Genomic DNA, 72,089 nt, shown 5'->3' with positions numbered 1-72,089 from the left:
TAGTGTAGAACTATGTTGATGACTAATAAAGTTAAGATCCACTCCCTTCTTTGGGTTTATCCCTTCTTGCCTGTCAGCTTTTTTTTTTGCAATTAACCCTAAAGCCATTTTCATCTTTAAGTTATAGCACCCTCTACTGAAATGTTAGCAGTGTTACATTATGGCCATTTTTCCTTTGGTGGCTGCTCTTCTTTCAGAAGTAAAAGATCACCTTTAAAATATATCGAAGAGGTAGAATCTTTGCAAATCCAATTTCTATCAAACTGTTCAAAACTTGTTACAAGTGGTCTTGAATTGAAAGATACTACAAAGATAAAAATCAAATGACGTTTAATAAGGACACTCAGTTGTTGAGTATATGTAGCAAAAAGGCATGAAAGAAAAAAAGCAAAAAAGTCCTGTTTTAAAAATAAGTAATAAATATTTTAGAAAGGAAATATACATTTGAATTTTTTCTATGTACAGAGTTAATGGTTAAAATTAATGTCAGGGGAGCAATTTTTTTAGTTGTATAGGTTTTCAGTTTTATTGTTATTTATATGACCCAGATTTCTTCTATTATAGCTATAGAAATTACGGGTATAATTAAATTATTTTCAGTCTCCTTTGACTAGATTGAATTCTCCATGAGAACAGAGATTTTTGTTGGCTTTCTTTACTGCTTTATTCCCTACATAGAGATCTGTGTTTGGCACAAAATAGGCACTCAATAAATACAATTTTTTCCCAACAAATTTTTAATAGTTGAATAAATAAAATATGTGGGAAGAAATGTCTGTTCACACCTGCTTCATATTTTGTAAAACACCAAAGATTTTCATATAAATCCACTTGTAATTAGTCCTTTCTATCTTTTTTTTTGAGGCAGAGTCTCAAGCTGTTGCTCTGGGTAGAGTGTTGTGGTGTCACGGCTCACAGCAACCTCCAGCTCTTGGGCTTAAGCGATACTCTTGCCTCAGCCTCCCAAGTAGCTGGTTCTACAGGCGCCCGCCACAGCACCCAGGCTATTTTTTGTTGTTCTGGTTGTCGTTGTTGAGCTGGCCCGGGCTGGGCTCAAACCCACCAGCCTGGGTGTATGAGGCCAGTGCCCTACCCACTGAGCTGGGTGCCGCCAGTTCTATCTATCTTAATTAAGCCTTTTTCTTCTTAGAACTTGGATCATCATTATTATAACAGGGTACCTAATTCTTCAGTGTTTGGGTCTCTTCTAGTAATACTTCCTATATCTAACATGATTTGAAGGAAATAGTTTATATAGGAGAATGAATGTGGTTTCTCTTCTCTTTAAGTAATCCTATGTAAGTTTTTATTAATATATTAGCAATTTCCCTGTCTTGTCAACAAAGAAAGTGGATAATAACCTTATCTAGAAGGTGTGCTTTCTTTTTGTTTAATGTATGTCATTGTCCTCTGTTGTAATAAAATTCTAGCTTGGATTTTAGTTTTTCCTCTGCCCAGTGGTCGCTGGTTACTGTGCCTGGCTTAGACTTTCCTGACCATTTCCCAGCTACCCTTTGGATTTTTCTGTTTTGAATCTTCTCTCCTGCTTTAAAGGAGGTAAACAAACATGACAAGAACTCCATAGTAAGTGAATTGAATATGTCTCTCACATTCCATATAAACCATGATCAAACATCATAGTTGAAGTGCATATTCTGTGTATGTAGTTGAGAATAACCCTTTTTGTAAATGAGATGCTACTGCCATGTGCCACCTCAGAAATACACAAATCAAGCTTTCTCACAGCATAGGATGTCTTAAAATGAAAGCTGGGCTGCTTTGGAATCACTATGAACTTTTTCAGTAGAATATATTCTACAGGGAGGTAAGAAACCGCATCAGTTTACTCAGTGCCGATTGTACACATTGTACTTTGCCTGTCAGTGCTTTTTCTAAACATGTCCTGTCTAAATAGGAAGAAATGAAGGTATTAGGGGAATTTGGTTTATCCTTCATTTGCCCCTTCTTTCATAAATATGGCACCAAAATAAGCAGAAGAGAGGTATTCTACAGGGAGTTTTAAAAACTGATGCCAACTTCATCTTACCCTGTGATCCTTTCAGGTTAAGGATGTGTCATATACTGAGCTCCCAGTATGCTATTTCCTTCCACTCACCCTTGCAGCCCTTTTCATGCCAGCTTTCTAACTAAATCCTAATCTCTCTTCCCTGATGCTAGCAGTATCAGAGAAAGCATCACAAATAAAGAGAATGCAGGGAAGAAAATTATCTGCTGTAACTTCATTCCTGGCCATCGAACTAGGTGACGATGACCACTGTTTCTGCTGCTCATCATCATCTTGACCACCTTCACTGTACTGAACTGCTGATCAAATAAATGAAAATGTTATAACATTCATTTTGGTTTTGTTTTGTTAGTACAGAGCCAGTTAATTTAGTTAGCCAACTGCCAGGGCAAATAAATCACAGGCAAACCTGAGAAGAGTTCTGGTCTGAGGAAGTCAGCAAGGGCTTTTTAAAGGGTGGTAAGACTTTGCCTATTTAAAGATTAATCTACAGAGAAGTTGCAAACACAATTCAAAGATTAATCTACAGAGAAGTTGCAAACACAATTCAAAGAATACTCGTGTACATTCACCTGGAGATTGCGTCCCAGTTTCACCTACTGTCCCAGTTGCATCCTCTGGGATCACATTGCACTTACTTAGTCTCCTTCATCCCAGAACAGCTTCTCAGTTGTTCCCTGATCTTGGTTATTTTTACATATTTTAAGGTTACATACAGGTTTATTATTCTGTGGAATATCCTCAGCTTTGGCTAACTAGTGTTTCCTCATGATCAGGTCCAGGTTATGCATATTGCTGAGACTATTGCAGAAGTGATGTTCTCTCTCGATCACATCAGGTGGCCCATGATCTTACATCCTGTCAGTAGTGACATTACCTTTGGTCATTTGAGTGAGGTGGTATTTGGTATGTTTCTCTGCTATAAAACTATTCTTCTGACATTTTTAATGTATAATATTTTTGTGGGATAGAGTTTGAAACAAGGTAAGCACGTTTTTCATCCAACTTTCACCTATCGGTATTAGCATGTATTGATATTTCTTGCCTGAATTAATTACTGTTACCATGATGTCCACCAGACAATGATATCCTAATGCCATCCTTCCACCAATGTTTATTAGTTGCATTTAACTATAGAGAAGAATTTTCTGTTATTCCAGTTGTGCGACATCCATGTGGACCAGTGGATTCCTATTTTATTTAACATGCTACTGTCATTTATTTTGATGCCCCAATTATCCTAGATTTAGCAATGAGAACTTCAATCTGACTCTGTGACCTTTCGGCACATCTTCATTTTCTTTGGCACTTTCTGTTGAAACCAGATGTTCTGTGCTCATCCTGTACCTTTGCTGTTCCTGCCCTGGAATCGGCATTTTCTCAGAGTGTCCGAGTTTCTTTTGGAGAATGGTACTTAGAAAGAAAGAGGTGAGAACTGGATATGCTCATTCCTACGTGGATATTATTGCTACGAGGCCCTGTCTATGGACAGAGCTAGGAAATGTACATATGTCCGTGTGCACACATATACACACGCCTCCTTATAGTTCTGTATCTAAAAATATTTATAATCATGAACTCATACCATTAATTACAATCAGATGTTACAGGGTTCATTCTAGCTTAACCATTTTCATATTTGTAACTTGCTTCTCAGTACTTAGCTCTTTTTTTATTAACATTTTATTTTTTATTATTAAATCATCGCTGTGTACATTAATGCAATCATGGGACACCATACACTGGTTTTACATGCCATTTGACACATTTTCATCACACTGGTTAACATAGCCTTCCTGGCATTTTCTTAGCTATTGTGTTCAGACATTTATATTCTACATTTACTGAGTTTCACATGTACCTTCGTAAGATGCACCATAGGTGTAATCCCACCAATCACCCTCCCTTTGCCCATCCTCTGCCCTCTCTCCCCACCCTTTCCTCCTTCCCCCTATTCTTAGGTTATAACTGGGTTATAGCTTTCATATGAAAGCCATAAATTAGTTTCATAGTAGGGCTGAGTACATTGGATACTTTTTCTTCCATTCTTGAGATACTTTACTACGAAGAATATGTTCAGGTCCATCCATGTAAACATGAAAGAGGTAAAGTCTCCATCTTTCTTTAAGGCTGCATAATATTCCATGGTGTACATATACCACAATTTATTAATCCATTCGTGGATCGATGGGCACTTGGGCTTTTTCCATGACTTAGCAATAATGAATTGGGCTGCAATAAGCATTCTGGTACAAATATCTTTGTTATAATGTGATTTTTGGTCTTCTAGGTATATACCTAGTAGAGGAATTATAGGATTGAATGGCAGATCTATTTTTAGATCTCTAAGTGTTCTCCAAACATCTTTCCAAAAGGAACATATTAATTTGCATTCCCACCAGCAGTGTAGTAGTGTTCCCTTTTCTCCACATCCACGCCAACATCTCTGGTCTTGGGATTTTGTGATATGGGATAATCTTACTGCAGTTAGATGATATTGCAAAGTAGTTTTGATTTGCATTTCTCTGATGATTGAGGATGATGAGCATTTTTTTATATGTCTGTAGGCTGTGTGCCTGTCTTCTTCAGGCAAGTTTCTCTTCAAGTCTCTTGCACAGCCTGCGATGGGATCACTTGTTCTTTTCTTGCTTATATGTTTGAGTTCTCTGTAGATTCTTGTTATTAAACCTTTGTCGGAGACATAACCTGCAAATATCTTCTCTTCCTATTCTGAGGGCTGTCTGCTTGCTTTACTTACAGAAGCTTTTTAGTTTGGTCAGGTCTCAGTAGTGTATTTTTGAAGCTGCTTCAATTGCCCTGGGGGGTCCTCCTCATAAAATACTCACCCAGACCGATTTCTTCAAGAATTTTCCCTGCACTCTCTTCTAGTTTTTTATAGTTTCATGTCTTAAGTTTAAATCTTTAATCCAGTGAGAGTCTATCTTAGTTAATAGTGAAAGGTGTGGGTCCAGTTTCAGTCTTCTACAGGTTGCCAGCCAGTTCACCCAGCACCATTTGTTAAATAGGGAATCTTTTCCCCAATGAATGTTTTTAATTGGTTTGTCATAGATCAAATAACGGTAAGTAGCTGGGTTAATCTCTTGGTTCTCTACTCTGTTCCATACATCTACCTCTCTGTTTTGGGGCCAGAACCATGCTGTTTTGATCAGTATCGATTTATAGTATAGTCTGAGGTCCGGTAGCGTGATTCCTCCTGCTTTGTTTTTATTTCTAAGTAATGTCTTGGCTATTCAAGTTTTTTTCTGATTCCATATAAAACGAAGTATTATTTTTTCAAGATCTCTAAAGTATGACAGAGGAGCTTTAATAGGGATTGCATTAAAATTGTATATTGCTTTGGGTAGTATGGACATTTTAACAATGTTGATACTTCCGAGCCACGAGCATGGTATGTTTTTTCATTTGTTAACATTTTCAGCTAATTCTGTTTTTAGAGTTTCATAGTTCTCTTTATAGAGATCTTTCATATCCCTTGTTAGATAAACTCCCAAATATTTTATCTTCCTTGGCACTACTGTGAATGGAATAGTCCTTACCTGTTTTTTCAGCTTGACTATTGTTGGTATATATAAAGGGTACCGATTTATGAATGTTGATTTTGTAACCTGAGGCGCTGCTGTATTCCTTGATCACTTCTAAGAATTTTGTAGTAGAATCCCTGGTGTTTTTCCAGATATACAATCATATCATCTGCGAAGAGCGAAAGTTTGATCTCTTCTGACCCTATATGGATACCCTTGATCGCCTTTTGTTCCCTAATTGCGATGGCTAAAACTTCCATTACAATGTTAAAGAGCAGTGGAGACAATCAGCAGCCTTGTCTGGTTCCTGATCTGCGTGGAAATGATTTCAATTTAACCCCATTCAATACTATATTGGCTGTGGGTTTGCTGTAGATGGCCTCTATCAGTTTAAGAAATGTCCCTTCTATACCAATTTTCTTAAGTGTTCTGATCATGAAGGGATGCTGGATATTATCAAAAGCTTTTTCTGCATCAATTGAGAGAATCATATGGTCTTTGTTTTTTAATTTGTTTATGTGCTGAATTACATTTATAGATTTACGTATATTGAACCAGCCTTGAGACCCTGGGATAAAACTAACTTGGTCATGATGGTATAATTTCTTTGATATGTTGCTGGATTCTGTTTGTTAGGATCTTGTTGAATATTTTTGCATCTATATTCATTAGTGATATTGGTCTATAATTTTCTTTTCTTGTTGGGTCTTTTCCTGGTTTGGGGATCAGGGAGATGTTTGCTTCATAGAATGTGTTGGGTAGTCTTCCTTCTTTTTCTATATTTTGAAATAGGTTGAGTAATATAGGTACTAGTTCCTCTTTAAAGGTTTGGTAGAATTCTGACGTGAAGCCATCTGGTCCTGGGCTTTTCTTTTTAGGGAGATTTTGTATGGTTAATGCTATTTCAGAACTTGATATAGGCCTGTTCAACATTTCCACTTGATTCTGGCTAAGTCTTGGAAGGTGACGTGCTTCCAAGTATTGGTCAATTTCCTTCAGATTTTCATATTTCTGAGAATAAAGTTTCTTATAATTTTCATTAAGGATTTTTTGAATTTCTGCAGTCTGTTGTTATTTCATCTTTGTCATTTCTGATTGATGAGATTAGAGATTTTACTCTTTTTTTCCTGGTTAGGTTAGCCAAAGGTTTATCTATTTTATTGACCTTTTCAAAAAATCAACTTTTTGATTTATTGATCTGTTGTATAATTCTTTTTTTATTCAATTTCATTTAATTCTGCTCTAATTTTGGTTATTTCTTTTCTTCTACTGGGTTTGGGGTTGGAATGTTCTTCCTTTTCCAGTTGCTTGAGATGTCCCATTAAGTTGTTAACTTCCTCTCTTTCCGTTCTCTTGAGAAAGGCTTGCAGTGCTATAAATTTCTCTCTTAGGACTGCCTTTGCAGTATCCCAGAGATTCTGATAATTCGTGTCTTCATTGTCATTTTGTTCCAAAAATTTGGCAATTTTCTTTTTAATCTCATCTCTGACCCAGCTATCATTCAGCATAAGGTTATTTAACTTCCATGTTTTTGTATGGGTATGCAGATTCCTATTGTTACTGAGTTCAACTTTTATTCCATGGTGGTCTGAGAAGATGCAAGGAATAATTTTTATTCCTTTAAATTTACTGAGGTTAGATTTTTGACCTGAGATGTGATTGATTTTGGAGTATGTTCCGTGAGGTGATGAGAAGTATGTGTATTCAGTTTTTTTTGGATGAAATGTTCTGTGGATGTCTGCTAAATCAAAATGTTGGATGGTTAGGTTTAAATCTAAAATTTCTTTGCTCAGCTTCTTATTAAAGGATCTATCCAAAACTGCCAAAGGAGCGTTAAAATCTCTGACTATTATGGAGCTGGAGGAAATCAAGTTGCTCTTGTCTGTTAGAGTCTCTCTTATAAATTGAGGCGCATTCTGGTTGGGTGCATAAATGTTAATAATTGAAATCTCATCATATTGAGCATTACCCTTAACAAATATGAAGTGACCATTCTCATCCTTCCTTACTTTTGTTGGTTTAAAGCCTATTGTATCTGCAAATAGAATTGCAACACCTGATTTTTTCTGGTTACCGTTTGCCTGAGTCTATATTTATCTTTTAAGGTAAGATGTGATTCTTGTATGCAGCAAATATCTGGCCTGAGTTTTTGTATCCAGTCAGCCAACCTGTGCCTCTTTAGAGGACAGTTTGAGCTGTTCACATTAATGGATAATATAGATAAGTCTGGTAAAATTTTGGGTCTCAAGTTTTTCGAAAGTCCAGTGGACATTTTTAATCCTTTTGTCACTCTGGAAGTTGGAGTTTGATCAAAAGTTTCTGAGTGTGTTTACTTTTGTGGTAGAGGATTGGGCTGGTCATTACGGAGGATAGATCTGAGAATATACTGAAGAGCTGATTTGGTTATGGAAAATTTCTTCAACATATGAAGGTCATTAAAGTATTTAATTTCTCCATCATAAATGAAACTCAGTTTAGCTGGATACAGGATCCGGGTTTGAAAGTTATTTTGCTTTAGCAGATTAAAAGTCGATGACCACCCTCTTCTGGCTTGAAAAGTTTTAGCAGAGAGATCTGCAGTCATTCTAATGTTCTTCCCTTTGTAGGTACTGGATTTCTTACATCTGGATGTTTTGAGAATTTTCTCCTTCATATTAACTTTAGTGAAGTTAATTATGATATGCCTGGGCAATGTCTTATTCGGTTGAGTCGTGTTGGGGTTCTGAAACTGTCTGCTATCTGAATTTCAGAATCTCTTGGCATGTCTGGAAAATTCTCTTTCATAATTTCATTGAGAAGGGTCTCAGTGCCTTGTGAAGCTACTTCATCGCTTTCAGGGATTCCAATGAGGCAGATATTAGCCTTCTTTGAATTATCCCAGAGCTCTCTGAGAGAATGATCCACTTTTGCTCTCCATTTCTCTTCCTCTTTGAGAGTTTGGGAGTGTTCAAAAGCTTTGTCTTCAATGTCAGAAATCCTTTCTTCTGCTTGCTCCACTCTGTTTCTGAGGGATTCTACTGTATTTTTCAGATCTTTGAGGATTGCAAGTTCTTGCTTCAATGTGTCAAAATCTTTGGTGGTTTTCTTTAAATTCATTGAATTCTTGAAACAACTTTTGCATTTCTCCTCGAATTTCTAATTCCAACTTTTGAATTGCTCCTTGAATTTCTATTTCCAAATTCTCCTCCATTCTATTAATTTTGTTTGCAATCCAAATTCTGAATTCGATTTCTGACATCTTGGCTATTTGTTTTTAATGGGATCTTCAGTTACATCTGCCATATCTTTCCTTGAGGGGTTATTCATGTGACCAGAGTTTTTCCGCTGATTCCACCCCATGATTATTTTACACCATATGACTTTCCCCCTGGAGGTTTGCCAAGGACCCATACAGTGCTACGGACTGAGAAACTGGGGACCTGTTTGGTGTGTTGGGGCTAAATGGCTCTGTCTTGTTTGCAGCTGGTCTCTGTTCAACCCTAGTGAAACATCTACAGTGGGTTGAAGTCTCAGTTGTGGAGAAATACCAGCAGTAAAGTCTCCCCACAGGCAATAATTGGAAAAGGAAAATCAAACCTTTCTACAACCACACACCTAGGGCACCACTTGGATAGTCCTCGGGCAATTGGCTCAGCTCAGAAGGTCCAGATCAATTGTCTCAGTCAGCACCTGTCTCAGGTGCGAGAGTTTAAAAGGTCTCTGGCAACTAGATCGCAGGGGTCTGCTGACAACTCAAATATGACTTGCTCTAGTGCTCTGTGAAGTCAGGAGGACCCACCCAGCAAATAGATTACTCTGGGAAGATTGATGTCCTTCCCCACCTTGCACCTCTGTTGCACCCAGTCACTGATAACCCCGCAGGGTTGTGACCCAGTTGTCTCCAATGAGCAGATACTCCAGGGGTTTGTGCCTGCCTGAATCAAAAGGAAATCTATGTCTCCTCAGCCAGGCCACTGCTCTCTGCCTCTATTCGGCAGGGGGAGGTGTGGCCTGACAACCTTTGGGGCTTGATGGAGGCTGGGGGGTGTTCACTAAGTTCCAGCCCCACCACAATTGATGTTACTGACCCAACAGAACAGAACAACTTTGCAGAATTTGTTTCTGTCCTGGCTAAATTCCCCTGCAGAAGAGAAGCTCTTTTGAATTCACAGAACCTGCGCCTCAGTCCCTGTCTTTGCTGCTGCAAAGGTTTGTATTTGCAGCATGGTTAGCTGTCAGTTTCTAGCCTCTTGCCTTCCTTTGTCTAGACTGATGATCCCCTGGGGACCGGGTGCATCTTAGGCTCAGTTTAGCAGTCCTCTGGGTCAGCCCCACCCTGGGAGTCAGCCGGCACTGTGCGTGCGTTTTCTAGTCCTCATGCTCCACCCAGGCTGGCACCGCCTCAGGCAAACCCTTTACTCACGGGGACTGTGTTTCTGTCCCAGATCTTCCACTGGTGGTTGCCACCTGAGAAGATGCCTGGCCTCCTCTGGTTGCCCAGAGACAGGGGGTGTGACTTCAGAATATCAAGGGGTGAGCCCTTTTGTTGCCAAAAATGGCTGCTGCTCTGTGCCTTGGGGTACCGCCACTCCGGTGTGGTTCCCTCTCAGCCGAGCTGTCCTCTCCTCACTCCCATGCCACAAAATCAGCACTGACCAGCTTCAGTCCTGGCCCTGTCCATGCCCCTCGCAAAATCATCCAAGAATCTGGACTCCTGGGGGATAGGCCTCCAGACCTCAGAGTGAGAGTGGAGGGGAGTGCTGGGAGCCCAGAACTGCAGATAGAGAATATATACAGTTTTACAGTTTTATGCCTGTTAGGAGAGTGCCATGGCACCCTACTAGGGGAAGTAGGTCCAGTTTTTAGAGGGTCTCTCCCATATAGTATAATAGGAAGACTTTTGAACTCTGCTCATTTGTTTATGGGGTACTCCAAGCCGTTCTCAAGGGGGAGAGTTCTCCTGTCCACTTAGTGATGGATTTTGTACCTTTTGTTTGTATCCGGGGGGTCGCAGCTTGCCTCAGCAGGGTTGATGTGCATTCTTCAATCTTCTCTCTTGGCGCAGCTGTAATCCACCAGGTTACTTGCTAAATTTCTGTCCTTTAACTCTCCTTCTGGATGGGAGCCTCTGTGAAAAGCTGGCTTCAGTCAGCCATCTTGTCTCCTCACCCAAAGCACTTAGCTTTTATGTTAAGTTCTTGGTATGTTTATTTGCTCAATCTCTTTGTATGTAACAACTTACAAATACAGCAAACATAAAATTAGCTTATCAAATTTCTATAAAGTTTCCAAATCTTTCCTCTCGATCTCTGATTCATCTTGTTGAATCCAGGTAACAGCCTGCGGACAGACATCAGAGTGCAAATCACACTTTAAGTGGTATTGCTTTACACTAGCAGTGCTTCCCAAACTTTAATGTACAAAACAGTCATCCAGGGCTCTTGTGTAGTGCAGTTCTTGTTTAATAGGTTTGGGTAGGCCTGAAATTCTGTATTTCTGACAAGCATCCAAGTGACACTGATGCTGCTGGCCTGTGGCTGACTCTTTTGATAGCAAGGCTTAAAGTTTAAATACTTTATATACTATTTGATTTAATTTCCCAGGTGCTCTTTTGAGCTAAGAATTCTCATTCTCTTTTACTCATGTTTAAGTCAGATTTAAAGTCAGGTTTATAGAGTAAATGCAGTAAATGTACAGTTTTGTCATTTTTGACAAACACATTGGTTTGTGTAACCACCACCCCTATAATTAAGATATAGAACATGGACTCTTTTGTAGTCAATCCCCTCTCCCCCACTTCCAGCTATAGAAACTACTGCTCTGTTTTCTGTCCCCAGAGTTTTGATTTTCCGGATGTCATCTAATACATTATCACATGTATCAGTAGTTTGTTCTTTTTTATCTTGTATGAATGCACACAGGTTGTTTACCAGTTCCTCTATTAAAGAACATCTTGGTTCTGAGTTTGGCAGCTATGAATAAAACTTCTATAAACACACATGTAGAAGTTTTTGTGTGAAGATTGTCTGGGCATGGTGGCTCACACCTGTAGTCCTATCACTTTGGAAGGCACAAGCAGGAGGATCCCTTGAGCTCAGGAGTTCCAGACAAGCCTGAAACAACAGCAAGATCTGTTTCTACTAAAAAGAGAAAAGATAAGCTGGGTGTGGCAGGGCAGGCTTGTAGTCCCACCTACTTTAGGGGCTGAGGCAAGAGAATCTCTGGAGCCCAGGAGTTTGAGCTATGATATTTGAGTGTGAGCAGTTGCAAGATGGTTTTCAGGCAGTCCTCATGTTCATTTACATATGTCTTAAATGTACAGAATGGAATGAGGGAAGGTAAATTCCGGGTCTGAGTTCCTGGTTCTGTTGAAACAACTGGCTTTTGTTTAGCGATTGAGAAGATGTGGGAGGAGCCTAATCTCCAAGTTCAGAAGTGTCTTCTCTCTTAAGACAACAAATACAATTGTTGCTATTAAGCAGATGTACGTGACCAGAGCATTGTTACGATTAACAATCGTAACACCTCATTTTATTGGGCTTTAGAGAATTAAGACCACTCATATACAGTGTGCAATTTTGTCCTGAGGCTGATATATTTACCTCTAATTTTACTAATGAGAAGCTACTCAGAGGCTATGCCACATCGCCAAGTTTGCGCAGTTAAGGATCAGGACTCCGAAAGCGCAGCGTTCCTCGGGTTATCCCATGGTATGGCTACTCAGTAAGAAGTTCTGTCTCACCTGAGTAATAAATCCCAAACCTCAGAACTGCAACTGAAGGGGAGCAGGCCTGAGGTTTTCTGCTAAGTGCTGCTGGCAGACACTTCTCTTAGTCACGGGCAGATCATGCTGGCTATTTACCGAGAATGGTCCCTCCTTTTATCGGATATTGATCTTATCTGCAAAAACCTTTGGGTTTCTCCTTTTTGTTTTTTTCCTAAAGTTGCACGAACAGGTGCTTTCGGATTTGACAGATGCTTTATTTTTTTTCACAGACAGTCTCACTCTGTCGCCCTCGGTAGAGTGCTGTGGCGTCACAGCTCACAGCAACCTCTAGCTCTTGGGCTTAGGCGATTCTCTTGCCTCCCGAGTAGCTGGGATCACAGGCACCGCCACAATACCCGGCTATTTTTTGTTGTAGTTTGGCGGGGGCCGGGATCAAACCCTCCACCCTCGGTATATGGGGCCGGCGCCCTATCCACTGAGCCACAGGTGCCTCTTCTTAAAGCAGAATTCCCATCCCAGGTCATCAACCCCCCCAGCTCTATGTGTGTGAGGCCTGGGGAAGCGCAGTGTCGGCGGAGTTAGTCACACGAGCAAGCTCTAGAGATCACGTCCGCCCTGGCTGGGCCTCTGAGCACCTAGGCTTTGAGTACCCCCCGGCCCCCACCGCCTTGCGCGGGCTTCCTCCCTACCGCACCCCTGACCGCGGCCTGGGAACCGGGCAGAGCTTGTTCCCGGGTCCACACAGGACTCCCGAGACACACCCCACAGCCCTTCCGCTTCCTCCCTGCCAGGCGGCCGGCCCGGCCCTCGGCGCCTCCCGCGGAGCCAGCGGGGACGAGCTCCGCCCCGCGGCCGGGGACGGCCACACCCTGCGCGCGGCGCCGGAGCTCGGTCCCCGGCCACGGCCCGCAGGCTGCCCGGCTGCGCGCCCCTGCCCCCTGGCCTCGCGCGGGCCCGGCTCGCCCCTCGCCGCGCCCCTCCCCGACGACTGCCCCCGCGGGCCGCCCCGCGCCGGGACCATGCTGCGCTGGCTTCGGGGCTTCGTGCTGCCCGCGGCGGCCTGCCAGGAAGCGGAGCCTCCGACGCGCTACGAGACCCTCTTCCAGGCGCTGGACCGCAACGGGGACGGCGTGGTGGACATCGGCGAGCTGCAGGAGGGGCTCAGGAACCTGGGCATCCCCCTGGGCCAGGACGCCGAGGAGGTGGGTGGCGGCGGGGGCGCCCCGGGAAGCGGAGGGCGGCGGGCACCCCGGGCACCCCAGGAAACGGAGGGAGGCGGCCCGGCTCTGCCGGGGGAGGCGCAGCGGTGGCTGCAGCCCGCGGGGCTCGGGGCTCGGAGCTCGGAAATGGGGCGCGGCCGGTTACCCCGGGACAGGAGCGGGTCAGGATCCGAAGGCCTACCGGTGTTTTTCCAGATAAAATTAGCGTCGTGAACACCTTGGTCTCTGGCACTGTTAACTTCTTAAACCCTGTCCTGCAGCACTTCAGTTCTGAATCCATCCCAGTTCTCGGCCCGTTTCCTTGTATCTTGGCAAACATTTTTTTTTTTTAAGCTTTCAAACTTCAGTGGGCCCCAAGTTCTGTACAAAGGCTGATGTTCTGTACCTCTTGGAAGCTTCGCTGTTACACCAGCCAGCTTTGTCTCCTGTTTCAAAACCGTTTGGAAACCAGTGGTGTTTCCCTCAATTTCCTGTTGAGGAAAGGCGACATTCCATAGTTCAAGACCTTCCCAAGTTCATGCCCTAAGTACCTGAGTTGATCTGAAGGGCTGACCCATCTCTGAGCAATTTCACCTTCTCTGAGTCATTTTAATCGTGTCCCTGAAGTTCACAACCTGGCAGGGTGGAGACACTTGATGCTGCTCCAGCCCCATTGAAGCGTAAGAGGACACCGTGGTATTCCCCATCCAGAGGGGAAGTGATTAGGTTACTGAGTGGGCCAACAACTGTTTTATAGTGATATATATATATATATATATAATGTTTTATAGTTTTATAAATATATATTTCTATAGTTTTATAAATATATATTTTTAGTTTTATAGTTACACACACACATATACATGTACATATATATATATATATATATTTTTTTTTTTTTTTTAGACAGAGTCTCACTATGTGCCCTGGGTAGAGTGCTGTGGCGTCGCAGCTAACAGCAACCTAAAACTCTTGGGCTTAAGAGATTTTCTTGCCTCAACCTCCCAAGTAGCTGGGACTACAGGCACCAGCCACAACGTGTGGCTATTGTTTCTTGCAGTTGTCGTTGTTGTTCAGTTGGCCTATGCTGGGTTCGAACCCACCATTGGTGTATGTGGCAGTCACCCTACCCACTGTGCTACTATAGGCGCTGAGCCTATAGTTATATTTTAAATTACTCTTTCAACATCTTTAATAGTTATAGGCTCTTCAGTTTACTATTTCTGCTTGAATCAGATTAAATAAATTAAAACAATTATTTTTGGAAACTTCCTGTTTTGCCCAAGGTTCATAATACTCATTAATGATTTTATAAAACTTCTGACTGTATCTGTAGGGTAGGTGTGCTATTTCATTCCTACTATCTATCCTTTTTCCTCCCTTAAATCTTGCCAAAACATTTGCTCATGTTATTCACACTCTGATTTTATGGACTGAATGTTTGTGTCTTCTCCCAGTGTACATGTTGAAATCTTATCCCCCAGTATGATGGTACTATTAGGAGGTGGGACCTTTGGTAGGAGATCAGGTCATGAGGGTAAAGCCCTCATGAATGGGGTTAGTGCCCCTATAAAACAGACCCAGAGGAGTTTCCTTGCCCCTTCTGCCATGTGAGGACACAGTGAGATGACAGCAGTCTGTGAAACAGAAGCAGACCCTTGCCAGACATGGAATCTGCTGGCCCCTTCATCCAGGACTTCTAGTCTCTAGAAATGTGAGAAATAAATATTTACTGTTTAAATCAGCCTTTGGCATTTTTGTTATAGCAGCCCAGACAAAGACATTTACCAAGAGCAGGAAGGGAAGCAGCATGCTCACAGAGTTCCAAGCTGGTGTGAATTGACTGGGTAACCTTGGTCAAATTTGAGCTTTACTTTCCCTGTTCTTAAAATGCAGATATCTTGCCTGCATTGGAAGTTTGAAAGTTCATGTAAAAAAACTTTAAAATGTGTCACATATACTAGCTGGGGCCCTCCTTGAGGCCCCTCCTCCCACGGGTATCAAGTTTATTCTGCACTCAGTGATTAGGCCACGTTGGAGGAGTGGGGCTGCTGAGTGACCCGATATCAGGGCTTCTCTAACTCTTATATAGTATGATTTTTTGATTCTTTGTCATTAAAGTTTTACACTCACGACCACAGATGGAGTAGAGTCACCTAAAAGAACATTAACTAGCTTAGCAAATGTTACTGCTTTGATTGGAACTTCTTTTGAGGGCTTCACTCCATGAGATAATCCCTCTGTTAACAAGGATGATTCATTCCACTGTCAGAAACTTCATGGTTTCTGGTACAATGCTAAGGAAACACAGTATAGAGGTCATAAGGAAAGTTAGAGTATAAGAGAAACAGTGGAATTCCAACTACAGTTATGTCAAATGTTCTAAAATATATATAATCTGAATCTTTTGCATTTTCTCCTGATTTATTTTCTAAAATCTGATGTAGTTTTTTCCTTATAGAAATAAAGTTTCTAAAAGAATAAAAAAAGTTAAGGATTCCTCAATAAGGCACCAAATGCTGTTTTTCTCTTGGCAGGGTTCTAAACCAATGTTTTCAGTCACCTTCCAAACCCCCAGCATTCTGTATTCTGTGATGGGACAACAACCACATTTATCCCTTTCTTTTCTTTTCTTTACATGGGATTTCTCTCATTCCCTCTTTTCTGCCTGTTTAAAGCCTCAACTCACATTTGTAATTCTATCTTATCCTAGGCTGAATTACTTCCTTTATTAGCATTCCGATAAAGACATTTAGAAATAAGTGTCCATAGGAAACATTCTATAAGGTGCTGCTTAACTTCTTTTGACCATTGAGTTAAAAAATCTTATCTTTTTAAGGGTCAAATTAAGTCCACTGAAATATCTATATTTGACAGGATTTAAGAAAACAACAAAAGGATTTATGGAGAATGTTTGAAGCCTCACCCTGAAGTTACTCCACATTAACTGGTGCAATGGATATAGTGATTGTTATTATGGGCTGAGGAGTCAGACCAGAGTTCAAAGGTTTTCACCACTTGTTAGACTGTGGTCTTAGGCAAGTTATTTAATCCTTGACAGCCTCATATGTAAGTTAGAAATCGTTCCATTGAGAGTCAAAAAACATTAAATTCCTCTTTTCTTCTTAAAAAGAAGAACCTAGTAATGTGGTACAAATATTAAATTCATTCAATTAATGTTTCTGAATAGTGCCAAGAATATATCGTGGTGAACAAGACTGACAGGGTCCCTCCCGTCCCTCTCTATATTCTCAAAACTCTCCTACAGTAAGTATGTCTGTGTGTGTTGTGTAGGTGAGTGGGGAATAAAAAATAGTAATTTTAAAAAGTGGAAAGAGCTATTCAACCAAAGTACTTGTCTTTTATTAGATGAGACTGTCAGCTGGTTTGCTCTCCCCTACCATTCGATTCCCAGTCTTTGCTACAATTCTCCAGTGCCTCAGCCTTGGAAGAAAAATTCTATGACAGGTGCAACCAGACAAACAAATGTTGGCGGATATCCACCACCAGTCATTTACAGTGCAATAGTCCTCTTCCCAACACTCCCAACCTCCTTTCCTCTAAAAGAAGCTCTACCTCTAAAAAGAAGCCTTGTGCTGGGATCTTTCTGGAAGTTTTTTGGGGAAGGGCGTGAGTTACCCTCTCTCAGCTCCTCCTGGAGTGAGAACCAGGGCATGAAAGCCTCTGACCTGGGAGTGCGGCTGGAGCTCCAGGCCCTGTGCAGCTCTGTCTTGGAGCAGTTACAATGAGCCCTCTTCTTTTCCTGCTTCACCTACTGCTTTGTCTCTGGCACTTCAGAGTAGGTTGCTGTCTACAATCTCCTCCCACTGGACAAGTGGCAGGCAGAAGTCCCCTTCTTCTTTCATAGCACTTCTACCACATGGGGACTCACGAGGGCCATCCCTGCCACAGAGACGTTCCAGATGAACACCCTGTATAAAGATCTCTTTGTACCTGGCCCAAGAGGAAGGTACCTTTCTCACTGGTCAGTTGGAATCAAGCGGGAGAAGCTGTTCCAACCCCCACAGAACTACGGGATTTCACAGAAGTGGAAATTTTCAGGTCCCGGGAAATTAAGTTTCTATAAATTTCTAAGAGCTGAGTCACCATGGGAGGGGGGAACCCTACAGGTGTATTCTTGGGGTCTCTTTAAGAAGATCTGTATTCTCCTAGATCTCACATTTCCCGGGTATCCTCTCTCATTCCCCCCCTTGAGACTCCATATATGTTTTAATTTGGGGTCTCAATATCAGCTTGCCCCTGTAGGAGCTGGTATTAATTTGCAAGACTGGCTCCAGGGCTTACACTGACTCTAGGGAGAAATCTGTCGTCACTACTTCTTTTGAGCACATTTCTTTGGCTACAGTTCTCACTGTCTCAGGTGCTCTCTATTATACATTCCCACTTTTCACATTCTACTTTACATCACTTTTCTATAAAATCTAAGGCACAGAGATATTTCTTTTTTTTTTTTTTTTTTTTTTGTAGAGACAGAGTCTCACTGTACCGCCCTCAGGTAGAGTGCCGTGGCGTCACACGGCTCACAGCAACCTCTTAACTCTTGGGCTTACGCGATTCTCTTGCCTCAGCCTCCCGAGCAGCTGGGACTACAGGCGCCCGCTACAACGCCCGGCTATTTTTTGGTTGCAGTTTGGCAGGGGCTGGGTTTGAACCCGCCACCCTCGGCATATGGGGCTGGCGCCCTACTCACTGAGCCATAGGCGCCGCCCGGCACAGAAATATTTCTGATCTGAACTACTATAGGTAGTTTCTTTTCCAGCTCCTTCTGCTGCAGCACCTTCGCGTGGCACTGCAGACATCAAACTTCAGAGTCACCTACCTGCGCTTTCCTATTTCCTTGGTCTGGACCAGCATTCAGAGTTTAGGGACTATGACTCCTCTTGGGTTCTCTACCCAGGCCTTAATTCTACTGTGGTTGGGGGCACATATTGAGTATTGTGTCCAGTTATGAGTGAAAGCTCCCTTCTGGTCTCTTCACAATCATCAAAGCTATAATGGAGTCACTTTTTGTCCTATCTTAGTGGTGTGGGTGCACAGATCACATTCCTCCTCCCCTTTTCCCAAAGTCTAAAGTCCAATTAAGATAAATCCCATGAAGAGTTTCCTCAGGCTTCACCTGTGCATTGACCAGCCAGCTCCCAGTATGTGGCTGGAGCAAGGCATGTGACTGTCTTAAAAGTTGCCTTCACTTCTCACAGGGCAGTAGAGCTAGCTGTGAAAAATCCAGGCCAGAATCCCTTTCACCTTAGCTGTCGTGCGTGTGGTCAGGATGATGGTGTAGGTTCCCTTCTACCTTGGTTTAAGGGGGACTGGGTTCTGATCCTTGACCTAGACTTGATCCCCTTGATCTCCTGGAGAGAAAGGATATACAGACACAAAAAACTAAACAGAACACGGTTAATTACTCAAGTGGAGATTTTTCTTTCTACTCTTCCTAGGGCTTCTAAATGCTTGTTCAATTCAGTCTCTCCCAATTCTTTTAGGAGTCCCTGCTAAATTGCAGAGGACTGATGGAGGCCTGTTTGAAGAAGACCAGTGGCAAGGCCTGTATCCAATTAAGCTTTGCTTCCTGGCAGAGTTTACCAATTCCTGCTCTTATGGCCCTGTTCATGCACTGTACCCTTCCAGAGCTTTGAGGCCTACATGTCACATATAGTTTTTAGGTGATATTCAAAGGCTAGCCCATTGTCAAATTTAAATCAGAGTAGCAACCTATACCATGGAATGTTTCTCTGGGGAACACTTTTACTACTTCAGGAGCCTTCTTCATCCTGATGGGGAAGGCTCCCAGCTATTCCAAGTATGTGCAGACCAGAACTAGTAAGCACCAGTTTCCTCTACATCTGGACAACTCAGTATGTTTGTACATCTTAAAAGAGGCTTCCCTATAGGACTGAATTTCAGGTGGCAGGGATGGTCCCTATCTAGCATTGTGTAAGTTGCATGTCACACAATGCTGTCTGACTTTCTTGGCAAAGGTGGCCAACGGGAATGAAAATGTATTTCCCCAGAAGCTTCTTAATTTTCTTTTGCCTTTGTCTTAAGTGCATGGCCTCAATGCGTACAACTTCTATAACCAATCTTGGATTTTTCCACAGGAAGCTTTGATATTCGGCGAGGCATGAGTTGGTCAACCAATGGTACCCCTTGATGTTTATAAGAGTGACCCACTGCATAGACTCTTAAGTTTTGTCCCAAAGTCAACTTTTCAGTCTTTTGCACTAGCATGGCAGTGGCTGCAAGTGTTTTTAGGCATGGGGCCATCCTTTCGAGACCCCATCAACTTGCTTAGAGAGAGAAGCAACCAGTCCTGCCCATAATGCTACATTCTGAGTGAGCATTTCCTCAGCTGTTCTGTTCCTTTCTGATACCTATAGTTCAAAAGGCTTGGCCAGGTCAGGAAGGCCCGGCACCAGGACTGCCCACAGTTTTTCCTTTAGCCTCTTGAAGGCTTTTGGTTGGCCATATTTCTATAATTGGCCTGTTTTCTCTCCCTTTAGTAACTTCATACAATGGTTTGGCCAGTCTGTATGTTTTGCACAGCCTTTTATGGACATCCCCAGAGCTTTCATCTGGTTTCTGCATGACCCTAGCCACCTTGCATATGTTTGTGGCTGTCTGCCTTACACTGAAAGGGATGAAGTCAAGATTGGGTTCAGTGTAAGAGAATGAAACTATTTAGCTGTCACTTGCAAATATCTGCAAGTTCTGGATTTCAAGGCTAAGTTTCACACAATGAGAACATTAGTATTCCTATTTATGGTCTTAGCACAGTTCTTAAGATAATATCTAGCTTTAATAGTCTCTACAGAACTGATCCAAAGTTCTGGACAATTCAAGTGAATATTCCTGAACATCAGTTGGGTGTGGGGCCCCTTATGAGGCTGTGTTACAGTCATTCCCATACAGTGGGAAATTCTGATCCAGGTTCCAATTTTTCCTGAGGTATCTATATAGATGGCAGATAATGTTTAATACTGGAAAAATTTTTCCAGTGTAGCAAACAGGCGACCTTTGTAGAGCCTTAAGGCTTCAGAGCAAATATAACTACTGTATATAATTTTATATTCTTTGGCCAGTCTCTTAGTCCAAAGATCAGTTCAGTAAAATAGCTATGTCTCATTTTATGAGCTGGCATTGCAGACAAAGCTAGACTCTAATAGAGGTGGGCCACAGTTATTTTTTCCTTTTGAACCATTTTTCTCTCTCCAATTTCTCATTTTACTAAAAGCAAATTATAGCAGAACTAATTTAATTCCCAAAATAAACTGTACTTTCAGTATACTGATTCTGATTGCATAAATTGCATAAAGTGCAGCAAGAATAATTATTAGCCATCTAGGCTTTTCTTTAAAATTGGCTTTGCTAGAAGCTTTTATAAGGAATCTCAGGATAGACTTGAAAGCTTTCCATAAGCCCAGGTTTTATCTGTGGCATTAGATACCTGTGTGCATTGGGTAAATTCCTCTTCTCTTGAGGTCCCCAAGCACTTTGTGATTCCTGGACCTGTCTGAAGGTGACATTCTTTACTCAAAGCAGATCATGAAATGTCATTGGTGAGGTTTTTGGCCAGTCTTTCCAACAGGCTTTTTTTTATTGGTGTTATAAAGTTGACCTTAATTCCTTAACTGCAGTCTGGACACCTCTGAAAATGCTATTTCAGTCAAAGTCTTGGAAAAATAACCAGTGCCTTCATCATGCCCTATAGAACAAAACAGATTCTTATTGAACTTATGCAAATAACTGTAATGTCAGAAATTAAGAATACTTACAAATGGCTTTCAAATTCTGGAGAAATTAAGGAAAGAAAAAAATAAATGTTTCAAATTCTGCCTATAAGTACATAGATTGCTAAAAGCTACAAATAGCTCAAGAGACAGAAAATAGTTTTCTTGACTTCCAGAAAATAGAACATGGAAAGAATCACCAATGTTTTAAACAAAAAGCCATAACAAACCAGCCCGGTTTTATGTAACTGATTTCTGTTCTGTTTGAAGTGAGGTTATCAATACTCATGGACATGTTAGCTTTCTGATTAAAGTTCAAGAGGTTTGCTTTTAGTCCAAAGGTATTTGACTTCCAAAGTCATCAGAAATTTGAATTTGAGAGAATTCGCTAGCCTTTCCTAATATTTCCCTTGAAGGAAAACTTTGGACTCAGCCAGTTATTAAAAAAAAAAAATAGATGCTTTCTGAGATAAATTAAAATTATTACTGACAATATACGCTAAGACAGACCAATATTTTATAATATTGGAACATATATGTAAACATGATCCACACTAAATTAACCACCATTTCATATTTGACAGTATTTTCTATACATTTTTAACATACTAAATAGGCCTAATATGTCTTTCTCAGACTTTTAGTTGTCTTGATATTTTAAAAAAACCAAATTTGGAGTTTTGACTTTGGAAGGTTTGTCAAATATCAAAGGCAAAACATTTGTTCAAACAAGATTACAAGCCAAAAGATTCTAAAGGAAATACATAGTCAACTGGATCACATGCAAATTCCTTCATAAATTTCCCTTTTAAGGGCTTTGAGCCTTATTTAACCTGCACAGACACTCTACAAAACTTCTAAACCTTCTAGATTGCCCTGCCTATCACTTTCTTAAATAACCATTCTGTTTCAGGACGGAATTTACCACACAAGATTTTTTTCTTACACAATGCCATTTTCCTTTCTGCCTAATTTCTCTTATTCTCAAAAAACCACTTTTCACAAAACAAGATCACAGTTTACTATGATCTTACTATGATAATTATTCGGTTGACTGAATAATTCTTCTGATAATTAGAAGGTTTAAAAGGCAAGAATCTTATTCTTTGACAAAGACTCAGTTTCCCAAACAATTTTAACAACCAAATTATTATATTTTACAAATGAGAGACATTTTATGCACTGTAACATTGATATAGGATTTTCCCACTCGGGGTTGGATGGAACCCCTGTTTTTTAGGCTCAGGCAAGGTCAGAAATCAGACCCCCATTCCTAGGCACAAACAGGCTGCGCCCTGCAGGCCACACCCTCTGAACTCCAGCAAGGCCACAAACAAAGCAGCCTGAAACGTTTTGGGTGGCTCCACCCTGAGTAGGGAGCACACACCCTAATCTACTCCCTAGACAAAAACTGCAAAGACCTAACAACCTTGCCCCAGGGGAGGGACTACTTTCATTCATTTGTTAAAACATTCAGCATGTAAAGGTGCTTTTCCATCTACCAAGTCCTGGCCCAAATTTCTCTTAGGGCCAATATTTACCCTCAGACAAAGGATCCATGCAGAAGACCTCCAACTTGGGCCTCCTACCCCCTGCCAGAAGCTCTGGCACTCTCCACTCCCTCTGCATGTCCTTTTATCGAACAAAATCCCATTTTATCACTGATCTGTGGCCTGTGGCCCACTTCTTGAATCCCTGACCAAGGACTCACTAAAGGAATTCCAGTAACCAAACCACAAGGTAGGCGTCATTTCTGGTGTCTTTTCATTGCCTCCCACCCAGGTCTCACATGGCCACATGGCAACACAGGCCACCAAGGACTAGGCCTATGTCCAAGACAGAAAATCCTGAATGTTCAGTTTCTCTTTGAATAGCCAGGGGGCAAAGTTGGAGCAGGGAAGAAGGGGCCACTCACACAATTGGTTTGCCCTATGGGGGGGGGGCACAAAACCCCAGCTATTGTTACCCATCTCAGTCAGTCTCCAAGTACTCACATGCACACAATTCCAACATTTTCCTAATGTGGGCAGCCTCGATTTCCCACTCAAACTGCTACTTAGCCACAGGAGGTGAACCAACAGTCCCCTAGGCCCTGTGAGGGGCGGTCATAACCTCACCCTCGGTGTCCAGACTCAGTGACACCATAACTATACTCTCTCATACACCTCTCATCAATCCTGCCAGCAATCTAACACCCAGAGGTTGATTGGACCCTGTTTCCACTCAAATAGTGGGAATCCCAGATTGATGGTACGTTGCCTTAGATGTCACAGGTGCCAGTTCCTGCGTGTCAGTTCCTCCCAGTGTTTGATTCCTTGAAGACCTGTTGAAGGGGTCCTTTCTCCCCCCGGTGGAGGTGTCCACACAGGGAGGCCAAGCTGCCTCCCTGGCACACTCAGTGGTTCACGTCACCCGGGCTGATCAGGGCCCCCCGCGTGGGTGTCCAGAGGGTTGGCAGCAACTACCAGGTGCGTCTGAGCTGCTTTCTCCTTGGGTGGTCTTGCTTCCTGGTCAGGGAACCAAAAATGTTGCAGGAAGATGAACCAATGAAGAAAAAGAACACCCAAACACCGTGTTTATAAGAGGAAGGGCTTTATTTCAGCCAGCGGAGCAAATGGCAAAGAAGAATTCAAAATGGCTGCACTCCCAATTGGGCTTTTTAATTCCTAAAAAAACCTAGTGCTTTTTTCTTTTAACACTAAATGCTCCTTATGATTATTTAAAGCCATTCTTGTATTTAGATTTGTAAGCATGACTTGTGTTTACTTATTTGATATAAACTAGGCTTTCATAAGAAATTCTGGATTGTGCCTAAACAAGTTCAATCCTTTGGAACATATTTCTTCCTTATCAAAACAATTTTTTTTGCAAATCTGTCTTTTGTAAGAGGGAGCAGGAAACCACATAAAGTGTTGACTGATGAGGGCTCACATATGAAAACCCAGGGGAGCTGGGTACAGTGGCTCTTGCCTGCAATCCCAGTCTTTGGCAGGCTGAGGTGGGAGGATTGCTTGAGGCTAGGGGTTGAAGACAAGCTTGGGCAATACAGCAAGATCCCCTCTCTACAAAAAATAAAAAAATTAGCCAGGCGTGGTGATGTGTGCCTGTAGTCCCAGCTACTCAGGAAGTTAACACATGAGGCTTGCTTGAACCAGAAATTTCAGGGTGTAGTGAGCTATGATCATGCCACTGTACTGCAGCCTGGGTAACAGAGCGAGACCCTGTCTCTTAAAAATAAACAAAATTAAAAATTATAAATCAAACAAGCATCCCTGGAGAGCTTGCCACCAACCACATGGAACAGTATATTTCTTTCTTTTTTTGTTTTTTTTTGAGACAGAGTCTCACTATGTTGCCCTTGGTAGAGTGCTGTGGCATCACAGCTCACAGCAACTTCCAACTCTTTTTTTATTATTATTTTTATTGTTAAATCATAGCTGTGTACATTAGTGCAATCGCCTGTACCCATTCTAAGATGCACCATAGATGTGGCCCCACCCATTACCCTCCCTCCACCAAAACCTCCCTCCTCCCTTCCCCTTCCTTGGCCCTTTCCCCATAGTCTTGCGCTATAGTTGGGTTATAGTCTTCATGTGAAAGCTATAATTTAGCTTCATAGTAGGGCTGAGTACGTTGGATACTTTTTCTTCCATTCCTGAGATACTTCGCTAAGAAGAATATGTTCCAGCTCCATCCATGTAAACATGAAAAGGTAAAGTCTCCATCTTTCTTTAAGGCTGCATAGTATTCCCTGGTATACATGTACCACAATTTGCTAGTCCATCCATGGGTCGATGGGCACTTGGGCTTCTTCCATGACTTAGCAATTATGAATTGGGCTGCAATAAACATTTTGGTACAGATGTCTTTGTTATATTGTGACTTTTGGTCTTCTGTGTATAAACCTAGCAAAGGAATTATAGGATCGAATGGCAGGTCTATTTTTAGGTCTCTAAGTATTCTCCAAACATCCTTCCAGAAGGAACGTATTAGTGGGCATTCCCACCAGCAGTGTAGAAGTGTGCCCTTTCCTCCACATCCATGCCAACATTTCTGGTTTTGGGATTTTGTTATGTGGGCTACTCTTACTGGGGTTAGGTGATATCTCAGAGTAGTTTTGATTTGCATTTCTCTGATGATTAAGGATGATGAGCTTTTTTTCATGTGTTTGTAGATTTTGCGTCGGTCTTCTTTAGAGAAGTTTCTCTTTAAGTCCCTTGCCCACCCTGAGATGGGGTCACGTGTTCTTTTCTTGTTAATAAATTTGAGTTCTCTGTGGATTCTGGTTATTAGACCTTTATTGGAGGTATAACCTGCAAATATTTTGTCCCATTCTGAGGGCTGTCTGCTTGCTTTACTCACAATGTTCTTGGCTGTGCAGAAGCTTTTTAGTTTGATCAGGTCCCAGTAGTGTATTTTTGATACTGCTTCAATTGCCTGGGGAGTCCTCCTCATAAAATATTCACCCAGGCCGATTCCTTCAAGAGTTTTCCCTGCACTTTCTTCAAGTATTTTTATAGTTTCATGTCTTAAGTTTAAATCTTTTATCCAGTGAGAGTCTATCTTAGTTAATGGTGAAAGGTGTGGGTTCAGTTTCAATTTTCTACAGGTTGCCAGCCAGTTTATCCAGCACCATTTGTTAAATAGGGAATCTTTTCCCCACTGCATGTTTTTAATTGGCTTGTCAAAGATCAAATAACGGTAAGTAGCTACATCCATCTCTTGGTTCTCTATTCTGTTCCAGACATCTACTTCTCTGCTTTTGTGCCAGTACCATGCTGTTTTGATCACTATGGATTTATAGTACAGTCTCAGGTCTGGTAGTGTGATTCCTCCTGCTTTGTTTTTATTGCTCAGTAATGTTTTGGCTATTCGAGGTTTTTTCTGATTCCATATAAAACAAAGTATTATTTTTTCAAGATCTTTAAAGTATGGCAATGGAACTTTAATAGGAATTGCATTAAAATTATATATTGCTTTGGGCAGTATGGACATTTTAACAATGTTGATTCTTCCCAGCCCTGAGCATGGTATGTTTTTCCATTTGTTAACATCTTCGGCTATTTCTTTTTTTAGAGTTTCATAGTTCTCTTTGTAGAGATCTTTCACGTCCTTTGTTAGGTATACTCCCAAATATTTCATCTTCTTTGGCACTACTGTGAAAGGAATAGAGTCCTTGACTTTGTTCGGCTTGGGTATTGTTGGTATATATAAAGGCTACAGATTTATGGGTGTTGATTTTGTAGCCTGAGACATTGCTATTTTCGTTGATCACTTCTAAAAGTTTTGTAGTAGAATCCCTAGTGTTTTCCAGATACACGTTCATATCATCTGCGAAGAGTGAAAGTTTGATCTCTCTGACCCTATGTGGATACCCTTGATCGCCTTTTCTTCCCTAATTGCAATGGCTAAAACTTCCATTACAATGTTAAAGAGCAATGGAGACAATGGGCAACCTTGCCTGGTTCCTGATCTAAGTGGAAATGATTTCAATTTAACTCCATTCAATATGATATTGGCTGTGGGTTTGCTGTAGATGGCCTCTATTAGTTTAAGAAATGTCCCTTCTATACCAATTTTCTTTTTTTTTTTTTTTGAAGGTTAATGTACACTCTTTATTGAGTCCACCAATGTATTAGGAGATATGGTAATAATAAATGGTACTTTTATATCCTTTTAACCAAAAATATAACAAATATTTACATTCAGTAAAAATACAAAAAGCATATAGAGGCATTGTCTTTCTAAAAGACGTAAGTTTAAGAGGTATCAAAAAATAGGAGACAAACATCGCTTGTTACAGAATACCTTACAATCAATGAATTGTGCAGTATAATTGCTATTTGGTTATTATAACTGTGCAGTTTTGCTTTTGTCTTTTTCTGATAAGCTTACATGTTTCAGTTTTAAAAGATCAACTGCATTCTGTATATCAAAAATAAAAGAGACCTAAAAAATGCACAAACAAAGATGAAGATGAAATGGTTCAAGTTTAAATTTGAAAATGTACTATGATAGCCGGGCGTTGTGGCGGGCGCCTGTAGTCCCAGCTGCTCGGGAGGCTGAGGCAAGAGAATCGCATAAGCCCATGAGTTAAGAGGTTGCTGTGAGCCGTGTGACGCCATGGCACTCTACCCGAGGGCGGTACAGTGAGACTCTGTCTCTACAAAAAAAAAAAAAAAAAAGGAAAATGTACTATGAAACTTTTCTGAAGATTTATTCCTTTTTTCTAGCCTTTTAGGTTTTGCTAAAATAATACATAAACTTTAACTTCACATTTTTTAGAAACTTAGAGTAACAAACATTGTTTTAAGTATACTAGGAAATTATTTTCTCCTCCCTTTTATGTAGAAGGGAAGAATACTTTATAAAAATTAGGCTTGTTCTTAAAAATCTCCAAGATTATAGTCACATTTTAAACCTGGGAGAGAGTCTTGAGTATACCAATTTTCTTAAGTGCTCTGATCATGAAGGGATGCTGGATGTTATCAAAAGCTTTTTCTGCATCAATTGAAAGAATCATATGGTCTTTATTTTTAAGTTTGTTTATGTGTTGAATTACATTTATAGATTTACGTATATTGAACCAGCCTTGAAACCCTGGGATAAATCCGACTTGGTCATGGTGTATAATTTTTTTGATGTGTTGTTGGATTCTGTTTGTTAGGATCTCATTGAGTATTTTAGCATCTATATTCATTAGTAATATTGGTCTATAATTTTCTTTTCTTGTTGGTTCTTTCCCTGGTTTGGGGATCAAGGTGATGTTTGCTTCGTAGAATGTGCTGGGTAATATTCCTTCTTTTTTTATATTTTGGAAGAGGTTTAGTAGTATAGGTACTAGTTCTTCTTTAAAGGTTTGGTAGAATTCTGACGTAAAGCCATCTGGTCCTGGGCTTTTCTTTTTAGGGAGATTTTGTATAGTTGATGCTATTTCAGAACTTGATATAGGCCTGTTCAACATTTCCACTTTGTTCTGGCTAAGTCTTGGTAGGTGGCGTGCTTCCAGGTATTGGTCGATTTCTTTCAGATTTTCATATTTGTGAGAGTAGAGTTTCTTGTAGTATTCGTTAAGGATTTTTTGAATTTCTGAGGGGTCTGTTGTTATTTCATCATTACCATTTCTGATTGATGAAATTAGAGATTTTACTCTTTTTTTTCCTGGTTAGGTTGGCCAAAGGTTTATCTATTTTATTGATCTTTTCAAAAAACCAGCTTTTGGATTTATTGATCTGTTGTATAATTCTTTTGTTTTCAATTTCATTTCGCTCTGCTCTGATTTTGTTTATTTCTTTTCTTCTGCTGGGTTTGGTGTTGGAGTGTTCTTCCTTCTCCAGTTGCTTGAGATGTCCCATTAAGTTATTAACTTCCTCTCTTTCTGTTTTCTTGAGGAAGGCTTGCAGTGCTATAAATTTCCCTCTTAGGACTGCCTTTGCAGTATCCCAGAGGTTCTGGTAATTCATGTCTTGATTGTTGTTTAGTTCCAAAAATTTGGTGATTTCCTTCTTAATCTCGTCTATAACCCATCTGTCCTTCAGCATAAGGTTGTTTAGCTTCCATGTTCTTGTATGGGTATGCAGGTTCCTGTTGTTATTGAGTTCAACTTTTATTCCATGATGGTCTGAGAAGATGCAAGGAATAATTTCTATTTTTTTAAATTTGCTGAGGTTATATTTGTGGCCTAGGATGTGGTCGATTTTGGAGTATGTTCCGTGGGCTGATGAGAAGAATGTGTATTAAGTTTTCTTGGGACGAAATGTTCTGTAGATATCTGTTAAGTCCAGATGTTGAATGGTTGAGTTTAAATCTAAAATTTCTTTGCTTAGCTTCTTTTTGGAGGATCTATCCAGGACTGCTAAAGGGGTGTTAAAATCTCCAACTACTAGGGAAGTGGAGGAAATCGAGTTGCTCATGTCTGTTAGAGTTTCTATTATAAATTGAGGTGCGTTGTGGTTGGGTGCATAAATATTAATAATTGAGATCTCATCATATTGAGTATTACCTTTAACAAATATGAAGTGTCCATCCTTATCCTTAATTATTTGGATGGTTTAAAGCCTATTGCGTCTGTGAACAGGATTGCAACGCCTGCTTTTTACTGCTTTCCATTTGCCTTGGAATATAGATGACCATCCCTTCACCTTGAGTCTATATGTCTTTTAATGTAAGATGCGATTGTTCTATGCAGCAGATATCTGGCTTGAGCTTTTGTATCCAGTCAGCCAACCTGTGCCTCTTTAGAGGACAATTGTAACCATTCACATTAATTGAGAGTATTGATAAGCCTTTCGAGAGACCGGTGGACATTTTTAATCCTTTTGCGACTGTGGAAGTTGGAATTTGATAAATAATTTTTTGGGTGGGTTTACTTTTGTGGTGGTGAATTATGCTGGTCTTTATGGAGGATAGGTCTAAGAATGTCCTGGACAGCTGGTTTAGTTGTGGCAAATTTCTTCAACATGTGAATGTTGTTGAAGTATTTAATTTCTCTGTCATAAATGAAGCTCAGTTTAGCTGGGTACAGGATCCTAGGTTGAAAGTTATTTTGTTTTAGGAGAAAAAGTCGATGACCATCCTCTTCTAGCTTGAAAGGTTTCAGCAGAGAGATCTGCAGTTATTCTGATATTCTTCCCCTTGTAGGTAATGGTTTTCTTTCGTCTGGCAGCTTTCAGAATTTTCTCCTTCATATTAACTTTAGTGAAATTGATTATGATGTGTCTAGGGGATGTCTTATTTGGGTTGAGTCATGCTGGAGTTCTGAAACTGTCTGCTATCTGAATTTCAGAATCTCTTGGTGTGTCTGGAAAGTTCTCCTTCATAATCTCATGGAGAAGAGACTCTGTGCCTTGTGAAGCCACTTCATCACTTTTGGAGATCGCTATAAGACGAATATTGGTTTTCTTCAAATTATCCGAGAGCTCTCTGAGAGAGTGGTCTGTTTTTGCTCTCCATTTCTCTTCTTCTTTGAGGGTTTAGGAGCATTCGAAAGCTTTGTCTTCAATGTCAGAAATCCTTTCTTCTGCTTGCTCCATTCTGTTACTGAGGGATTTTACTGTGTTTCTCAGATCTTTGAGGGATGCAACTTCTTGTCTCAATGTGTCGAAATCCTTGGTCATTTGGTCTTTGAATCCATTGAATTCTTGAGATAACTTTTGGAATTCTAATTCGATCTTATTTACTATCCAGATCCTGAATTCAATTTCTGACATCTCAGCTATTTGTTTGTGCATGGGGTCTTGTGCTGTTTCTGCCCCATTGATCTTTGCGGGAGTTGATCTACTCTGATTATTCATATTGCCAGAGTTTTTCTATTGATTTCGCCTTATGACTGTTTTTCACCGTTGCCTCTGGCTGTCCTCAGAGTTGGGGAGGTGTCTCTCCAAGATTAGACCCCAGCGGGATCACTCTATTGTTGCTGGATCTTTGTAGGGAGTGACCCTGTGTAGTTCCTCTGGGCTGCTCTAGCTAGGGAGTTCTGGTTGTGGAAGCAGCTCCGGTTTGTGACACACCCGGATCCAGCAACAGGACTGGGGGTGTTGCGCACGGTTCTGGGAGTGCCAGGTGCCCAGTGACTTTGGCACAGAGAGCCCAAGGCTCCAGCAGTCTCTGGCCAGGTGAAGAGCTCTGCACAGAGGCAGGGAGGGCTCCAAAGGGCACGCAGCTACCAGAGTCCCTGTCCAGATGAACGGGCTAGTGTGGAAGCTGGGAGGACACAGGAGGGAGAACGCAAGGTTGCGTGGCTCCCGCAGTTCCTGGTCAGGGAATGCGGAGGCCCGGTGGGTGCAGGTCACAGGTCGGGGGTTGCTGCACAGCTCTTATGGAGGTCTGGGTGGTGCCAAGCCCAGGAGTTTGAGGTTGCTATGAGCTGTGACGTCACGGCACTCTACCCAGGGCAACAGCCCAAGCTTGGCTCCAGTGTGCCAAAACCATCTCACTCTGCCCCTAAGGATTAGGGCTGTAAGGCAGCTCAGTCCCCGCCTTTAGCTGCTCAGTCAGTAGGTTACTTTGACCTGCCCAATCCTTGCTCTGAAACCCTGGGGGCAGAGCTTGCCGGGGCAGTTCTTTCACAATGGCTTCCTGCACCCAGCTCAGTGGCTCAGTCTGGGTCCCCAGACAATGCCCAAAGTTCTCCACACTCCTGCTCAAGCTCTCCCCAAGGCAGTTCAACTGAGTGCCAAGTCCAAGAACACCGAAACAGTTCACAGGTAAGGCCTTTCCGGTTTGTAGTCTAACTGCTACTTGTACTTATGGTTGCCAGCGTGATTAGGTCGATCAAACACACGCAACCACTTGCCAGTTTTCCACTGTTTTTGTTCTCCTCTTGGGGTCCAGAAGTCCCTTGCTGGCTCCCTGTATCCTCAAAGGGATGATTATAGGCAGATCCCACGGGCCAGAGATGGCCTGGAGTCTTGTCTCCTCAGACTCGCTGTTCCCAGTTGCAGGGAAGCTGTTACTCGGCCACCATCTTTAATCCATCTCCCTCCAACTCTTGAGCTCAAGTAATTCTCTTGCCTCAGCCTCCCAAGTGGCTGGGACTACAGGCGCCTGCTACAACACCTGGCTATTTTTTGTTGAAATTATTGTTGTTTAGTTGGCTGGGGCTGGGTTTGAACTCACCACCCTTGGTGTGTGGGGATGGCACTGTAACCACTGTGCTATGGGTGCTGATCCTTTTTTTTTTTTTTTAATTGTTGGGGATTCGTGGAGGGTTCAAGATACCAGGTTACCTGATTGCATTTGTTAGGTAAAGTCCCTCTTATAATTGCATCTTGCCCCCAAAAGGTGTGTCACACACTTAGACCCTACCCCCCCTCCTTCCCTCTCTCTGTTCTTCCCTTTTCCCACTCCCCTCCCTCCTTCCCTCTGTCTGCTAGAATTGTGTAAAAATATAAAAATAATATAAAAAATTATGATATAAACTTTATAAAAAAAAATTTGTACTTTAGTTTTGTATGAAAATAGCCAATCTGCTTCAAGTATGCGTGCAACTAGTTTAGTGCTTTAGCCTGTACTCGCAATAAATTATTTCTATTTTTTTTCTTTTTTAGAAAATTTTTACTACTGGAGATGTCAACAAAGATGGAAAGCTGGATTTTGAAGAATTTATGAAGTACCTTAAAGACCATGAGAAGAAAATGAAATTGGCATTTAAGAGTTTAGACAAAAATAATGATGGTGTGTCTTTCTTTTCTATTCATTCCCAGCTATGTGGAAGTACTTTTCAAGCTTCCAAGAGTCTAAAACAATGCATATTTAGTCTCTCTTTTTGAGATGATAATTATTACTTGTGTTAGTATTTGTTTTTCATATTGTTAGCAATATGAATTTTGTGTACAGTGAATAAAACTTCAATATAGCTTTGCCTACAGAATTATAAAACTGTGGGTAGGGCCTGTTGTAAAAGGTTAATTGTGGAACATTATGTTGATTTCATTAAAGCTATGGGTTAAAAGTAATAAGTATGTTCTCTGGCCTTCTGGGGAAGAGATTTATTTTTGTATATAGGCATAAGTATTGTGTATTATAAAATTTAAGAAGATTTCAAGTTATCTTGTGTTTGATAGTCATTCTGAAGAATTAATTTAGAGAAGATACTATTTGATACTGAAAATTAGAAAAAATTAGCATATTATCATTTAAGTATGTACCTTTTGATTGGGATTTTGGTTTCTCTATTCAAATGAATAGTTTGGAATTTGTCTCAAAGTTTGGAGTTTGTTTTCTGTTGCTATAACAGAATACCACAAACTGAGTAATTTATAAAGAAAGGAAATTTATTTCTTAACAGTCCTGGAGGTGGGGAAGTTCAAAGTTGGGGGGGGGTGCATCTGGTGAGGGCCTTTTAATTATGTCGTAACACCCTGGGAGGCATCACAGGGTGAGACAGAGCAAGTGTGCTGCTTCAGATCTCTCTTCCTCTTCTATAAAGCCACCAGTCCCACAATGAGAGCTCCACTCTGACAACCTTATCTAATCCTAATTACCTCCAAAAGGCCCCCATCTCCAAACACATCAATATGTAAATTCAGAGATAGGTTTCTAACACATACAACCTGTAGTAGAGTTAGAGTTCCAGTTAGGGAGGGCAAATAGTAAGGCCATGGTGGAAGAAAGGGAGTCATGAAGTCTTCGTTACCAAGGGCGACCTCTTACAGGAAGAGGGAATTTGTAACAATTTAATACAGCCCCAAACCCCTCCCTGTGTATGATTAGTCAGGGCTAGTCCATTGACAGACTCATTATTCAAGAAACAAGTGAAGTAGATGGAGAGAAAATAGGGTTCATCTCAGTGGTTGGCAAACTTTTTTGTAAAAGTTCAGGTAATATTTTGGCTTTGTGGGCTATGCAGCCTCAGTGGTAGATATCATCTCTGCCGTGGTACCTCAAAAGCAGCCATGGACGTGTAAATGAATGAGCATGGCAGTGTTTCAATAAAATTTTATTTAGAAAGTCAGTCAACAGGTCTTATTTGACCTAAGGATTATAGTTTGCAAGCTCTTGGTTTATAATGAATATGAACTAAAGTTAAATTCAAAGCAAGTTTTTTTCAAACATACAAACAACTAAATCCTTTGAGTGATTTTGATGATTATTGAAGTCTAATTCTCAGCTAGGAAGATTTGAGTTTGTGGTGGAGAGTCATATAATAGTTTTGGAACATTTGTTGCCTCTAATAACTTTGTTTTATATGCCTCCAAGTCTAGCCTTAGTCTAATCTTTGAGCAAAATTCACTTCTTGCAATCAGCTTTCCTTCTTCCCTGCAAACTTCTGTCCCAGCTTGGACCCTCCACAGTTGAGTCACAGAGATAAGAATTGTCTGTACACTGTTAGCACAGGCAGTGGCTGGGAGATGGAGCTACCTCAGAATTAACTGCCACATAATTAGAGGTTGATCATCTCAGTACAGAAGGTGTGTGCACATCAACTGTCCCTTTCAGAAAATTCTCAGTGAACCAGAGGAGATAATCAAAGTTGAATTTTTAATGATACACTTGTAGCAAATGTAGACAGTGTCCCTTTAATTTAACTTGTTTGTATATTTTGAAACAATTTCTCATTATAGAGTCCTATTTTTATTTATCAGACTTCTTTGAAGCAAAGCATTTACAGTTGATCCTCACTCACAGATTCCGTATTTGTGAATTTGCCTACTTAACCCAAAAAGGCACCCCAAAATGTATACTTGCAGTGCTTTCCCTGACATTCATGGCTTTGCACAGAGGAGTGCAAATTTGAGTTGTTCAGCACGCAGGTTCCTAGCTGAGGACAACACTGCCTTCTTGTTTCAGCGGTCGTTCTGTAAATAAGTGACCTTTTCAAGGTCTATTTTGTGCCTCTCCCTTTTTGCAGTTTTGTACTTCTTATTAGTAAATTTTTCTCTTTAATGCATTCCCCTAATGCTGAAGTGCTGTCTAGTGCTCCTAAGCACAAGAAAGCCATGTGTGCTTAACGGAGAAAATGCCTGAAAATAAGCTTCCCCCTGAGTGCAACATTAGTGAATCAGTAAGTAGTAAACATTAAATGAGGAGTCCTTGAACAGAAACACACACAAGACAAATTTACATATTGATCAGTTGATAAAAATGTGATAAAAGGCTCCCAGGAACCTAACCCGGTATTTCCTGTAGGAGCAATGGGTTGGTATCTGCTAATTCAGCATTGCAGTGACTTTATAGAACGTGACTGCTGTGAATTATGAGAACTGGCTGTATCTTTTAAAGAGTGCAGTTCTAAAGGAGAATATTCAGAGTGGTATTTGAAGAATTTCCTTGCTAACAAATATCGCCTCTAACTCTCTTGCATCGCCTGGAGTCTCCTGCTGCTCCCGTCCCTCTCTCCAGGCTGTTGCTCTCTCCTTCTCTGGGACTAAGTCCCTCCTTTCACCACTAACTGGCAGTAATTTTTATCTTCCTCTTTTCCTAGAGAAGACTGCGGTTAGGGAAGTGCTGCACTGGCACCAGACCCTCCCCTGACCTGTGTTTTGCTTCATCCTGTATCATATGTGTTAGATTCTCCTGAGCCTGTCAGCTGAGCCAGGGAAAGGCAGTAAGGCTTGTGTTCATCGTGTGTATTTTCTGTTTTCTCTTTCTTCCTCTCTTCTGATTGTTTTCCTTCTGTCTATAAACATGCTCTTGTTTCCCAAATACTAAAGTTTCTCTCTCATTATCCTTCTATCCTTGCTCTCTTTATTTTCATTGCCAGATTTCTAGAAGAATCGTCCACAGTAATATAATAAGACTTTATGCATAGTAAATGTTTAGCCATTTATTTGATTGTGGAAATAGGTACTTTTAAAATGAGTACACGATAGATTAATTGAATTTCTCTCAGAGTTAGAGTACACGTGTCTTGATTTGAATCTTAGTTCTCCTGCTCCTTAATTACATTACTTGTAAGGTCACTGGGGCCCCTGGTCTCCTTTTCAGAGGGAATTATTATTTCTCTACAAGGCGTTTATAATTACCGAGTTAAAAAAATTGTATGTATACTTGCTTAATGTATTTGTTAAATTTTGAATATTAATATTATATCTAAGCAAATCTATAACTTGGCTAAATGAATAATTTTGCCTTAATCAATGAGTTCAAAGCTTTCCCTTAAACTAGAAATTTTTCTAAGGTCTTTGTCAATTCTGAGCCTGAGTTTATGCCCTATTCGTTCTTTTAAAGGAAAAATTGAAGCTGCAGAAATTGTCCAGTCTCTCCAGATACTAGGTCTAACTATTTCTGAAAAACAAGCGGAGTTGATTCTTCAAAGGTAAAGCTCTTCATCTGATTGGCAGTTGTTTTTGACTTTGATTTTCATATCCTGTGTTTGAGATCTGCGTTGGCAAGTGTGGCTTTAAAACATCTTCTGGCATGTCCCCATTCTTCACGCATATCTTCCCCCTTTCTCCCTTTTCATTTTGTATATGCATATAAATATGTGTGTGTGTGTGTGTGTGTATGCTGTGTGTGTGTGTATATATATATATGTTTCCCATTCCTATGCTATAAAAATATAGCAAAGCATATTTGAAGCAAAGCATTTACAGTTGATCCTCATTACTCACAGATTCCATATTTGTAAATTTGTCTACTCACTAAAATTTAACCTATTTAACCCTAACCCTAATCCTAACCCCTTAACCCCATTAGGAAACCCTAACTAATAGGGTTAGGGTTAGGGGTTAGGGTTAGGGTTGTAGAAATATAGCATAGGAATGGGAAATGTAATCTCAGATTGGACTTTTTCTTGCAAATCCAGTGGAATGGCAGTAATATTTTAAAGCTCTAGATAAGAGATTTCACCTGTTTTATTTTTTCTTGTTTGGGTTCTAAAGTGACAGTAGAACTTGTTTCAAAATAAGGAGTCTAGCAGACACATCAAGTTACTTAACCTGCATGTGACTGGATAAGAGAGAAATCCCCAAGCTGTCCTGACGTACAAAGAAGTACTTATTTAAACTTTCAGAAAACAAATGCCAGTTTGAACCTTCTTGTCCACGGCAATCATTTCAGTTACTTAGTCAGTCAGACCTTGACAGATTTAATGCTTTATTTTACAGAATAGAGCAGTAACCTGTGTAATCCAGGTGCTCTGAAATATTTGACTGCCATAAACCCAATGGAAGGAACAATTTTTTATGGTAATAGAAAACAGGAAAGGCTGATTACGTTATATTAAGATTCTTTTATTTTTTTTATTAAATCATAACTTTGTACACTGATGCCTTTATGGGGTTCAGTGTATTGCTTTGGTATACACTTTTTTTTTTTTTTTTTTTTTGGAGACAGAGCCTCAAGCTGTCGCCCTGGGTAGAGTGCGATGGCATCACAGCTCACAGCAACCTCCAACTCCTGGGCTTAAGTGCTTCTCTTGCCTCAGCCTCCCAACTAGCTGGGACTACAGGCGCCCGCCACAACACCTGGCTATTTTTTTGGTTGTAGTTGTTATTGTTATTTGGCGGGCCTGGGCTGGATTCAAATCCGCCAGCTCAGGTGTATGTGGCTGCCACCTTAGCCACTTGAGCTACAGGTGCCAAGCCTGCTTTGATATACAATGTGAAATGCTTACATTGAACTAAGTAACACATCCATCACAATTATACTCATTTCTTAATAGTTTCGAAATGTACCATTGCATCATGCACATTAGGTGAGGTCTCCCCAAATCCCCTCCTCCTCCTCCCATGTCCTTCCCTCCCCGTCCTCTTACCTTCTACTTTCTGGACTGTAGTTATGTTTTGCATTCATAGGAATGTATAGGTGATTATATATTGATTTCATGGTAGTATTGAGTACATCGGATACTTTTTTTTCCATTCTTCAGATACTTTACTAAGAAGAATATGTTCCAACTTCATCTAGGTAAACATAAAAGATGTGAAGTCTCCATCTTTTTTATGGCTGCATAGTATTCCATGGTGTACTTATGCCATAATTTGTTAATCCATTCATGGGTCAATAGGCACTTGGGCTGTTTCCATGTTTTAGCAATTAGGAATTGGGCTGCAGTAAACATTCTGGTGCAAGTATCTTTGTTGTAAAATAATTTTGGATCATCTGAGTATATACCTAGTAGAAGAATTGCAGGATCAACTGGTAGGTTTACTTTTAGTTCCTTGAGTTATATTAATATTCTTGTGAATGTCTTTAGTCTTTACATTATCTAACAAATTTCTTCTAAATGGCTTTATTATTGAATTTATCTTCTTTTATATCTACCACATTAACATTTCTCTTTTCTGTCTGTTCAGAATTTTTTTTATAAACAGCTACTCAGTAGGAAGGCGCAAAGTTTAAAGGCTGAGCACAGACAGTTACTTTTGTTAGTACTGGGTGAGAAGGGCTTTCCTAAGGAAATAAAAACCTAAAACATGAAAAGGAGACATACAGAATTTTGACAGCGAAAGAGGCAACATATAATATTCTGCTTCTAAAGTCACATTCTTCCAGAGAACCAAGGATTTCCCCTTGGTTCTTAAACCAGAAATAACGTTCCCATATTTTTCCTTTGATAGCATTAGGAATAATGCAAATTCCAAGCCCAAGTTCAGAATAGACTAAGATGTATTAGTCAGCTGGGCTGCCATAACAAAAATACCCAATAGTGGAATTGCTGGATCATATGGTAGTTCTTTTTTTTTTTTTTTTTCTTTTTTTGAGATTTGACATTTTTATTAGCTTATGTAGGCAGACAAATTGAGGGTTAATGTTAGAGTTGCATTATACTTTCTGAAAATCTATAAATAGCTGGAAGTCCTTTGTCACTACTTTTTTTTTTTTATTAAATCATAGCTGTGTACATTAATGAGATCAGAGTGGGGCATCATACACTGGTTTTATAGACCGTTTGACACATTTTCATCATAGTGGTTAACATAGCCTTCCTGACATTTTCTTAGTTATTGTGTTAAGACATTTACATTCTACATTTACTAAGTTTCACATATACCCTTGTAAGATGCACCGCAGGTGTAATCCCACCAATCACCCTCCCACCTCTCCCCAACCCCCTCCCTCCCCTCCCTTTTCTTAGGTTATAACTGGGTTATAGCTTTCATGTGAAAGCCATACATTAGTTTCATAGTAGGGCTGAGTACATTGGATACTTTTTCTTCCATTCTTGAGATACTTTACTAAGAAGAATATGTTCCAGCTCCATCCGTGTAAACATGAAAGAAGTAAAGTCTCCATCTTTCTTTAAGGCTGCATAATATTCCATGGTGTCATATACCACAATTTATTAATCCATTTGTGGATCGATGGGCACTTGGGCTTTTTCTATGACTTAGCAAATATGGTAGTTCTATTTTTATTTTTTTAAGGTCCTCCTTACTGTTTTCCATATGTCCATACTGATTTACTTTCCCATCAACAGTGTGGAAGGGTTCCTTTTTCTCCACATCCTCACCAACACTTGTTATTGTTTGTCTTTTTCATAGTAGCCATTCTAACAGGTGTGAGATGATATATCATTGTGATTCTTATTTGCAATTTCCTTATAAGTGATATTGAGCATTTTTTCATAAACCTACTGTCCATTTGTATGTCTTCTTTGCAAAAATGTCTATTCAAGCCCTTAGCCCATTTTTTTAATCAGTATTTGTTTTCTTGCTGTTGAGTTGTTTTGTATTCCTTATATATATATTTAGAATATTAACCCCTTATCAAATGTATACCTTGCAGATCTTTTTCCTCATTCTGTTTATTTTTAGCTTGTTTTTTTTTAGTTGCCTATGCTTAAGGTGTCATATCCAGAAAATCATTGTCAAGTCCAGTGTCATGGAGATTTTCATGTTTACTTTTAGTTGCCTACGCTTAAGATGTCATATCCAGAGAATCATTGTCAAGTCCAATGTCATGGAGATTTTCTTCTAGTAGTTTTATAGTTTGGGGTCTTACATTTAAGTCTTTAATCCAATTTTAGTTGATTTTTTTTTTTTTTTTGAGACAGAGTCTCACTTTGTCACCCCTCATAGAGTGTCGTGGCCTCATAGCTCACAGTAACCTCAGATCTTGGGCTCAAGTGATTCTCTTGCCTCAGCCTCCCACATAGCTGGGGCTATAGGCACTCATCACAATGCCTGGCTAGTTTTAGAGACCTGGTCTTGCTCTAGTTCAGGCTGGTTTTGAACTTGTGAGGTTAGGCTATCTGCCCGCCTCGGCCTCCCACCACACCTGGCCTTATTTGATTTTTTATATATGAGATAGGTGTATTATTTTATTCTTCTGCAGGTGAATATTCAGTTTTTCCAATACTGTCTATTGAAGAGACTGTCCTTTTCCCATTGTATCTTCTTGGCCCCTTTGTCAAAAATCAGTTGGCTTTAAATGTGTGGATTTATTTTTGGGATGTCTGTTCTTTTCCATTGGACTATGTATATGTTGTTATACCTTGCTGTTTAGGTTAGTATATTTTGCTGATAGTTTGAAGTCAGACAATGTGGGGCCTCCAGCTTTGTTTTTGCTCAACATTGCTTTGTCTATGTAGGTTTTTTTTTTAATGGTTTGATAAGGATTTTAGTATTGTTTTTCTATTTCTGTGAAGAATGTCATTGATATTTTGGTAGAGCATTAAATTGTAAGTATCTCTGGGTACTGTTGACATCAACAATATTAATTCTTGCAATCAATGAACATGGAAAGACTAGGTGTGGTGGCTCACATCTGTAATCCTACCAGTCTGGAAGGCCAATGCAGGTGGATTGCCTGAGCTCACAGGTTCCAGACTAGCCTGAGCAAGAGCGAGCGTCTCTAAAAATAGCCACGTGTTGTGGTGGGTATCTGTAGTCCCAGGTACTTGGGAGGCTGAGGCAAGAGAATCACTTGAGCTCAAGAGTTTGAGATTACTGTGAGCTATGATGTCACAGCACTCTACTGAGGGTGACAAACTTAGATTCTGTCTCAAAAAAAAAATGAACATATATTTTCATATATTTTTGTCTTCACATATTTTCATTTATTTGTGTCTTCTTCAATTTCTTATCAGTGTTTTGTAGTTTTCCTTATAGAGATCTTTCACATCCTTGGTTAAATTTATTCTTAAGTATTATATTGTTTTTTTTGTAGCTAGTATAAATGAAATAGTTGTCTTGATTTCATTTTTAGTTAGTCCTCTGTTAGCATATAGAAACAGTGCTCATATTTGTATGTTGATTTTGTATCCAGCAACTTTACTGAGTTCATTTATTAGTTCTATCAGTTTTTTTTGTAGAGTCTTTAAGAGTTTTGGGTATATAAGATATGTCATTTGCAAACAGGAACAATTTAACTTCTTCCATTTCAATTTGTATCCCTTTTCTTTCTTTGTCTTGTCTAATTTCTCTGGCTAGGAATTCCAGTACTGTGTTGAATAGACGTGCCAAGATTGGGTATCCTTGCTTTGTTCTTGATCTTCAAGGAAAAGCTTTCAGGTTTTTTGCCATTGAAGATATTAACTGTGGAGTTGTCCTATATGGCCTTTATTATGTTGAGGTACATTGTTTCCATACCTAATTTGTTTAGTTTTTTTAAATGAAGGAATGTTGAATTTTATCAAATGCTTTTTCTCATCTATTAACATGATTATGTGGTTTTTGTCTTTCATCATGTTAATGTGATGTGACATTTATTGATTTATGTATATTGAAAATTCCTTGCATCATTGGGGTGAATCCCACTTCTTGTGATGACTCATTTTTTTAATGTGTTTTTGAATTTGGTCTGCTAGTATTTTGTTGAAGATTTATGCTCATGAGGGACAATGGCCTATAGTTTTCTTTTTTTTGTTGTATGCATCTGTGTTAGGGGTCTCCAAGACCCTTGAGCTGTTCAATAGACCTATCCAATTCACTCAGCAGAACTAGCAAATTTGGCTAAGTTAAAGTGAAAGTAAAGTAAAGCGGGAGTGAGAATAAAGCAGCTGGGACTCCAATGCAGCAGAAAAAGAATATAGTTTATTTAAAGGAAGGCATAGAGGCTGGGCCCAGTGGTTCACGTCTATAATCCTAGAACTCTGGGAGGCCAAGGCGGGGGTATTGTTTGAGCTCAGGAGTTCAAGACCAGCCTGAGCAAGAGTGAGACCCCATCTCTAAAAATACCTGGTCTTTGTAGGAGGCACCTGTAGTTCTAGCTGCTCGGGAGGCTGAGGCAAGAGGATCGCTTGAGCCCAAGAATTTGAGGTTGTTGTGAGCTATGATGCCATGACACTCTGCTGAGGGCAATAAAGTGAGACTCTGTGTTAATAAATAAATAAATAAATAAACCAAAGCAAAGTAAAGCATAGGTAAGTATAGACTTTTCCAGAGGAATTGGAAAAGGATCCCCCTGGCAAGTGAGAGGAGACACCACATGAAGGCAGTACAGAAGTATCAGTATCTTATCTTAATTCCCCCTGTAAGTATTTCATTGGTTCCCCCTAGGTCTTTAGGATTCTTGTCTCCTTCTTATTGGTCACAGATAAACTTAGTTGCCACATGTGCCCATGTTTCCTACTCTTTTTAGCCATAATTGCTGCCTGTTATTTTCCTGACAGTTGTATGGTGGTATCTCTTAGTCTTGGGATGTTTGTGACATTTACTGTGCATCCTGTTCTGTGACTGGGACTATTGCTCCACTTTGTGTCACAAGCTGAAACTGCATGTGTGGAGAATAGGACATACTCAGTGAATTGAGTCACAAGGTTCTCGAAACTCATTGTTTGTTGCAGGGTCCTTTTTAACTTTCTTGTCTAGGAGGCTAGACTTTTCTCCTGCTTCCCTGTAGCCCCTTTCTTCCCTAAACAGTCTGCCTTTTGGTATTAGGGTAATGCTAACCTTGTGAAATGAGTTTGGAGGTATTCTCTCCCCTTCAGTTTTATGGAAGAGTTTTAGAAGAATTGGCATTAAGTCATCTTTAAGTGTTTGCTACAGTTGAGCAATAAAGCCATCAGGTGTTGGGCTTTCTTTGATGTGAAACTATTTATTATTGATTTAATCTCCTTACTCACTATTGGTTTGTTCAGATTACCTATTTCTTCGTAATTCAGTCTTGGTAGGTTGTGTGTGTCAAGGAATTTGTACATTTCTTCTGGGTTATCCAATTTGTTATTCATAATATTCACCATGCTTCTTTGTATTTCTCATGCACCAGTTGTAATGTCTCCTGTTTCATTTCTGATTTTGAGTCTTCTCTCTTTTTTTCTCAGTCTAGCTAAAGGTTTGTTGATTCTGTTTAACTTTCAAAATAACTGTTATCATTATTGATCTCTTTGTCTTTCTAGTCTGTGTTTCACTTACTTCTCCTTGGATCTTTATTATAGTAGAACCTACATAGTGACTACCTCCTTAAGTTGACCTGATTTTCACAAACCATACCACATGTATGTATCAGTACAGTAGACCCACTTTTTTATGTTGAGCACCTCTGTATGTTGACCAGTTTGTTATAGTCCCTTGGGTGGTCAACATACTGTATATCACTCCTTCTACTAACTTAGGGCTTCCTTTGTTCTTGTTTTTTTTAATTCCTTGAGGTGTATTGTTAGATTCTTTTTGATTCTCTTTGTTAGATTCTTTTTCTCATGTAGTCTATTTATTTATGTATTGCTATTTACTTATTTATTGTAAATAATATAAACTTTCTATAAACTTTCCACTTAGAACTGCTTTTACTATATCCTGTGGGTTTTGGTATTTGTATTTTCATTTCCTTTCATCTCAAGAAATCTTTAATTTTTTTTCTTTTAATTTATTCATTGCCCCACTGATTGTTTGGAAGCATGTTGTTTAATTTCCATGTACTTGTATTTGTGAATTTTCGGAAGTTCCTCCTGTTATTGATTTCTGGTTTTAGACCATTGTGGTCAGAAAAGATATTTGATATAATTTCAGTTTTCTTAAATTTTTTAAGACTTGTTTTGTGGCCTAATATATATTCTATCCTGAAGGATGTTCCATGTGTAATTAAGAAGAATCTGTATTCTGTTGCTGTTGGATGGTATGTTCTGTATATGTTGTTAGGTCCATTTGGTCTATAGGGTAGTTTAAGTCTGATATTTCTTATTGCTTTTCTGTCTGGATGACTTGTCTATTGCTAAATGTGGAATGTTGAAGTCCCCTACTATTACTGTATTGCATATTCATATTTGGTTTATAAATTTAAATGTCTACAATTGGGTTTATATGTTTGCAAAAAATAATAGTTATTTTATAATAATTTGTTAAGGGATATGTGATATAAAATGATATAAATTATGACATCAAAAATTAAGAATGTGGAGGCAGGTATGGAGTAAAAATGCTTTTATATAATTTATCATTATATCTTTTTGACAAATTAACCCCTTTATGATTATAAAATGACCTTTATTTTTTACAGTTTTTGAGTTAAAATCTCCTATATAAGCTATTCTTCCTCTCTTTTGGCTTCAGTTTGAATGTAGTATCTTTTCCCATCCCTTCATCATCAGTCTATGTGTGTTCTTACAGGTGAAGTGAATCTCTTGTAGGCAGCATATTGTTGGGTCTTATTTTTTCATCCATTCAGCCACTCTTTTGATTAGAGAATTTAATCTAATTATATTCAAGGTGTTTATTCATAGTTAAAGATCAACGCCTAGCCATTTTGTTTACTGTTATCTGATTCTTGTATATATCCTTTGTTCTTTTCTTCATCTCTTGCTATCTTTCTTTGTGGTTAAGTGATTTTCTCCAGTGGTATGTTTTGACTCCCTACTTTTTATTTTTTGTATATCTGTTGTTAGCTTCCTTTTTTATGGTTATCATGAAGTTTACAAAAAACCCCACTAAATTATAGTTATTACAGGTTATTTTAAGGTGATATTACAAAACCAAAAAATCAACAAAATACATTTTTACTCAGCTTCCCAACTTCACATCTGTAGGGAGTGGGTAGATGTTTTTTTTTTGTTGTTTTCGAGACAGTGTGTCACTCTATTCCACAGGTTAGAGTGCAGTGGCATCATCCTGGGCTCAAACTCTTGGGCTCAAGTGATCCTCTTGCCTTGGCCTCTCAAAGTGTTGGGAGTATAAGCATTAGCCACTGAACCCAGCAATATTCTTAAAAATAATAATATGCTTCTCAGTAACTAAGGGGTCAAAGAGGAAATTATAAGTGGAAATTCAAGAATACTTTGACTTAAAAAACTTGAAAACATTAAAACTTGTGAAATACTTCTAAGGTGGAACTTAAAGGGAATTTTATACTCTTAAAGCTTTTATTAGGAAAGGATTAAGGCTGAAAATTAGCATGCTAAGTTAAAGAAGAGAAACCAGAATAATCTCAAAGAAGGAAGGAAGAAGACCATAAAGACAGTAGTGGAACTTTGCAGCAAAGATACAGTAAGGGAATCAACAAAGCCAAAAGCCAGTTGTTGGAAGAGCCAAACCTCTGGAAAGATAGATGGAGCACAAAGAGAGATGAGACATAAATAACTTATGTTTGACAGACACATCAGAAATTTTTAAAAGATAAAAAAATTATAAATAATTTTATGCCAATAAATTTGAAAATATGCGAAACAGGTGGATTTCTAGAAAAACACAATTCACCAAAGCTGAATCCACAGGCATTTCACAGGGGGGAACATAGATAGCAAATAAATATGGTAAGAGCTGTTCAATCTTATTAGTAATTTGAAGAGAAATGCAAATTAAACCCACAGCGAGGTTGCCTTACTAGAGAGTGTCAGTACTGAGTGTTCTGTGAATCAAGCTACAGAATTTGCAATTCGTTTATTCACTTAGTAAATATTTACTTCATACCAGGCACTGTTCTGGATGCTTTGGTTATAGTAGTGAACAGAATCTGTGCAAATCCTTGCCTTGCAGAGGCTGCTCAGGTGTGGGAGGTTGGGTGATGGTGATTTTAATTACATTAAAATAGAAAATATTGACAGAAATAAAGCAATAAATATTGCAATCTAGAATAGTGTTATAAACAGAGCACAGGATTCTTGTGCAGATATGGAACATTAATACCTGTGTGCTGGGACAAGTGAGAGTTTCAGTATAATTTCTCATATGCAAGTTAGAATAAAAAGCAGCACCAGAAAACACAATAATAAATGTCTTAAAATGCATTGGAAGTGCTCTGGACTTTCCCTTTGTTCTTCCTAAATAAAACCTCTGTTTGTTACCCTGAAAAAAAAAAAAAGAAGAAAGAAAGAAAAAGAAATATTTTCCTGAAGCAGTCTAAGAAAAAATGGATCATAATTTTATTCTACCTCTCAGTATTTTTCTTCCAGTATTTTAATTACTTCCAGTATTATTTTAATTACTACCTGTCAGGATTTTTCTTCCAGTTGTTTTCAGTTTTCATGTTTTATAGCGCCTTGACTTCGAGTTTGACAGAATGCTTGAAGTAGTCATCCATGAGCGCTCTATAATTTTTGGATCCATTTTTATATGAATAATTAAAACTATCTGTCAGGACCTTAAGATGCTTGCTACCATTTCCAACAACCTGTAATTGTGAATGAGATTCTTTAATAAGAACATTAAGTTGGAAAAGAAACTGTCGTTCTGTAAAATAGCCAATAATCTTGTATTCATCAATTTTGTCTTGTTCTTTAATCATTTTTTAAAATTTTCAGCATTGATGCTGATGGGACAATGACAGTGGACTGGAACGAATGGAGAGACTACTTCTTATTTAATCCTGTTACAGATATTGAGGAAATTATCCGTTTCTGGAAACATTCTACTGTAAGTGTGCATTACGTATTTATACTTCCTTGGATCTGTAAGCTGTAGGTATAGTTATCACCCAAGCACACTCTAACACTCACAGGCCAGGATGCTTCAGTCCCAGCAGCTCCTTCACATATTGTAGAGTTCTCTTTATCGTATTAGGCATAGATTTATAGAGCATCTTAAAAAATCCAACACTGCATAAACAGCCATTCTCAAAAGTTGAAAGAAATACAACTGTGATGAATAAGTTGTCTAGCTTTTTTTTTTTTGCCATGTAAGTATTCTGCTGCAGGGACATGTAAAAGTCATAGGCTTTTGCTTTTTACAGATACTGTCAAATATATTGTCTAAGTAATCTTAACACCTCATGGTTTTTAAGGATCTATTTTCTTAGCCATTGATGACATGGCCACAGGTCCCTTCTGAAACTTTGCTTGTTTGATCAACCTGCTTAGGTTTATCTCTCATGTAAGGTACCTGCAATAATCATTAAAGGTTACAAAATGTTTTAGGCTGAGCTGCTCAGCATTTCACATCAGTTTGTATTCCACAAAACTTTCAAATTTTTATTACATTTCATTATTATTGTGCAATATGCTTTTGAAACCATTGGGGACTCTCTGAAGGATTTTTTTTTTCCCCTACTGGGCTTGCCGTCTATACTTACTTATGGATTTCATTAAATTTAATATGCAGTAAATGAAGCCTGGAGTTCACATTGCAACTAGTAACAATGCCTAAGCTTATGTAAACCATTATGAAATAATTGGTGATTAATATTTTTGCAAATTTAGGTATAAAAATATGCTATAGTAGTAGTGTAGTTTTCTAGATAAATTGTATACTTTGTTAAGTTTTATTTACTTGATTCTTTTTGTTTCTTTGAAGATAGTTGATAACACTTAGGCTACAATCATATGTTTGTTGTATTGTTGGTAAAATGGAGGAAGAGAGGGTTACGACCATAACATAGCTCCTTACTCTTGCAATCTCACTGTAAAATCTTTTATTCCAAAATCGTTTAGACAATAAAGTTGTAAAAATATTATCATTATAGATTATATTTCTTTCAAGCTATATTTGTAAATCTATAGTAATGCTTCCCTCAGGCTGTATTTGTAATCTGTAGTAATGTGTAGAATGTATCGGAGGGGTGATCACTTTAAGTAATACCTTCCTGTTAAATAAATTTTATATAAAATAAATTGCATGGTTTAAATGACAAGTCAGATTTCTAAAAATATTTATAGGTAGTCACTATAGAAAATAGTGCCTATGGCTTAAGCGGCTAAGGCGCCAGCCACATACACCCAGAGCTGGCAGGTTCAAATCCAGCATGGGCCCGCCAAACAACAATGACGGCTGCAACCAAAATATAGCTGGGCATTGTGGCGGGTGCCTGTAGTCCCAGCTACTTGAGAGGTGGAGGCAGGAGAATCGCTTGAGCCCAGGAGTTGGAGGTTGCTGTGAGCTGTGATGCCATAGCACTCTACCCAGGGTGACAGCTTGAGGCTCTATCTCAAAAAAAAAAAAGAAAAGAAAAGAATGAGTTTGGTGGGATATCTGCAAATATAGTTTTTTTTTTTTTTTTTTTTTTGCAGTTTTTGGCTGGGGCTGGGTTTGAACCCGCCACCTCCGGCATATGGGGCCAGCGCCCTACTCCTTTGAGCCACAGGCTCCGCCTTGCAAATATAGTTTTAATTTAATATCTATTTATTTAAATCATATAGCATAAACTATAACATGGAATAATTTTGACATAAAGGGAATATCATTGAAAAATTGACAGATAAATTTCTTCAAACATGTCATCAGCAATTAGATGTGGTTTTCCAGCTTTGTGAAAAGTGACTTTCTAAAAAGGATTCACTACACTTGATAAAATGCTGCCCTTTCATTCTGCTTAGATCAAGAGAAAAATTCGTCTGAATCTATTAAGAGAGAAAGGTGTAATTGTTGGTGCTGTAAATTTGTAATTACCATCAATTTTCATTTCCTACAAACTGATAACTATAATATGAATAGACTATATAATCTATGTGCTCAAATTAGTTCAGCATAAATTCTAAGGAGTAAAGTTGATCTTTACCATGACACGTGATTCTTCTCTAAAACAAATAGCAAAACTGTCTGCGATTGTCTGTTTTTAATTGAAGGAGCATGAGGACCTTTTTTCCATTTTAACAGGGAATTGACATAGGGGATAGTTTAACTATTCCAGATGAGTTCACAGAAGATGAAAAGAAATCCGGTCAGTGGTGGAGGCAGCTTTTGGCAGGAGGCATTGCAGGTGCTGTCTCTCGAACCAGCACTGCCCCTTTGGACCGCCTGAAAATCATGATGCAGGTGAGCTTTATGTTCTGTGTCTAAATTTGTCTTAAATATTCTGAAAGAATGAGAAATGTGTTGCTTTGAAAAAGAAGTTTTGAGACTTTGCAGTAACAGTCTTTCATACTTTTACAAAAATTCTCTATATCATTGCTGATGACCCTGAATTCGGCTCATGTAAGTATTGTATTGTTGTGCTAAACTTTACCTTGTTGGTGCAAGTATGTCTAAACTTATAATATTTGGCACTCTATGACTATTCAAATGTTTTTTTTAAATTTTTTATTTTTTTTTATTTTTACATATACATGTGTTTATTAGGTTTCCATTTTTTTGCCTTCACAAAATTAAAAAGGCTTAAGATTTAATAACTAACAATGTTTAAGATAAGGACTAGAAACAAAAACCTCGTAAAGAACGAACGAATATAAATACAATCAGAAAAGGAATCAGACAATTGCTACATCGAAATATTAAGCAATAATAATGATAATGATGATGATGATGCAAAGAAAGTAACATTCACATTGTCAAATAAGAGTATGTCTATTATAGAATGCTTTGACTCTGAGATTCAGTATGGAGTCATCAGTTAACTTCTTCTTATTTTTTTTAAGTCTCAAAAAATAGACAACTAATATTTATAAATAAAAGTAAAAGATAATTTTGAAAAACAGATCATGCCAAATCTTATAGACAATAGAAAAAGAAGAAATACTTTAAAATCGTTCTACTTGATCTGGGTGCACCTGATATTAAAATTGGAGAGAATATATTATTATAAAGGGGAAATTACAAACATATGTCACTTATAAATGAGGATGCAAGATCCTAAACAACATATTAACAAGTTGAATTAAAAATTAATGTTTCAGTAATATACTTTGATCAAAAGTAAATCCAATTTATGTGAGAATTAGTCACTATTTTCTTGTCTTTTCTGTTTTTTTTTTTTCTTTTTTTCCTTTCCCTCACCCCTTCCCTCCTTCTCTGTCTGGTCTCCCCTTCCCTCATATTAAATCAAATGTTTAATTAAAAAAAAGATCCAGCCACTATTATAAGATTCTCCTTAAGTTATTTGTGCTTTTCATTTTTTCTAAAATCTAGACTCTTAGAATAAGAATGTAGTTTTAAAAATTATTCTAAAGCTCAGGTTAGCAGAAAAAGATCTGGATTTATAGACTAACTTTGCTATTTACTAGCAGGGAAGACTTGGGTAGGGCAAAGTGGAAAGAAAGAGAGAAAATAAAATAATTAAGATTTATTTGGGGCTCATTGTAATAACCCATTTAATCCTCACAGTAGCCCAGTGAAGTAGACTTTTTTATCCATGGGGAACCTGAGGCTCCATGAATTAATTGCCTTTTCCTGGATGACAGATTAGATGAGGAACAGAATTATCCTTGTCTCTGAAGCTTATGATTCTCAACCTGCCTGAGACCTCTTCTCATTTTCCTTCATTAGGGAATGGGAATAAGAATATCTACAAGGGTTAGATGTAAAAGTTGTAAGAATTAAACAATACAAGGTATATGAGAATGCTTGATACACTAGATTAGCCTATTTATAACATAGTAGTTGTTTAAAATATTTTTAGGAGTTTGTTTGTTATACCTATGGTCAACACTTTTTACATTTATCCTTCAATTTCTGTAGAAAATATTTCTGACAGTATTTTACGCTAACAGCTATTCAGAAGGTACTCGAATCTCAAAAGTTATTTAGGGACAGAGCGCTTTAAAGAAAAAGGGAAGGGAATTGGTGTGTGTACGTGTGTGCTTCTTTAGGAACAATAGTAATTGATTTTGAGAGAGCTTGAATAAGCATTCATCTTTTACTTCATCTTATTTTATTGTGAGGTTTATTTACTTGAAGTGGATTTCTCTGGGATTCAGTTTCTGCAAATTCAGGGGTTCCCAAAGTCACTTTCAGGTTCACTTGAGGGACTCCCAGAACTCACCGAAAGCTGTTATATTCACAGAAATAGTTTATCAGTGGGAAGAGTTACGGATTAAAATCAGTCAACTAAAAATATGCATAGGGCCGAATTTGGGGCGGTAGCAAAAGCAGAGCTTCTGCGGTCCTCTCTGAAGTCTTTGTGTGTCACTTTCCTGGCACTGTTGTGTGACAAGATGCGCAGAATATTGCAAACCAAACGGGGAAGCTCGCCCCAGCCTTTGGTGACCAGAGCTCTCGTTAGAGCTCGATCCCATCCTAACCCCGTGTCTGACCTTCAATCTTCAGCCCTTTCAGCCCCTTCCACTTGTATATGTGGGCTTTTTTGTTTTATTTTATTTTATTTTTTGGTGGTAGTCACACATTTTATATAAGCTGAAACAATCAGGAGAATAGCTTATTTCTTTAATTATTCTTGGTTATTAGATCTAATTCATTTTTATATGTAGACAGTCATAGGGTCTAGCATATTTATTTATTTATTGTTTATTTTTAAAGTTTTTCCAAACTCTTTTATTGTTTTTTTTTTTTTTTGTAGAGACAGAGTCTCACTGTACCGCCCTCGGGTAGAGTGCCGTGGCGTCACACGGCTCACAGCAACCTCTAACTCTTGGGCTTACGCGATTCTCTTGCCTCAGCCTCTAGAGCAGCTGGGACTACAGGTGCCCACCACAACGCCTGGCTATTTTTTTGTTGCAGTTTGGCCGGGGCTGGGTTTGAACCCGCCACCCTTGGCATATGGGGCCGGCGCCCTACTCACTGAGCCACAGGCGCCGCCCACTTCTATTGTTTTTATTTATTTATTTTTGGTTGGGGCCGGGTTTGAACCACCACCTCCGGTATATGGGGCCAGCGCCCTACTCCTTTGAGCCACAGGCGCCGCCCAGGATCTAGCATATTTAAATGACTGCCTCATCTGTAGTGTAGGCCAAGTAATTCACTAGTACCCACTGGATTAGATCGTGGGTACCTGTTATCATGAACTTACAGCCCAGAGGAGCCTCAAGATATGCCACAGAAGGTACAATTTTTATTTTTTGTTTCAGGCTGTGTGCATTCCAGTATCTGTGGCTCTAAGATAAATGTAATATCCAAGTCATTTCAGACTCACTTATATTTCATATCTGTACGACTTGTTAAAGAGAGGGAGTAATGTATTACTTGCAGTATATTTCATCTTTATTTCTCTTAAACTGAACTTATTCATGTTTCAAAGGGTGTTCCACAGTCCAATACAAAATTTGGTTCATGTTATCTTATGACTGTTGTTAGTAATAATTTTTAATTTCTTATGTCCTCTCTTATCTGCTGCTTTCCTACCCCTAATTAGGGTATCAATTATTCTTAGTTTTACGTTTAGAGACAAGTCCCCTGAAATGATGGGAATACTTCTTCCCAGTGTTATGTATTTTCCCAACCTTCTCTACTTTATTTTTAAATATATCTTCTTGCAGTTATAAACAGTACTAAAAAGAGATTGGGTGGTTACTTTAGAAATAGTGACAATAATATGCTACCAGCGTTTCATATCATTTTGCTTTTATTTTTAGGTTCATGGTTCAAAGTCAGACAAGATGAACATATTTGGTGGCTTTCGACAGATGGTAAAAGAGGGAGGCATCCGTTCCCTTTGGAGAGGAAATGGTACAAATGTCATTAAAATTGCTCCTGAGACAGCTGTTAAATTCTGGGCATATGAACAGGTAATTGTTATCACCTGTGTAGATTAGTAACAAAGAGAGTTAGGAAACTGATTCAATAAAGATTAGCATATACTGCTTTGGGGATTCTTATCTTAATACGTGGTAATTTTTTTATATATCTGCCATGAGGAGTTTTTCTTTCTTTTTTTTTTTTTTTTTTGTGATTTTTTGGCCGGGGCTGGGTTTGAACCCGCCACCTCCGGCATATGGGACCGGTACCCTACTCCTTGAGCCACAGGCGCTGCCCCATGAGGAGTTTTTCTTACGGGAGATTAGACTAGATAAACTCAGAGATTCTTCATGATTAAATTCTGGGGTTCTGAATTTTATAATATAATTTATAAAGCAAGATTTTGTGTTCTTTTCTAAGGATCTCTTAAACAAAAGGTAGAAGTATAGCTTATTCATTCTGAATTACAAATAGAAGCTGCATGCTAACCTAAGTTTTATGAAGGTGCCCCAGTCTGAAAGGAACGTGCTAAGTTGAAGACATTGGTATGATTTGACATGGTAATGAAATTGAGTTGCATTTAGAGTGAAAGCTCCATGAAGGAGAGGAGCCTCTGCTTCTCTGCAACCAGGCTTCTCTCTGAGCCTTTTTTACAGAATTCCTATGTCTGCATGCTCACTTTCCCCGGACATCAGGAGGAAGGCTCTACACAGTGAGGTGCATTCTCACGGGCTCCAGGGCCCGTTAGATCTCTCAGCTCTTTCTGCTGAAGGTCCGTTCATTCCCCCAGGGCTCTCTTTAGGCTACCTGCCTGTGACAGCCTCCCCTGCCTGGCCTCCTTAGCCTGCTGAATTGCAGCATATCCAGCTTTCCATCGGATCATTTCTTCAGAGTAAATCTTCCATGTACTAATATTTTCTCAAATTTCCCGGAGTACTTAGCTGGCCCGCCCACTTCTAGATTCAGGTAGATTCTGTTCCTTGAACAACTAGTGGTTTAGAGAACTAAGAAAAGGATATTTTCAGCCTGATATGTAGCTCTGCCAAACACATCATCAGTTTGGAATAAAGCTATGGTCTATTTGGGTTGTCATTACCATAGCTGTGTCATTGTATCATTGATAAGGTGGCAATGTCATGAGTGTCCCCATAGTTTCAGCTGCCATCTTCCTCTTCATCGCTAGCCCCACCGTCCAGCTGTGTCTCTCTGCATCTCTGCTTGTATCTCTGGGAGGGCCTCGAACTCAGCATGTCCGCGGTCTGGACGGCGTGGTTCCACTACTTTCCACTCCAGCGACACACGCACCCCCTTCCTCTTTTTTGGTCGTGTAGTGGGAACTGTCTTTCAACACTTTCCTCAGGAGTCAGTTCCTCCAGGAAACCTTCTGCACTGTTATGGTTCCCTTCTTTCCTTCTGTCGCAGCACTGTCACAGTGAATTCTGCCGACCTTGATCTTCTTGCCTCTCCTTTGTGAGACGGTGAGCTTCACTAAGCAGGTGCTATTTGTTAGTCAGGTTTGTACTCACAGCACCTTTCTAGTGCCAAGAAATCCTTGCTGGAGAGTGAAAGGGCAGAAACACCAGAACTGGGGTTTGAGCTCAAGCCTGCCTCAATCTCAAGCCCATTCAGATGAAGGGGAGGGGGGCTTCCAGGCAGAAGCAGCAGCATGTGGGCAGGCATGTGGGCATGAAAGGGCAGCACTCCCTGGGGAAACTAAGCCTCCAGTGGTGGAGTGCGTGTCTGGGAAGAGAATGACGAAGGTTGGACAGATAAGCAAGGAGCCACATGTAACAGGAGTCGGTGTTTGCTTCTGAACATGCTGGGGGCACTACTGAAGTATCTAATGTAGTGACGTGAAATGAGTACATTGGCATTTGAGGAAGATCAACATGGAAAAAGAATAGAGAACGGACTGGGGGAGGGGAAGGCGGGGCTGGAGGCAGTGAGACTATTTAAGAAAAAATTTCAGTAATTCAGGTAAGAAACAATGAGCATCAGTATAAGGTGATGGCTGCAAGGATCAGAGAGGAAGGCGATGAACGGACGAATATTTTAAGAATAAAATGAACAGAACTCACTGACTGATTAGATGTGGATGAGGGAAAGAGAAAGGAATCAAGGGTGTTACGCCGGCTCCTAACTTGAGTACTTATATATGTAGAGAAACATATACCAAATTAGCTTCCACCTTAGATGTGCTGAGTTTGAGGTTCCGCTGGGACACACACAGGGAGCTCTCCAGTGTGCAAGTGGATGTATCATTCAGAGAGATCTTTGATAGAGAGTTGTTGCTGAGTTGAAGCCGTTGGAATGTGCAAGATCACTCAAGAAGAGCTTACAGAATGAGAATTCTGGGGTAAACCTAAAGGGAGAAGTAGAAGGAAAAGTTGCAAAGTAGCCTGGGAAGGAATAGCTCGAGGGACAGGAGGATATCCAGGGGAAGCGGTGGCCCGGAAGTCAGTGGCAGAGAAGGGTTTCATGGAGGGCGAAATGCTACGAGGTGATGAATACAAAAAGGGAAGCAAATTTAGGGTTTGTCAATCCAGAGATAGATAAACTGAGTATGTATGTTTCAGTGACGTGTAAGGGGAAGAGAAATCACGCTGAAATGGAGAAGGTTGTAATCTCTTTGGGCAGTGACTGGAAGATAAAGAAGCCTGGATCACGTAGACACCCTTTTCATGGATTTTGACTGTAAAGGGAAGGAAAAAGAGGGAAAGGGTAATAGATAAGGGTAGAAGGAGGGTTTGATTTGATTGATTTTAATTTGCCTGTTGCTGAAGGAAGCCTGTCAGGACAAAGGCAAGTTGAAAATATGCCTGAGAGGGGCTGATTAACGCAGCAGAGAGGGGTGGGGTGGGAAGGGGCTGTGGGGAGAAACAGGTGCTCTCCAGAGACTATTAGAGGGGTTGGCCTTTGACTGTGAGGAGGCCTCTTCTTGAGCCAGCTTGGCAAGAAAGAAATATACGTGGTTGTGGATAATTCTGTGGGCAGTGGGCAGGAAAACCAGGAAGTTCTTACCTGGTGGCCTTTCTGTTCTTTCCTGAATTCCTAAGAAAGGAGGTTCCCAAGAATGAGAGAGGAAGTGGTATTGGAAGCTGGAGGAGAATGAGTAAGATTGAAGTAGGGACTCTGGCAAATGGCAGGCAGAACTGAGATGGATGGAAGGATTTCAGGGTGGCGTTAAGAACCCACTGAAGTCTCCTTTAGGGAAACCAAATTCTGGGGCCTTGGCAAGTTAGAGTCTCCAGAGTTGTCACCTCATCTCTAAGATGGCAGTTAAACTGGGTGACATAGTGCTAAGTACCTGGAACAGTGCCTGACCCTTTATAGCATTTCTGTTCTCAAATATTTCCTTTGTATATGGTGTGTTTGGGGGAACAGGAGGAGCCTCAAATACTTATCCTTAAAATATTTATCGTTCATCGGGCAGCCGGGATGCAGACGGCGGCGGCGGCGGCGAGAGGCGGAGCCCGGGGACCACCCCCCATCACCCTCCCCCCAGTCACCTCACGTACCACAACCTCACCTAACCTCTCACCCCCGCTCCGAAACCCCCAACCCCGGGATGGCAGCGCCTGCCAGCCCTCCCGGCCGGACCAGCGGTCACCAGTGCCGGCTTTAGCCTGTGGGAGTAGGCCCCGCCGAGGCCTGACCCCCAGAGCCGGGACCCACTGTGCAGCCAGCAGCCGGGCCAGGACTGAGGGGCCGCTCCCCCCTCACAGTGGGTGGGGAGGACGCTGCCGTCCAGGGGACTGGGGGCCGGGGGGTGGGAGGGAGCCAGGGCGAGGAATCGGGACCCGTGTTGGGAAAAAAGAAGGGGAGTCGGGGTCAGAAGCGCTCCCTCCCCCCGTTTCCCCCCTTCCCCCGGGGTTGGGGGGGCCGGAGCAGAGAGCACCCAACCCGGGAGGTGGATGAATGTGGGAGAAAATGGAGACCAAGACGATCGTGTAGGACTTGGACACGTCGGGGGGCTGATGGAGCAAATCCAAGCTCTGCTGGCTCCCCCCAAGACGGACGAGACAGAAAAGCGGAGTCGGAAGCCTGAGAAGGAGCCCCGGAGAAGCGGCAGGGCCGCCAACCACGACAGCTGCGATAGCTGCAAGGAAGGTGGAGATCTCCTGTGCTGCGACCACTGCCCGGCCGCTTTCCACCTCCAGTGCTGTAACACCTCCACTGAGTGAAGAGATGTTGCCTCCTGGGGAGTGGATGTGTCACCGGTGCACTGTTCGCTGAAAGAAACGAGAGCAGAAAAAGGAGCTGGGTCATGTCAATGGACTGGTGGATAAATCTGGCAAACGGACTACGTCTCCCAGCAGTGACACTGACTTGCTGGACAGATCAGCTAGCAAAACTGAACTCAAGGCTATTGCCCATGCCCGGATCCTGGAAGGGAGAGCCAGCCGGCCTGGCACACCCACATCCAATGCCAGCACAGAGACCCCCACCTCTGAGCAGAATGACGTTGATGAGGACATCATTGACGTGGACAGGAGCCAGTAGCAGCAGAGCCCGACTATGTGCAGCCCCAGCTGAGGCGGCCCTTTGAGCTGCTGATTGCTGCCGCCATGGAGCGGAACCCTACCCAATTTCAGTTGCCCAATGAACTGACTTGTACCACTGCACTACCAGGTTAGCCAAACCATCATCCTACCCCCTCCCCCGTCCCACCTTTCCTAGAGAATCATTGTCCAGCAAGTGAGCAGTACTGCCTGTAGGGTCAGTTTATGCAGTTCCCATCTTGGCTGTTCCTGGTTCTGCCTACAGAGATCTTTAAAGGTTTTAACATTACATTACAATGCTTATTCAGTTTTCCATTATCTGAGTATCTAAACTCTTTTCCTACCATTTCCCAGTATTTTTTTAAGTAGGTACTATAGCCACGTGGTTTAAAAATCCAAAAATATACCAAAGGCTTACAATAAAAATTTCTCTTCCAAAAAAAAAAAATATTTATCGTTCATCAGTCACTGAATATTTACCATTTATGTTTAATAGGTTCTTCAGGGGTATAAGATATAAAAGGTGCCTTCAAAGTTCCTGTTACTATATGGGAAGGTTTTAAGCTAATTATAATTAATGATTGTGACAATCTCATATATAGGAAAATTAGTTGGGTGTAGGCAGAAGAGTTTTACATAACATTTTTGTAGTTCAGCAAACAGAACCCTTGGAAGCACTAATCTCTTTTGGGAGGAATATCTGCTATTTGAGAACTTCATGAAATAATAAAATATTTAATTTTTATCATGAGCAAAGAGACACAATTTTGCTAGGAGAGCGTCAGCCTGTATTGTTGCAATGGGCTCTTTAGCTCCCAAGGAACAGAAACGACTGGTCAGCAATGGGCGTCTCTGGAGGGATACCTGTGGCAGGAGGGAAGGACCCTCGGAGAGAAGTCCAGGCAGTGGAACTCCCTGACTCTTCCCTTCTCCATTTATGTGTCTGCTCCTTCCTGCTAATTATCTACTTTTCCCTGTGGTGTCAGCTGCTGATTACCTCTGTAGACCCCGCCTGCCTTCTGAAAGAAGGAATCTGGTTGGCCTGGCTCATTCCTGTAGTCTGTGTTTGGATAGAGCTTTTCTCTCCATGTTGCACAAAGATGATAAGTTAGCAATAGTAGTAATAATAATGATGTCTTCTGAACATCTGCCAGGTGCCCAGCACTGTGCTGTGTTACAAGTTGTGTTTTATTTCATCTGCTCCATATGAGCTACTATTATCACAGTTGAGGAAACTGCACCTTGGACATGTTCATGAAGCTGCTCAGGGCCACACCCACTCTGTGATTTTAGCTCAGGTCTGCCTGACTCTGGAGCCCATGATGTTAACCTCCTGCCTGATCACTACTTTAGCTGCATGTGGGTCATCTTTCCACCCTTGGTCCAATCAGCTGTGCCGAGATGCTTTAGTAGTCAGCCAGGGAGATGCCAGGCTTGACATGTTAGTATAATTCTGTATTAACTACAGAAACTGTTTTTCTAAGTTGTTTTGTTCATGTGTGTGACTTATTTATTTTACTTGTACTGGGGAAAATAAACTTATCTTTTAAAAACATGGGAAAAATATCCACAAATTGTGAAATCTTTATTAACTCTGAATTTTCTGTGCATCTTGGAAAGAATACTATTACACTCTTTTAGCATAGAAACAGCTTAGTCCAGTCTGTGCAACATCTGTGTCCTGTGGGCATCTAAGTTGAAAATCATTGTAAACCTGGTCTGGTAAATTAAATGTGTTAGCATTTAAGCTTTGCTTTTCTACCAGGTATTGTTAATAAAGTGTGTTTTGAGACCCATCAGCACATTGTTAATTATTGATTTCTAGGAGCTGATCTGTGTGTTACTATTGACTTAGTTAGCCCAGGCTACCATAAAATACCATAGACTATGTGACTTAAACAGCAGAAATTTATTTCTCACAGTTTTGAAGGCTGGGAAGTCCAAGATCAAGGGGGCAGCTAGTTTGGTTTCTAGGGAGGACTCTCTTCCTGGCTTATAGATAGCCACCTGCTTGCTGCATGCTCACATGGCATTTCCTCAATGCACATATGAGAGGAAAGAGAGAAAGGGAGTGAGCTCTCTGGCGTCTGGCCTTATAAGAACACTGTCTTATCATTAGGGCTTCTCCCCTATGACCTCATCTAACTCTAATTACCTCCTGAAGTCTCATCTTCTTAGAGGTTACGGCTTCAACATGTGAATTTTGAGGGGACACAGTTTAGTCCATAGAAGGTATTAATGTGCATTTTAAAACTTATTCATACAGTACAAGAAGTTGCTTACTGAGGAAGGACAGAAACTTGGAACCCTCGAGAGATTTATTTCTGGTTCCATGGCTGGAGCAACTGCACAGACTTTTATTTATCCCATGGAGGTAAGTACCATTGTGAAATGGGATTGCTGCATGGCATTTGTATTGGTTGTCTATCACTGTGTAATAAAATTAAGAGTGTAAAACAGCAAGCATTTATCATTGTACAGTTTCTATGGGTCAGCAGCTTAGCTCAGCACTGCTGGCTCAAGGCTTTACTGTCCCACAGTCAATGTGTCGGCCAGAGTTGCAGTCATTTCAAGGCTCATCTGGTGGCAGATCTGCTTCCAGGCTCTGTCACATAGCTGCTGCCAGGCTTCCCTGGCTACTGGCTGGGGACATGAGTTCTTTATCACATGGGCCTTTTAATAGGCTGCAGTCTGAGTAGCCTCATAACATAGTAGCAGGCTTCCATATAGTCAGTGCTCCAACAGAAGGAGAAATTGAGAATGAGAAACAGAGAGGCAAGGCCCAAGATGGAAGCTGCAGCTTTTGCTGCGTTCCGTTAGTCACACAGACCGACCCCTGGTAGAGCGTGGGAGACGACACAGTGGTGTGAGTACCAGAGACAAGGGTCGTTGGGGGCCATTTTAGAGGCTGGCTGCCACTGTGTTGATGAGGATTATAACTCCCATTCCTCCCTAAAGAATGCCTGTACTCTAAATTAAATAATGGAACCTCAGGATTTGATTAGAGCATGATAATCCTAACTAGACCTCTTTCCATTAGAGCATGGGTTGGCAGACCACAGACCTGTGGACAGTTTTGTGTAGTTCTTGAGCTAATAGTCTGTTTTTATATTTTTAAAAGGTAGATAACAATAAAAGAAAAACAGAATATGTGATAGAGACCTGATATTTTAGGCATGCAAATATTTATTATTTGGCCTTTACAGAAAATGTTTGCCAACTCCTGCTATAGAGCAAAAATAATATTGTAGATGTGGATATCTTTATTGCTATAACAGAGGGATTTTTAATAATAGGTAAGAGCTAAGGAGGATACACCCCTAACTTTTCACTACTCTGTGGTATGCATGTTAATATAGCTTTCTTTGCATGCTTGGAGAAATATGTACATATGATTGTTCATATTACTCCACATACCTTGTGAAAAAGTATCGTAACCCAATAGGTTTCTTCCTCTTATATCTTCTGTATCAGATAATATCATCACCTCCCTGCTGCCCCTCCTATGTTCCAAGCTAGAAACACAAGAGTTAACTAGTATCCTAACCTTGCATACCCAATTGATGACAAGTCAGTTTTATTAGACATCAGCAGATTTTCTTGTCTCTATTTTCTCTGTCACTGCCCTCATTCAGATCCTCTTTGCATTAAATGGGTCTCCCTGGGTCTGATCTTAGCCCCTCAAAATAGGTGGTATGGACAGGCACAGTGGCTTGTATAATCCCCGCGCTTTGGAACACTGAAGTGAGAGAATTCATTGAGTTCAGGAGTTCAAGACCAGCTTGGGCAACATAATGAGACTCTGTCTCTGTTAAAAAATTAGCTAAGCGCCGGGCATGGTGGCTCATGCCTGTAATCCTAGCACTCTGGGAGTTTGAGGTGGGTGGAATGCCTGAACTCACAGGTTCTAGACCAGTCTGAGCCAGAGCAAAACCTCATCTCTAAAAATATCCGGGCATTGTGGCGAGTGCCTGTAGTACTAGCTACTCAGGAGGCTGAGGCAAGAGACTCAACTTGAGCCCCAAAGTTTGAGGTTGCTTGAGCTATGATGCTACAGCACTCTACCAAAGGCAACAATGTCTCAAAAAAAAAAAAAAAGTTAGGTGATTGCTTGAGCCCAGGAATTTGAGGTTGCATTGCAGTGAGCTATGATTGGGCCACTGCAGTCCAGCCTGGGCGACAGAGAGAGTCCCTGTCTAAAAAAGGAAAAAAAGTAACCCATGAGGGAGAATACGTTAACAATTTGTACAGTCACTTGAGAGACGATATGTGCTAGATGTTTGTTCTTTGTAAGATAATTTCTTTTGAATTCCATGATAAAGTTAATATGAACAGTAGTATTTTGTTATATTCTTTTATATCCAGGTTATGAAAACAAGGCTGGCTGTAGGCAAAACTGGACAATACTCTGGAATATATGATTGTGCCAAGAAGATTTTGAAACATGAAGGATTGGGAGCTTTTTACAAAGGCTACGTTCCCAATTTATTAGGCATTATACCTTACGCAGGCATAGATCTTGCTGTGTATGAGGTGAGTTTACAGAAAGCTTTTGAATCTGAAAATGTAGTTAAATAGCTCTTGTTAGAATTTAACTTCATATAAAGATGTATATATATGCCAGAAAATGATTTGTAGATTCAAGGGTGTGCTATTTGAACTTTTCATTTTAAGTACCTTGAATATGAATATTCATACGGTCACTTTTTTTTTTTTTTGCAGTTTTTGGTTGGGGTTGGGTTTGAACCTGCCACCTCTGGCATAAGGCCGGCGCCCTACTCCATTGAGCCACAAGTGCCATCCCATAGGGTCACTTTTATATTAGCTTTCCTTGTGAATTATTTTTATTAATGAAGAGTATACTCAAATTTAGGCATAGTTGTTCATCTAGAGATTGTTTTGAGGGGAGAGAAAATCAGCAAAATTATCACATTTTCTTTATTAAAATCTGACATTGATAAAGCCAGGTGGCTTATGTGACTGATACAGTTTCATTCCTTGTACTGACTCAGAATACAAATCTTGGATCAATTCTCTCATCTAAATAATTTAATGAGTTTTGAATGTGATAAACATTTATTGAGCACACACTGTACAATCACCGGGGTAGACTCTGGATCTGGGGATACAAAGAAAGGCTTAATGTCTACCTTTAGGAAGCTGAAAGTTTGGTGGGGGAGACAGGCTGACAACTAAAGCAGAGTGGAGCTAGTTGCACGTGCTGGGGGGGAACCCAGTCTACAGCTGAGAGGAGGGTGGATGGGTAAGGAAGTTTTCCTAGAGGACTTGACTTTTTTTGAACAGATTTATTGATAATTAATTATATTCCATACATTTCACCCATTTAAAGTGCGCCAATCAATGGCTTTGAGTATAGTACATTATTACTTCTTTTTAACTATGGTAAAATGTAACATGAAATTTGCCATTTTAACCATTTTTAAGCATACAGTTTATTGGTATTAATTTCAGTACTGTGTAACTATCGACATATTTCCAAACTTTTTCGTCACCCCAAAGGGAAACTCTTTAACTATTAAGCAATTACTCCCCACCCTCCCTTTTCCCCAATCCCTGGTAATTTACAATCTAATTTCTCCCTGACCCTAGTTCCTGGTAACATGCTTTCTCTTTTCATGAGCCTGACTGCTTTAGATGTCTCATGGAAATGGAGTCAAGTGGTATTTGTCTTTTTGCAACAGGTTTATTTCACTTGGCATAATGTTTTCAAGATCCATCCATGTTGTAGCATATGATAGGATTTCTTTGTTGTAAAAGCTGAATATTACTCCTCTGTGTATATATCACCTTTTAAAAAATTCACCTGTTGATAGACATTTGACTTTTCTACATCTTTGCTAGTGTAAAGAGTGCTACAATAAACATGGTTTTGCAAACATCTCTTTGAGATCCTGTTTTTAGTTCTGTTTGATATATACACTCAGAATTGGGATTAATGGATTGGTAGTAATTCTATTTTTAGTTTTCTGAGGAACTTCCACGCTGTTTTCTGTAGTGACTGTGTCTTTTTAAAATTCTCATCAAGAGTGTGCAAAGGTTTCAGTTTCTCCTCGTCCTTACCAGTACTTACTTTCTGGTTTTTTGTATTTGTTATTTGTTTTGATAGGGGCTGTCCTAACAGATGTAGACAGCATCTCATTGTGGTTTTGATTTGCATTTCCCTGATGACAGTAATTTAGGCATCTTACAATCTTGCAGGATTAAAAAACTTAAAAATTTAAGCAAGTCATGTAGGTTTTTTTTACATATTAGCACATATTTTTATACTTAAAACATTTTATGTCTAAAAAGTTGATAAACATGGGCGGCACTTGTGGCTCAGAGGAGTAGGGCGCCAGCCCCATATACTGGAGGTAGTGGGTTCAAAAATTGGCCCTGGCCAAAAACTGCAAAAAAAAAAAAAAAAGAAAAAAAAGTTGAAAACATAGAAATTTTGTACAGTTTCTCCCAATTATTGTCTTCTAATGAAATACAGGGACCTAGCGTATTCAGGGAAAGCTGTGACCTGTGAATCAGTATACTTTATTCTGAGCCCTTCTTAAAGAATTCCATTGAGATGAATTTTCCTCACTTCCAAAATCAGAATCATACATAGAAACATGTCAGAGTTTTTAAAGACCAAGTGAAATGATAAATGTGTAACCTATAAAGTGAGATACATTTAGTAGTACTATATTATTTATCAGTACCCACCCAGTGTAAGGGATGTTCTTTAGATCCTACAACATTTGGTGTGCTGTTGACCTTCCTATTTGTTTAGGAGAAAATAAGCAACCAGTGCAAAGCTCCTGTGTTCTGAATCCCCGGTGGCTTCCCCACCTCTCCACAGAGCTGTGGCCTCCTACAGTGGCTGCTGCTCCCGGGACTGTGCTGCCCCATGAGGCCAAAACGTGGCCTTTCTCTTAGGAGGATGAAAGTAGCTGTGGAATGTTTACATTGAGTAAAAGCAGTTGGAGAGTTAGTCATTACTTTTCTTCTTTTCTCTGTTTCTCTGGCAGCTCTTGAAGTCCTATTGGCTAGAAAATTTTGCAAAGGATACTGTAAACCCTGGCGTCATGGTATTGCTGGGGTGTGGTGCCTTGTCTAGCACCTGTGGTCAGCTGGCCAGCTACCCCTTGGCCTTGGTGAGGACACGCATGCAGGCTCAAGGTGAGCTTTTGATTAGAGTGACACTAAGAAAGGATTGCATCAGTAACGTGCTTTGGAACTCCAAGTTCTACTGAGGCAGAAGAATGTGGTTTTAAGACAGTATGTCTCAATCTTTTTTTTTTTTTTCATTATTGTCTCCCTAAGGAAGCTTTTCAGAAATTCTTTAAAAAATAAAAAAATAATAAAAAAGAAAATAAATGCTTCCTCTTCATGAAATTGTAATGACACGGATATGTTTCATAAATAAACAGTAAGTTTTTCTGGACTGTGTCGAGTGCATGTTTTAAGAGTATAGGTTTTGGTGTGTGGGTGGATCTGGGTTCAGATCTTTGCCCTAAACCTCTTTGGGTTTTTCCATGGGAGTGAAAATGACGCAGTGTTATAAGAATTAGCAGCAGTACATGGAAAGCATCTGGCATTAGGATTAATTCTTTGTGACCAGAATTGTTGATTAATGCTACTCGGATCCTACAACTTTTGAGCTACGATTCTCCCTCACTGTGACACTGTCTCCACTGTCAGCTGTCATTTCACTCTGTGATCCTGGCCCAGCTCATTGCTTATTCTCCTCTGTCTGTTGGCTTCTATTGCTACACCACTCTGCTGAAGTTTGCCTTCTGTGACTCTCTATTCCTCTTTATGACTCTCTGGTCAGTCTCAGCTACTATCATTCCTTTAAATAATAAACCCTGGGCACTTACAGCTCCATCCTCAATCACCCTTTTAAGTGCCAGCCACTCCTCCTTAACCAAGTAGTCAGGCATTCATTTTTTTTCTCTTTTTTTTTGAGGCAGAGTCTCATTCCAGTGCCCTGGTCAGAGCACCATGGTATCATCGCAGCTCACAGCAACCTCAAACTCTTGGGCTCAAGCAATCCTCTTGCCTCAGCCTCCTGCGTAGCTGGGACTACAGGCACCCGCCACAATTCCTGGCTAGTCTTTCTATTTTTAGTAGAGATGGGGTCTTGCTCTTGCTCAGGATGGTAGTCAGCAATTGACAAGTACTTCCTGAGCCATTGTCTGCCAGGTGCTGGGGTTAGAGCAGCTGACAGGACAAGTCAGATGTGGTCTTCACTGTAAGGGAAGAAATACGTATGTCCAGCAAAGAAACAACCTACCTTCCCTCTGTGAGGGCAGCACAGAGCATGGGGCTAAAACCTAACTTGGGAGCTGCAGAACCCTATCAATTAAGCTGAGATTGGAAAGATATGTGGGGGTTATCTGGGCATAGGCAGGAGGAGTGGCAAAGGAGCATTCCAGCTGAGGGGAAGCATATGGGAAGTCACTGAGATAGGAGCGAGCATGACGTATTTGAGGGTCTGAAAGACAGTCACGTCGCTGCAGAGAGAAAGCAAAACAGTAAACTAAAGTTTCTTGTGTGTCCTGTCATTCAGCCATCATAACCATCTTGGCGGGGGCTGCACACTAACATTATCCTATTGTGCAAATGGGATAATGGGGCAGAGAAAGTAAGTAACTTCCACTGAGTTTTATGTTTGGTAAATAGTGGAGTTAGAATTCAAACCCACGTGGTCTGATTTAAGCCCTCCTGTCTGCCAATTCCAGCTCAGGCCTTTGCCCGGCTGATACACTTGTCATTTCTGATGACAGGGTCTGATCGTTTGCCATCTGTTCAGACATCTTCACCACTCTTCAGTGTCTTCGGAGTAAATTCCAAAGTTCTTAGTGCAAATTTCAAAGCCTTTAATAATATGGCCCTACTCTATTTTTCCCGCCCCTACCTTGCACACCTCCAGCCACTCGTCCTGTCTGTGTAACAACCACATCCACTACTCAGCCATGTCCCTCCTTCCCTCATCTTGGTTGCACCAGCAACACGGACTTCATAACTCCTTCCCTTTTTTGCCTGAGGCTATTTCCAAGCCCAGATCTCCTATACCTTTCCTGAGCTTCCCAAAGCTTTCCCTATACTCCCCTACTTCCTAGGATTTAATATTCCTTATTCAGGACATGGCTAGTGAGCAGAAGGAGGAAGAGATGGCAGTGTGATATAGCAAAAAGTATATGGGCTTTGGAGTTACGTGAACAACAGATGTCAGCTGTGCCACTTGATACTTAAGTGTTTTAGGACAAATTTCTGTACCTTTCTAAGCTTCCAATTCCTCATTTATAAAATGGATAAAATTTACCTTGCAGGATTGGTATGAAAAGTAATTAACCTAGTGTCTAGCACATAGCAATTACTCAATAAGTAACTATTATTACTGTCATTGTTACAGTCAGGGAACTCATCATTAGGTGCTATACAAAGAGAATTATATAAAGGGGTACTTTCTTGGGCTTCTTAGAATTTTATCTTTTCATTATATTCTAGAATATCATTCTGAGTTGTAATTATTTTAACAATGATGAAACATACTTGAATATTAAATTAGTGTGGTTTCTTTTTTTATTTGCTAGCCATGGTGGAAGGAACCACACAGCTGAACATGGTTGGCCTCTTTCAACGAATAATTTCCAAAGAAGGGATACCAGGACTTTACAGAGGCATCACCCCAAACTTCATGAAGGTGCTCCCTGCCGTAGGCATCAGTTATGTGGTTTATGAAAATATGAAGCAAACTTTAGGTGTAAATCAGAAATGACATGTTGAATAATTACTGTAATTTTCAACCATCTCAGGAGTGATTTTTTTTCCTCCTGGAATTGAAATTGGTCGATGGCAAAAGCTGTATTTTTTTCCACAAAAGGGAAGAGTATATAAATGATAATTTCAAACATTTGGGCTTAATTTTATGCATACAGAAATGTTAAAAATCAGAATGTTATTACCTTTTTAAAGGGTGACAAAATTATACTTTTCTTTTCAGTCCTGTAGATCTTTGCCCTGAATCCTAAATATGAAAATGTACTTGTAAATTTGTTTTGCGTGGTACAATTTTAAATCCTGAATTTAGTTAGTTCAAGTTTATGCCAGTTCCTTTTAACGGAAACTTGTTTTATATATTCTGAATGTCTTTATAGACTTCTTAAGATTTTGGTATGGAACCATTCATAGAAAATGATTACTTTTAAAATATATACCTTATAGCAGCCAAGCGAGTGTTGGGTTTGTACTCTTAATTTTTTTTTAAGCTGAAGAGAAATGAACATAGGTGATAGAATTTTTACGGAGGAGTAATGAAATAATATTTATTTCATGAGCCCTTTTTATTATTAAATCATAACTGTATACATTTATAGGGTACAATGTGCTGATTTGATATACAATGTGGAATGCTTACATCAAACTGATCAACATAACCATCACCTCACTTACTTATTTGTTGTGGTCAGACATTTATACTCCTAATAGTTTTGAAATATACCATTACATTGTGCACAGTTCATTTTATGTGTTCTATTATTTGGTTCCTGGAATTATATACTGATTTTCAGTAAATTATCAACACAAGACAACTAATATGAAAGATTCTGTTTATTCTGTCCTTGCTTTGAAAAGGACCTTTTTACTTATATCAGCTTCTAAAGAGCATCTCTTTTCTTTGCCATTTCCCACCTTTTTTTTTTTTGCAGTTTTTGGCTGGGGCCGGGTTTGAACCCACCACCTCCTGCATATGGGGCTGGCGTCCTACTCCTTTGAGCCACAGGCGCCACCCATCATTTCCAACTTTTTGAACCAGATTGTTTCAATCAGGAAGGCTTCTTGGAAATATTGTTAGTAATCTGGAATTTCTCTTTTTAATGATGTGAAGTGTGTTGATCATGGCTGAATGGCTTGCTTTATGTCCCCCTACTGTTGAATTTCTTTGAACCTGACATTCTTAATATGGGCAGCACCAAGCTAAGAGACATATACCAATAGTAGTGTGTATTAATCTTACACATTAGATGCCTGTACTTAAGTTAAAGACCCCATTTGTAAACATAAATTTATATTCTCTTCTTTGTCCAAGTTTTAGGAACATGTTATGATATAGAAAACTTAGTTTATAATATTCATAGCATTTTTTATTTTACTAAAGCCATTTTTATAGCCCAGGATCTTTTCTGATTTGTGTGACTAGGTCTTAGAACAATATTTATTAGTTGAAGTTATTCTTGCCACTTTTCCTAAACTTGTTTGATTTCTAGTAATTTCTGTTATAAATTGCCAATATCTTAGTGAAAATCTAGTGGTGATATCATAAGCATTTACTTTATGTGAACCTACCTCTTTTATTTTCTGAACCAAAGAGAAAAGTTGGATTTGTATTTGTAAAACATTTTCAAAAATAGAGTTTCATTTACATTAGTCATGCCTGATGATTGTCTTGGTATTTTTCTATTTAATAGTATATGTGGTAATCATGGGACTCTAATCTGTGGGGTTATTTGTAGTTTTGAGTAATACATAAAATGGCAATATTAAGGTACATAATTAGCTCTTTTTTTACTCATGAAAATTATGGAAATGAATAATGTTGCCAACATTTTTGAAAGTTTAATGAAAATACGAATATACTCATTGTTCATTATGGATTTAAATTGTTCCCTGCTTTACTTTTGTAAGGCATGAATGTGGTTTATCTATATATCTTGTATCTTTTGAAAAAATGATCTTCTATCTTTTGGCAAAAACCCAGAGTTGAAAATAAGTTTATTTCTGTCATTAGTGCCTGGTTACTTGCAATTTACATTAATAAATATATGTTTGTTTTTATTAATAAAATGACTTGTTTCTTAATTTTAATATTTTTAGAGAAAATTCTTAAGTCTCAGTTTCCCAATTTTTAAAAGAATTTATATAAATAAAGCAAAAAATTGTCATGTCTGGCTTCATATAGTCTTTCCAAATATTTTTGCCTTTCCTGAGCAGCCATAGTGATTATCTGTATTGTACAATTGGCAAAAGACGACTTTTTTGTGCTATCCAAATTCCACATTTACCAATTAGGGTTACACCCTGGGGGCTCACAGTGCCAAGGAGAATCCAAAGCCACAGGATGAACGTGGCATATTTTGCTGTGCTGTATGAGTTTTTCTTAAAATTGTGGGAAACATAATTTGATCAAGTCCCATTCATCTATTTTTGTTGTTACTGTGATTGGTTTTGGGGTCTTCTTCTGATAGATATTCTTTGCTTAGGCAAATGTCTATAATAGAGTTTTTCCAACATTTTCTTCTATAATTCTTGTAGTTTCATGCCTTAGGTTTAAGTCTGTTATCCAACACGAATCAATTTCTGTGAGTGGTGAGACGTGTGGATCCTGTTTTCATCTTCTACATATGGCTAGACAATTTTCCCGTCACCTTTTTTTTTTTTTTTTGTGATTTTTTTTTGGCCGGGGCTGGGTTTGAACCCACCACCTCCGGCATATGGGACTGGCACCCTACTCCTTGAGCCACAGGCGCCGCCCCCCATCACCTTTTCTTAACTGGGGATTCTTCTCACTGAATGTGCACAACATAAAGGTGTTCAGCACATTTCCTGGGTGAAGGGCTCACCTACAACTTGAACTTCACCTTAGAAATAAAAACAATGTAACCTAAATACTTGTATCCTCACATTAATATAAAAGGGATTCTTTTCCCCAATGTATGTTTTTGTTGGCCTTGTCAAAGGAAAGATGGCAATATGAAGATGGTTTTATATCTGGATTCTCTATACTGATCCATTGGTCTTTATCTCTGTTCTTGTGCCAAGACCATGCTGTTTTGGTTACTAGAGCCTTGTAGTATAGCTTGGAGTCTAGTAAATGTGATGCCCCTTGATTTGTTCTTTTTGCTTAAGGTTTTTTGGTTATACAGGGTCTTTTCTGGTTCCATGTGAAGCGTAAAATTATTTTTCCTAGATCTGTGAAAAATGACATTGTTATTTTAATGGGGATTGAACTGAATCTCTAAGTCATTTTGGGCAGTATAGATGTTTCAACAATGTTGATTCTGCCAATCTGTGAGTGTGAGTTTTTTCCATTTAGTTATATCCTCTGCAATTTCCTTCCTCATGTTTTGTAGGTCTCCCTGTAGAGGTCTTTTACCTCCTGGGTTAAATATATTCCTAAGCATTTTTAAATTATTATTATTTTTTTTCCTATTGTGAAAGGTATTGATTTGATTCTCAGTTTGACTGTGTTGGCATATAGGAACACCACTGATTTGTGTACATTGATTTTATAACCTGAGACTGCTGAATTTATTTAGGAATCTATTGACAAAATATTTGGAGTTTTCTAGATATAAGATCATATCATCTGTAAAGAGCAACAGTTTTACCTCTTCTTTCCTCATTTGGATACCCTTGACTCTCTTCTCTTGCCTGATTGTTCTAGCTAGGACTTCTAGCCCTATGTTGAATAGAAGTGGTGACAGTGGGAAACCTTGTCTGGCTCCAGTTCTAAGTTGAAATGCCCTCTGTTTTGCCCCATTCAGTATAATATTGGCTGTGGGTTTGTCTTATATGGATTTTATAATTTTGAGGCATGTTCCATCTATGCCTATTTTGTTAAGAGTTCTTATCATAAGAGGGTACTGAATTTTGTCAAATGCTTTTTCCAAATCTCTTGAGAGGATCATATGGTCTTTGTTTTGCTTCTATTTATGTGATGAATCACATTTATAGATTTGTGTATGTTGAACCATGCATCTCTGGGATGAAGCCTACTTGGTTGTTCTGCACAGCCAACAAAACAATCAATAGAGTGAATAGATAACCTACAGAACAGGAGAAAATATATGCATGTTATACATCTGATTAAGGTCTGATAATCAGAATCCATAAAGAACTCAAGCAAATTATTAAGAAAAAAAATCAAAGAACCATAAAAAAGTGAGCAAAACACATGAACAGAAACTTTTCAAAAGAAAATAGACTAATGGCCAACAAACATATGAAAAAATTCTCAGGGTTTCTAATCATTAGGGAAATCCAAATCACAACCACAATGAGATATCACCTAACTCCAGTGAGAACAGCTTTTTATCAAAAAATCCCAAAACAATTAGTGTTCCTTTGCGGAGATAGGTTGCACTGTACACTAGTACAGTGTCTATGGAAAGAAGTATGGACATACCTTAAAGAACTATAAATAGACTCACCATTTGATCCAGCAATCCCACTACTGGGTATTTACCTAAAGGAAAAAAAAGACATTTTATTGAAAGGACTTCTGCACTTAAATGTTTATAGCAGCGCAGTTCACAATTGCAAAGATGTGAAAACAACCTGAGTGACCATCAATACATAAATGGATTAATGAAATGTGGTCTACGTGTGTTATGGAGTACTACTCAGCCTTTAAAAACAAAACAGTGAGCTAATACCTTTTGTAACAACTTGGGTGGAACTGGAAACCATTCTCCTAAGTAAAGCATGACATGAATGGAAAACAAACACCACAGGTACTCACTATTAAATTGGAACCAATCAACCAACACTTATGTGCACATATGGAAAAACCATCATTAGAAATCAAATAGGTGAGGGGGGGAGAGGGGATGGGTAAATTCATACAGTGCACACTATCTGGGTGATGGGCACACTTACAACTTTGACTCAAACTATGCAAAAGCAATTTATATAGCCAAAATGTTTGCACCCCTAGGATATTCTAAAATAAAAAAATGAAATATATTTTTAAAATTGTGCAAAGCAAAATTTAAGTTGACTTTACTGGTAAGTAATTAAAAAATTATAATGCTGATCACAAGTACAAAATTTGATTTGAAAAATGAAACATAAGACTTCAGAGAAATTCTGCATTCCAACTCCAGTTCTACCTAGACTTCAGGAATAATCTGTCACTCTTTCCCTGATCTCAGGGACCCTTTATTAGGAAAATGCTGCTGGTTTTGTTTCTTGACTATTAGTCTGTGTCCTCATCAAGAGAATATGCTTCATGCAAACAGACATTGTATCTTACAGCATTTTATTTCTTGAGTTTTACATCGGGTCACATGTAAAAATGTGGCATGGGGAAATTTGCCTGCCCTTCTTTTTCTCATGGAATTTCCTTTCTTTGAGAAAAGCCACAAAGGAGTTACAATGTTTGTGGAGGGGAGCAACCAGCAGCCCCTCCTTTTTCTCCTTTGCCATATTCCATCGTTTGGGAGGAGTGTGGAGGGGTCTGAACTCACTTGAGCTGTTCTCTGGTAGGGCACACG

General features: G+C 39.7%; 1 protein-coding gene and 1 pseudogene across 1 annotated transcript; one reads left to right on the top strand and one right to left on the bottom strand.

Moving 5' to 3' along the window:
• The window catches only part of LOC128585446 (zinc finger protein 621-like), a 10,038-nt pseudogene extending 6,636 nt beyond the window's left edge, over positions 1–3,402 (bottom strand).
• A 9,717-nt stretch (positions 3,403–13,119) lies between these two features.
• Positions 13,120–66,689, top strand: LOC128586495 (calcium-binding mitochondrial carrier protein SCaMC-1). Its single transcript, XM_053592304.1, has 10 exons — positions 13,120–13,476; positions 32,270–32,396; positions 35,892–35,979; positions 46,279–46,390; positions 48,566–48,724; positions 52,213–52,365; positions 59,084–59,191; positions 61,183–61,350; positions 63,837–63,987; positions 66,408–66,689. The coding sequence occupies exons 1-10, from the start codon at positions 13,294–13,296 to the stop codon at positions 66,590–66,592; spliced, it is 1,434 nt and encodes a 477-aa protein (XP_053448279.1). The 5' UTR covers positions 13,120–13,293; the 3' UTR covers positions 66,593–66,689.
• The last annotated feature ends 5,400 nt before the right edge of the window (positions 66,690–72,089 follow it).

The sequence above is a fragment of the Nycticebus coucang genome, chromosome 5 (assembly GCF_027406575.1).
Source record: "Nycticebus coucang isolate mNycCou1 chromosome 5, mNycCou1.pri, whole genome shotgun sequence".
In the NCBI taxonomy this organism is placed as follows: Eukaryota; Metazoa; Chordata; class Mammalia; order Primates; family Lorisidae; genus Nycticebus; species Nycticebus coucang.
Note: the sequence above shows the minus strand (reverse complement) of the source record. Positions and strands in the feature narration are given on the sequence as shown.

Bases quoted from the DNA above. Each gene is read 5' to 3' on its own strand.
- LOC128586495 (XM_053592304.1), top strand. From the start codon at position 13,294: ATGCTGCGCTGGCTTCGGGGCTTCGTGCTGCCCGCGGCGGCCTGCCAG. The intron at 61,351-63,836 runs GTGAGTTTACAG...TTTCTCTGGCAG, and splicing joins TAGATCTTGCTGTGTATGAG to CTCTTGAAGTCCTATTGGCT. The intron at 63,988-66,407 runs GTGAGCTTTTGA...TTTATTTGCTAG, and splicing joins GACACGCATGCAGGCTCAAG to CCATGGTGGAAGGAACCACA.